Here is a 72,089-nt window from a genome sequence, read left to right as displayed (position 1 = left end):
GTTCCTTTTTCTCTTTGAACTCTTCTCTAATTATTCTTTTCTCTTCTCTAATCTATTAATCTTCTCTCTACATATCAAATGAATGAGCCTTCATTTCCTTTTGTCTTGTATCAAAAAAAATTCACTCTCTTTTTGGATTTCAAATGCACCTATTGAGTTTAAGTGTCTCAAGAAGGTAGGTTAGCACATGGCACTATAGATAACTAACCATTGCTTTTGACAAATAAAACAACATCCTCATGACATATATGCCTAGATTTAAGCAAACTAGAAAAAGTTCAATCTACCATATTTTTTCCTAAACAATCAAGTGCATTTCTTCCTATAGTGAAGTGACAAAAATTACACCAACAAAGACTCAAGAATGACACACTCAAAGCTTCATGCATGTAGATTCTCTAGAACACTAGGGTGTGAAAAGAAACTTGAAGCCTGGCCAACACCAAGACTACCTTAAGAGGATACTAGTATTTGCAATATCACCCACCTAAACTTGCTGAAAAGAAGAAGAATATTTGAGGGGGATAACATATTTTTTTCCTTAAAATACAAAAAGAGATCATAGTTGATGCTAGAAATTTTTTTTTATCATATCTTGAAGGCTCTGTTAGGATTCCTTCTAGAAATCATCTTGAGTAACTAGTCACTAGTAGCTACTAGAGAGGAAGACTAAAGGGGAAATGAAGAAGGAGCTACAAATAATGAAATTGGTGAAAGATGAGCCACTTTCTACAGAGTTGCTTCTAAAAATGATAGTCTAAAAGAAACCAAGACCTTATGTATAAGTTGTAGAAGTCCTTAGGAATGAAAACATTATTGGTGTTGTAGTTGTTATTGTGGTTCTTGCTATATGCTTTTACTCCCCTCAAGCGTTACTATATGAAATAGCTCCATTGGTATTTGGCTAAGCTCAACTTAATACATTGCCTTATTACCAATTGCATCTACTACTTGACACCCTTAATCCCTTACTAGATATGAAAGAAGCCTCCCCAAATGAGATCTCAAAAATGCATAATTAAAAGAGAAGGATCTTCCTTGTCCATACAAATGAACTACTTTTCTTTTTCAACAATCTCAAAAACCTTTCAGTAAGCCATTATATCCCCTTATTTTTGGAGTAATATCATAGCCTTCTGATCAAATGTAAGGTGAGCTAAAAAATCTACTAAGGAATTACCTTCATAATATACATGGAAATTTTTGAAGAGGTAAAATTTATCAAGTAAAGGTGGAATTTTCTGAAGGATGTAGTTAATTTTCCAATTTAAAGACTTCCTTTGTTTGATAACCTAAATTATTATTTGATGAAGGAGCATCCTTGGCTTTCTTGCAATATTTCATGTGTGAGCCAAGTGCCTATGGTTTCCATTTTTTGAAGCTCCTAGTGGATACTGAGTTATTGTAGCTCCTAGTGGATGTTGACTTATTATAGCTCTAAGTTATTGTAGCTTTTAGTAGATATCAAGCTACTATAGCTTTTAGTAGATGTTGAGTTACTATAGCCCTTAGTGGATGTTGAGTGAACTTATTGGTGCTGAGTGTTCCTTTTGCATTCGAGTGTTCCTATATGTGCTAAGTGTCACTATTTGTCTTGGTCCTTCTTTGACTGAGTTGTTTGTGCCTATTTTGAATTTGGGCTGACTTGCACAAATTTAATTTTGGTATTGGTATTTAATTTGTGTTGTGGCTGACTTGTGGCTCAACATATATTTAATGTGAAGGATTTAATTTAGTTTATAATGAACTAGGCCAACTTGTGGCTTAGTTGGGTATAAGTAAAGGATTTTGTGGAGTCTTTAGCATAGTTGGAAAATTTTTCATTTTCAAAGGAATGAAGCCGATTGTGTATATAAAAATTTTAAGAGCTAGGGTTGTGGCTTGAGAACTAGAGGATTTACTTGATGGACCCAAGGGTACAAGTATTGATTTTGTTGGTATTCTTATCTATTTGTGGATCTAGACTAGTTGGAATTGAGTTTGTAAGTGGATCTTGTTGGATCTTGTAGGATTGATTTTTTAATTGCTATTTGTATTTGACCCTAACTTGGAAGACCTTAAAGCCTGTCATATTGCATGTAATTAGTTATATCTATGAATAAAGAGTTGTGATTTGGTGTTAGATCTTGCATTATTGTTGTTTTGTTGTATTTCCACTATGTGGTTGTTTTCTAGGGTTTTGGACATCTACTTTTAGGATTCTCCTTACTTGAACTATGTTAGATGGTATTAGAGCCAAGATTTTCTTCAGTGTATGGACAAATCACTAAAGTTGAGGTAGTTTATGCTTGCACTTGCAAGGAAGGTTGATATTGTGACTGATTGATCTTTTAGATTAGTGGATGTGATGCTAAGGGTTAACTAAAATTTTGGAAGATGCCTCCAAGAATATTAGACCCTAGGGCAATTGATGATCATAGTGATTTTGTAAAAGAAATGATCTCAAGGAAGATAAGAGAAGAGTTTAGATCTAATATTGCATTGATGAAGAGTGACATGATTGCTAAAATTGTAAGTGCTTTAGGTGGGATACCTAGGCATGTGGGTATTGAAGGTGGTTATGAGGAAGTTGTTGGAAGACTTCAAATTTTCTAGATCTAGTGGTGATGACAAAACTAATCATTTGGAGAGACCTATTGGAACTAGGGCTGGTCAGTTTGCTAGACCTGGATCTCAGTTGAAGTTGAAACATAAGATGGAGGTTTCTAATTTCTTAGGTACTTTGACTCTTGAAGACCTAATTGATTGGATTGGTGAATTGGAAGACTACTTTGAGCTTGAGGATATTGACAATCCACTTAGAGTGAGGTTGGAATGAACTAAGTTGAAAGGACATGCTAATATTTTATGGAAAGAATTGCAAGGAGATATAGAAGAGGAAGGTGAAATGAAGATCTCTAGATGGAGATTGATGGTAACTAAGTTGAAGGCTAAGTTCATTCATGTTGATTATGAACTTAAGTTGTTTAAAAGGTTACAAAATCTAAGACATAAATATATGTTTGTGAAAGATTATATCGAGGAATTCTACAAGTTGACTATTCAGCCTGGTCATAGAGAATTGTCAAAGGAAAATGTAGCTCTATAAATTGATAGTTTGAGATTCAATATTCAAAATGAGGTTGGTATGCTAAATATTTCTTTAGTTGAGGACTATTATCAGTATGCCTTGAAGAAAGAGGTGAAGTTGAAGAGGAAAAGTCAAGGTAATGATAGAGGGAAGCAGAAGCATGATAGCTTGGCACAAGATAAACTAACTACAAAAGGTGAGACAAAACCTATTGATCAAAAAAGGAGGATAGGTGGGGCTAGATGTAGAGGTAATTGTGTCAAATGTGGTAAAAAGGGGCATAGATCATTTCAATGTCTAATTGGTAGGAAAACTACATTTTTGAATGAGGTTGTACTCTAGGATAGTCAGCCTAAGAAAGGGGAGAGTTTGCTAGCTCTATGAGTATTGGTTGGTTAGGGGACATTGGATTCTTGTCAGAAGACTAGTTTTTTAAGGACTTGTTGTAAGTTTGGTGGTAAAGTCTACAAGGCCATTGTGGATGGTGGTAGTATTGAGAACCTTGTTGCTAAAGAGATGGTTTAGAAACTTTGTTTGAAGAGAGTAAGACATCCTTATCCTTATAGGATTGGCTATTTGAAAGGTGAATATGCTTTGGAAGTGAGGGAGAAATACCTTGTTTATTTCTTGATTGGACAGTATAAGGATCAAGTGTTGTGTGTTATTTTGGACATGAACAATTATCATGTGTTTATTGGTAGACCTTGGCAATATGATTGCACAGTTATGTATGATTGTGTCAAGAATGTGTTTACCATTAAGAAAGGTGGAAGGAAGTTTTCCTAGATTCCTTTGCAGAATGAAGAGCTTGGTAGGAGCAACCTGAGTATTGGTAGTAGAGTTGAGTTGGTAGATTCTAAGAAGGTTGGAGATTAGTACAGAAAGTAGACCTATAGCACACCTAAGATAGATGTGAAGAAGTACAAGAAGAACAAGGTAAAGAGTGTAAAAGTTGAAGATTTGGAGGATATGTATGTGAAGTATCAGTTTGGGGTTTATGTGCTAAATCCTAGAAGATGTTCTTCCAGTTACTAGAACATATTTTTGAACTTGGGGTGTCTGATGCAAGAGCATCCTTAGATTTCCTACAATCTTTCATGTTAGAGCTGAGTGCTAGTGGTTTCCAATTTTTTCTATAGTTCCTAGTGAATGTCAAGTTACTATAGCTCCTAGTGGATGTTGAGTTACTATAGCTCTAGTGGATGTTGAGTTACTATAGCTTTTAGTGGATGCTGAATTATTGTAGATTTTAGTGGATGTTGAGTTACTATAGCTTTTAGTAGATGTTGAGTGAACCTGTTGGTGTCAAGTGTTCCTACATGTGTTGAGTGTGAGTACTTATCTTGGCCCTTCTTTGATTGTTTTTTCTATGTCTAGTTCTTATTTGGGCCAACTCACGAGCACTTAATTTTGGTATTGGTATTTCATTTGTGTTGTGGCCAACTTGTGGCTCAACATATATTTAGTGTGAAGGATTTAATTTATTTTTTGGTGAACTAGGCCAACTTGTGGCTTAATTGGGTATAAATAAATGGTTTTGTGGAGTCTTTAGCATAGCTAGAGAATTTTTCATTTTCAAAGGAATGAAGGGGATTGTGTAGATGTGAATTTGAAGAGCTAGGGTTGTGGCTTGAGAACCAAAGGATTTTATTGGTGGACATGAGGGTACTAGTGTGGATTTTCTAGGTGTGGATTTGGACTATTTGAAATCAAGTTTGTAAGTGGATCTTGGTGGATCTTGCATAACTAATTTTATAACTATTGATTGTATTTGGCCCTAAACTAGAAGGCCTTACAGTTAGACATATTGGATGTAATTAGTTATATCTATGAATAAAGAGCAGTGATTTGGTATCAAATCTTGCATTATTGTTGTTTTGTTGTGGTATTTCCACTCTATGGTTGTTTTCTAAGGTTTTGGAAACCTCCTTTGGGGATTTTCCTACCTCGCACTATGTCATTATCACTAAGTTTCCCTCAATGGGACTTGTAGTGATGTTAGCTATGATCACCAATAATAGACCATAAAATAGTGCCATGATCTCTACATGATGATTGGTTCCCTAAGGTAATGGTATGGATCTTGTAGCCATGGTATCTCCATAATCATTCCTAATACACACATCTTCTCTCAATACTCTTGGGTTACAATGTGATGCCCATAAAATTTCAATTTGAATAGAAAGGCAATTACTTTATGCTTTCACACTTCATTTCTATTAAATTTACTCTTGGATTGGTATTTCTTAATAAAGTTAAGTTCAATTTAGTCCTCATTATCCCAAGACATAACTAATGAAGTAACTTCTCCAAATTGATTACTAACAACATTGATCTATATAAACAACTCTACAACAAGATACTATTCTAAATTTCTTGAATAGTAAACTTTAGACTATAAAGAATGTGTTTATTCTACTCCCACCAAATAGCCCATATTACGATGGCCTGAATCATAACCCATAAATGTGGCTTCTAAATGCAAAATAGGGCAAGATTGGAGAAGAACCCAAAGAGATGATGGTAAAGGAAAGATATAATTTAACTTTAACATAATCAATTTCCAACATTCATAGGAAAATGTGCAAGATAAAAACAAATGATCAACATTCTCAAAATCCTCCTTAGATAAAACACAGCTAAAAGGTTTGGTGATTTCTAAAGATGTAAAATAAAATCTTATATGCTATACTACTAATCAAAGAAATGAAAAATAGAGAAAAAATAATTAATAACTAAAATCAGAACAAAAACTATATTTTTATTGAATGTATATTAAATTTTGAAGTACATTATATAAAAAATCTAGAAAACTTAGCCTTGAGTGTTGATCAAGAAGATAGTGAAATCTATAATAAAAAATCCTAAACAAAAAAATGCAAAGAGATTGCATTATAATAACAATTTTGCATACTATAAAAACTAATTAACAAATAATTAAAAATGATTCCTAGAAAGCTAATTACAACATGCAATTTTATTAAGCATGAAATAAATAGAACAAAAAATCTAAATTAAGAAGACATGCACTAGAATTGATCTCTATGGTAGAATTAACACATTGTGAATGCATTGAAATGCATGACTTGACTTGAGAAATGAGTGGTGGTTGAACACATGAATGGAACACATGCATTCTTGAGCAGTGAGAGGTGCATGTCTATTTAATAATGCATGCCTTCAATATCTCCTACATGAACAATGGGAATGAGATTGAGTTGATCCCTCAAAGTAGTAAAACTATTAGTTGTTAGAGCATTGATGAAGTTATCAACAATGTGCTCAGAAGTTGGGCAAAACTATAACTCCACTATACCATTCTAAACCACATCTTGAATGAAGTGGCGGTAGATGTCAATGTGTTTCAATCTAGCATGAAACATTGAATTCTTGGTAATTGCAATAACACTAATATTATCACAAAAAATAGCTGTATGATTTTATTGAACCAAATGTAAATCTTCCTGAAACCTTTGAATCCATATTGCTTGACAACTGGCTTCTATTGCTTCAATATACTCTACTTCTATTGAAGAGAAACCCATGGTTACCTTCTTCTTGCTACTCCATGAAGAAACTCTAGAATCAAGTAGAAAACACAACTAGAGGTTGAATTTTGATCATCAATTGAATGGGCCCAATCATAATCTGTGAAACCAACCAGCTCAAACTTATCATTGGGAGAATAATGAATACCAAACTTGTGTGTACTACTCACATATCTTAAGATTATTTTTGCAACTCCCTGATGAGACTCATGTATATTTTTCATGAATTACAAGATGAGGCTTGCAATATACATAATATCAGGTCTCATTGTAGTAAGGTAGATGTGTCTCTCAAAAAAACTTCTATATAATGTAGGATCAACATGGGGACTTGGATCATCCTTGGCTAACTTTTCATCAAGGGCTATAGGGGTAGACACTATTGTGCATGATATCATTCTAAACCACTTCAATAAATCAGCAACATATTTGGTTTGAAAAATGGGTATAACATTAGATTGTTGCTGCACCTCTACCCTAAGAAAATAATGCATAAGTCCTAGATCTAATATCTCAAATGCTTGTTTCATTTCTTCTTTGAATTTCTCCATGAGAGATTGGCTATTTCCTATAAAAATGAGATCATCAACATAAAAGCAAACAATCAAAATGTCATTACCAACATGTTGGATATAGAGGGTTGGCTCTAAAGGACTTCAAATGAAACCTTTCTTTAAGAAATAAGTATCAATTCATGCATACCAAGCATGTGGCACTTGCTTCAACCCATAGAGTATTTTTTAATCTTGTAAACCAAGTGTTCCTTTCCTAAAATTTCATACCAATAGGCTGGTCCACATAAATCTCTTCATCAATATAACTATTTAGGAAAGATGATTTTACATCCATCTGATTGACTAACCACTTGTTTTGAGTAGCAATTGATAATATAATTTTAAATGTATCAAATCTTGAAACTAGAGAAAAAGTCTCTGAATAATCTACTCAAGGTGTTTGTGCAAATCCTTTTGCAACTAGTCTATCTTTGTGTATTTTCACAGAACCATCAACATCATATTTCACAATGTAAATCCATTTGACACTAATCACTTTTTTGTCATTTGGAAGTGGAATCAATTTCCATGTATCATTTTTCTCAATAGCATGCATCTCTTCATTTATAGCATCAATCCACATTGGTTCTTTTACAACTTCTTCATACACAAAAGGTTCAACTTGAATGGAACTTAACAATGCAAATTTAGAAACTGGATCCCCAATAGAACTCCTTTGATATATTTCATTTAAACTCCATACCTTTTTTGAGGAAGTTGAACTGGATAGTGAGTTTGAAATTTCACCTAAAGAGGAACTTGGTGAACTTGGCAGACTTGGGCTTGAGCTTCCACTTGAAATTGTGGGGAGAGGAGGGACTTGAACATCTTCATTACTCATGATGAATAATGTAGATTTCTAAACTTGTTGCTCCCATTTCCATACTCCTCTTCATCAAAAGCCACATCTTGAATAATTATCCATTGCTTTGTGTTAGGTTCATAAAATTTATATCCTTTGATAGAATCAGAATATCCCACAAAGATACAAACTTGGGATTTGGTAACCAACTTTTTCCTCTTTGGAATAGGAACACGAACATATGCAGGACACCAAATACATGAAATTTAGCTACTGAGGGCTTGTGTCCACTCTAGGCTTCCTTTGGAGTGATATTCTTAAGCACTTCTATTGGGCTTTAATTCAAAATATAAACTATGGTTGCCATTGCAACTCCCCCCCCCAAAAAAAAAAATGATGGAAGGTTCTTAGAATTTAACATACTTCATTCCATCTCCATAGTGGTATGGTTCTTTCTTTCTACGATACCATTCTACTGGGGGTAAAGGCTTATGTAAGCTATCTTTGAATTCCATGCATGTAACAAAATTTAGAAAACTCTTTGGAGATGGATTCTCCTCCTCTATCTATTTTGATTATTTTAATGGAATACCCACTTTTCTTTTCTACCATAGCTGTAAAATGTTTGAAGCATCCAAGTGCTTTAGATTTTTTGTTAAGAAAATAAACCCATGTGTGGCATGAGAAATCATCAATAAATGTCAAAAAATAGACATTCTTATTGAAGGATTTCTCTCACATAGAACCTCAAATGTTAGAATACACAAGATCTAGAGGAGGATTTTCCCTCCATGACTTGTTCAATGGAAAAATTTCTCAATGTTTCTTACCAAGAGCACATCGTTAACTAAGTTTTCTTTTCTTGAATGGCATGAAGTCCTCTTACCATGTCCTTTTTATGAAGAAAACTTAAGCCCTAAAAATGAAAATGACCATACCTTTGATGCCATAACCATGAATCATATGTGGTTTCCTTAAGAGCATTCATATTAGTGAAAAACCAAAGTGAGAGGAAATAATCTATTCTCTGTCATACAAGTCTTTGCTAAATTGTGGTTAGTTGATTTATCAGAAACTTTGTAGAAATTATCCTAAAAAACAACCTTATATTTTTTTCCTACAAGCTACCCAATGCTCAAAATATTATGTGTAACTTGGGCACATGCAATGTGTCATGAATATAAATAATTTCTCATTTCTTAGTTTTCACTGAAAGGGCACCTTTTCCCATAACATCAACCTCTTTATCATCACCAAATTTTACTTGACTTCTCATAGATTCATCTAATTTGACAAAGAGATAGATTTACCTATCATATGATTTAAGCACCCGCTATCAAGAAACCATACATCTTTCTAAGGTTCTTTTCCAAATTACATGTAAAGAATGTGGAGTTGTTTGCATCTTCAAAAGATTCTTTAGTATAGTTGGACCTTGACTTATTTAAATCTAATTTTTTCTTTCTAAATTCAAATTCATGGTGTCCATACCTTTCACAATATCTACACTAGATGCTTCTTCAATCATCAAAACTTCTATTGATATGAGATTGTTTTGAAGTGAAGAACTTGTAATGGAACAATCATTATTTTCTCAATTACGTCAAACCTATTACTTTCTCATGAGAAAATTGCCTTTTGTTTTGAAAGCTATCATTTAGTTGATTGATGAAGAGGATTTGAAAAGTGGAGATAACAAGAGCACCTAGAGAAAGGTTGAGATATTTTGGTATGTAAAAGAAGTGCTAAGACCAAGTAAGAGATTGATACTATAGTACTTTTTTATCTAATTTAATTTTGAAATGAAAGATTACTCAAGTTGAGACTAGGAAAAAATCAAGTAAGAAAAGTGTTTGCCAGGTCTTACCGAGTAATTAGTGCAAGCGAAGTAGAAATCAGTAGAGGTTGAGTGAAAATAAAAATGTGTAAAAATAGTCCAAGCCAAGTGATTGTAAGTATATGATGAGCATAGTTTAGCTGGTGCTAACCATTTGTAAACTTTATTGGTTTTCAAGTGAACCAATGTTGGTTCAGTGACATCATATTGATATCAAGTGATAGTAATTATGTTAAACCAAAGATTTGACAAATCTAGGCCAAGTATATATTTTTATTGAATTATGTGAAGCATAAAGAAAATAACTATGATGATCTAGTGGAATAGAATTGAAGGTAAACCTTTTAGTAGGTGAATTCAAAAAAGATTGAAGAATAATTTTCTAGAGGAACCTGATGAAAAAGTGTGTAGATTCATTGAATCCTACCTAATCTAACCTAGCCCTAAAATGAATAGTTGTGGTTAAGAGACAAAAGACCTAAATTCTCTATTTATAGAGATAGCTGGTTAGAAGAAAATATATTCATGTACAAGAACCTAAAGAAGACAAGGAGTTTACAATATTTCTTCATTCAGTGGCCAAACTGAAGAGATTGTCGTTGGCATACAGAGCAAGAAGGATAAAGATTATGAATTCTTGAAGGCTAAACAAGTTGTTAGAGATGAATTTTATGAATAGCTAGAAAAATTTGGGACTAAAATTGAGATCAATAATCTACAAGTGAGTTGTAATTTTTTTATTAGATCAAGCCTTATAGTTACTTTCTAACCATTGTACTAGTCTAGGGTAAATCCTTTGGATTAAGGTTGACCTAAGATTCATTTGTAAATCCTTTAATCAGGTGACATTCTAATGGAATGGTCTAAAGTCCTCTAATGACGCTCACTCCTAATAGGTTGATTGAAATCTTTTAACTAGGTGATATTTAATAGTGTGTATTGTAACCTTTAAAAGGGGCATCGCTTCAAAAGAGTGAGAATTAGTAGCATGTGTATTGTAACCTTTAAAAGTGGCATCGCTTCAAAAGAGTGAGAATTAGTAGCATATTACTAGTGGTTTTTCCCAAATTGAGTTTCCGCATAAAATCATTGTGTCAAGTTGTGTGAATGTTATTATGGTGTTTCATGTTTACATTTTTGAAAATTGTTTTGATCTAGGACAGTAACCTACTAAGTCTAAGTATTGTAAGATCTTTAAATGGATGTATGCATGATAAATTTTTATGGATCTGTGGGTCTACTAAGCATTGAAATTTTTTATTTGTATATCTAGACCTCAAATAACTAATTTACCCCCCATCTTAGTTTGTCTAAAGAATTCCAACAATTGTTATCAGAGCGAAGAGCTTTGAGGATTAGTTTAAAGGTACTAAGAGAGAAAAGATCATGATGTTTAAAAGAAAGGTACCCAATTCTAACAAGGATAACTTCCCTGAATGGAAAATCTTGATGAAGCTACATCTAGGAGGGCTTGGAGATTATGCACAATCTACCATTTATGTTAATCATGTTGACCATGTTGGACCCCTTACTATTGATGATCTAAAAAAGAACAAAGAACACAATCAAGCAATGTTGGAGTTTGCATCTACCCTAAGCTACATTGAGTTTGATGGCATTAAAGAATGTGATATTTCTTAGAAGATGTGGGATGCTATAGAAAATATCTATGGAGAAAAAAAAAATGTGTTGAGAGCCAAATCTAAAAGTATAAGAGGTAAGTTTGATGATATGAGAATGTAAGAAGGTGAGAATATAGTTTAATATTTTATCAGACTAAAAGAATTTTTTAACACTATCAAAGGAGCAAGTATTGAGATTGAAGATGAGACTATGATTAGCAAAGTACTGAGAACCCTATTTCCCATCTATGCTGTTAGAGTCTCTACCATACAAGAACTAAGGTGCACACCTAATAATGACATGACCCTTGAAGGATTGATAGGTAGGCTTACTACCTTTGAACTCTCTAATTTTTATAATTTTAAATCTGAGAATGTTGAATCTATTTTCAAAGCTAAATTGATATTAAAAGAATCTAAAGAGAAGAAGAAAAAGATCAAATATGTTTCTAGTAATAGTGATATAGATGAGGAGGATGTTGAATCACTTGAAGCATTACTAGCAAGGAAATTTCATAGAGGCAAAGGAAAATTCTAAGGTAAGATAGCCATCATGTGCTTTAATTGTAATGAAGTTGGTCATATTGTTGCTAGATGTCTAGAGAAGAAGAAAAATAGAAGTGGAGATATGTAAAAAGGTAAAAGGGATGAGCAAAAAAAAGATTATAAAGATAAACATTCTTGCTACATTGCTAAAGAGGGAACCAAAGATGAATCTAATGACCATGATGATGAAGTGGTATATGTTGCAATGAAGGATGATTCTGATGAAGATTAGGCAATTGCACTAGTATCTTGTGTGAACAAGAATGAAAGATGGAGATAAAAGTAAGTTCATTAACCTAAATTATTATGATGGAAATAGTGTAAGGTGTACTAATGATGCACGTTATCTGATCAAAGGAAAAGGATCTATCAAACTCATAGAAAATATCATGTGTGACAATGCTTATTATGTTGAAGGACTAAATTATAACTTGTTGAGTGTGTCACAACTAAATAGTTCAGGTTGTAAAGTTGAGTTTGAGAACAAGATAGCAAAGATCAATGACACTAATGGGAAACTAATTGGGAAAGGTGATCAGACTAGAGTTAATCTATTTTATCTTGATATGAATGATGCTACTTGTCTTGTTATAGAATATAATGATGTGTGGCTATGGCACAAGAGGTTACATCATGTTGTTGGTTAACAATTTTTCCCTCTTGATAACTTGGCTTTACCTTGACTCTAGATGCCTAGAATGTGAAGAACCAAAAGGATATTACCAACTAATGGGTCAGTGTATGTGTTATATCACTACCCTCTAAATTATAAGGTATAACTCCCTTATATGCAAGATATGCAATGAATTATGGCTTTAATAGATCATTGGGATGGGGGGTATGCTCTTAACTTGAGAATAGAAGAGGATAAACCAAGATGCTCATAGCTACAAACACCCCAGGAAAAAATAGATTTAGGCAACCTATAAGACCCATTGGAATGGATATCACAAGCTACCTTGAAATGTTCTAATACTACTCCTACTCTAATCTAAATGAAGATTGGTCCGACTAAAATGTAATCTAGGGAAAGAGAAGAGATTAACATGAAAGATGAAATGGAATCTACCATGACTTAAAACCCTCCACTAAAATGGAATCTAGTATAATATCACCAATTTCAAATACATATGTCCTACAATCCCATAGAGACTATCCTAAGATGCAAGGTTAGCTTAGTTGAAGGAGACAATGAAAGGAACCTATGCATGCTAGTACTAAATAGAATTAGAATATCACATCACCTAAGTGCAAACATGATCTAGTGGATATTTTTAGCAAAAATTGAAGTTTCTTCAAATCTCTATATTTTTGTACCATCAAAAAGATCTCGACATCTTGATTCCAATGCAACTTGAACAGAGTGAAAAGGAGTTTGTTCGTGCAAGTTATGCTTGGTCAACATTTTGGTCAATAGGCAAACCAAAGGGCTAGATAAGAGGCAAAATAAGACCATCTCAAAAGTAGTCAATAATGGATTTAAAATCAAAGATCTTGTCAAGAGATTCCTAACAACATTCATTTCATCAAAAATGGACTTCATCTGTGAAAGTTATGCTTGTTAGAAGTTGGAGGCAATTTTTTTTTTAAATGGTGACATCATCATGATGTCAGCATAGTGATGTGGCATTTTAAAATTTGGGCGGAAAATTTTATTATTATGAGATTTGAACTCATAACCACCCTCTCACAACTTCCCTCCTTTACTGCTACACCATTCAGTCATATTTACCATAAATAGCTAGCAGTTTTTGATAAATAACTACCCACGCTAAATGGTTACGGAATGGCTAGTGGGGGTGAACCCTCAACCACTGGCCTTACAAAATATTGTTTGGTTGTTGTGTTATTAATAGTGCTTGAAATCTATTCAGCCGATATTTTATTTAACCCTTGACTAAATTTTTCCTACTTTAGCAAAGATGGGTTATTTGCTAATTTTTAACCCCACAAATTGATATAGTTGAATCTTGTAAAAAAGGCTAAGGGGGTATTTTTGAAAAGGAATTTGTTAAAGGCCCTAAAATTTTCATATTTTGTTTCATCCTAATTTTGGCTAATTTCATGTATAAAAAGAGGGGGTAGGAGATTTGAAAAGAGGGGTCTTGGTGAAGTTTTTCAAAGGAATAGGGAGATTTTTCTAGGAGATTATTGGAGCCATTTTTGTACTTTAGAGAATTGTTATGCCATCGAAGTGCTAGAAGAAATCGTCTTGGTGCATAATTGTAATTGATTTTTGGAGATTAAATGGATTGATCGTACTCTATTGGAGCCGACCTAGAGACATAGTCACATTTGTGGCAAACTCTAAAATCAAATTGTGTTTGCCTCTTTTCTCTCATTTCTTTTCTATCAGCTTGTTGTGTTGTTATTCTTTATGACATTTTAAATTATGTTAATTTGCTTCAATAATTAAGATTACATAATTGGTCTAAATTCCTCTATATCAATAATTAATTGTTCTTCTCTATAACTTCAATGGTTTAAGAAACATCAACATGCATTTTCAGCAAGGATCAAGAATCTAAATCTAATTGTTAGGATTAATTCATTAAACTAATAGATCCTAAATCAGATCAAGTTTGGCATCAGAGCTTCTTTTGCAGAGAAATTTTAGGTGGTGAATGTTAACTACATTGAAGTTAGAACAAGGAGAGGGTGAACTTGAAAAGTTCAATCCAGAAATTGGTAAAAGAAGGACTTTTTCTCAATCAGAGATGGCATTTGAACAAAATTTTCCTAAGTTTGATGTAGAAGCCTTCCAGAGAGCTTTTTTGTTGTTGAAGGCTTTGGTGGACATTCTTCTCCAAGAGAGACACAAACAAAAATTGAGAAAGGTAAATAAGGCTAAGAAGGAGGAGGAAGAAAAATCCTCATTAAAAGATGACAAAGCCAAAGGAGTAGGAAGTAGTAGTGACCCTCCTGAATCTCCATCTTTGTCTTCATCATCTTCTTCATCTTCTTCATCTTCTTTGTTTACTTATACTTCAAAGAAATTTGAGCAAGTTAATAAGCCTAAGATTAAATTGGATGTAAAATTTGACTTGCCTAAGTATTATGGTGAACTTAATGCTAAAAAATTGGATGATTAGATTCAGCAAGTAGAAGTCTACTATAGAGTCCAAAACCTATTAGATGATGTTGATAGGATCCAATTAGCTACTCTTTAGTTAGGAGGTACAAATTTAACTTGGTAGGAGAGTAAGACTAAGGCAAAAGTTTTACAACATGGTAGAGTCAGTTTAACTTGGGTAGAGTTTGTTAATGCTCTTAAGGAGTAGTTTTATCCCCTAGGACATATGCAATAGTTAATGATGGACTGGAAAATGTTTAGGCAAGGAAAAGGTCAAACCTTCCAAGAGTACACCCATGAATTTAGGAAAAGGGCTATTGCTTTGAATGTTCCTTTGTACACCCAGGATACTTTGTTGAAGTACATAGGAGTTCTTCATTCCTACCTTAGACATTCTATTTTGGTATTGAACCCTTGTAATTTGGATGAAGTTTTTGTTCAAGCTACACACTTAGAATCAAGAGGTAAAGGATCTTTTATTGATAAGTTTGATAATGATGTAAAGAAATCTTTTAAGAATGTAGAGACAGAGAAAGGAAAGAAAGAAACTATAATCAAGAAGGATGAGAAACTTTCTTGCACTTGTTATGATAGGAAGAGTTATGATGAAGAACATTTTTGGAAGTTGCATCTTGAATTGAAGCCTAAGTGGGCTTAGAAATGTGATCAGAAACAAAAAGGTAAGGAGAAAGCCACAAATCTTGTTATGGATCTTTGTTCAAATTTAGATGATGAGACTAAGATAACAGCTATAGGTTTGAAAGGTAAAGCTCCTATTTTTGGTGTTTCTATTGGTAGTTGTGCTTCTACATCTATAGTAAATGATTTCTCTAAAGATAAGAAAAGGAATGAGTTGTTTCATTTAAGGGTTGTTGTTAAGAAAACTAAAATTAATACACTCATAGATAGTGGTTCTCAAGTGAACTTGATTTCTAAAAATGTTTTGAGGAACTTGGGATTGAAAACTACACAACATAGGAAACCTTATCCACTAGGTTGGATTTGTGAAAATGATAAGTTGCTAGTAATAAAAAATGCACCTTAAGGTTCACAATCACTAGTAAGTTTGTGGGTGAAGTACAGTTTGATGCACTGGATATCTATGGGTTAGTGCTTGGTAGTCCTTATCTTTATGATAGAAAAGAAATTTTCTACATGAAAAATAATCATTATCACTTGTTTAAAGATGGCATTCAGTATATTGTACATTCTCATAGGATTAAGACTTTCATTCTTTTACAAACATAGGGTAGTTAAAGAGGGTAATTAATGCAAGTAAAGAGTTAACTCTTATGTCTGTCAGTACAGGTGGTTCTATACTTGAACTTGGAGTAGCTAACTAGGATCAAATGCTATAGGATACAACCATAGTACAACATGAGGGAATCATGATTGAAAGCATTGATGGCTCCTTGGGTAAAAATGTTTCTATTGTGAAGAACCAATATATTGTTGATTTATTCTCTTTCATTTTTGCATTATTTTTCAACTTGATACTAGTCAATGTTTTTTGGTTAGTGGCTATGATAGTTGATGTAGATGCTTATGGAAGTGATAGAATAATGTTTATGATCAACAATGTTGTTGTAGTCTTCATTGTTCTTGTGAGCCAGGTATTTAGATATACAGATGATACATAACAAGTGGGGAGGCCAAGTCCTCACTTTATGTCAGAGTAAATGTTACTTTTGGAGGTCCAAAAGGTCTTTAGTGGGGAGGCCTGATCTAGTAGATATTTTTAGTAAAAATTGAAGTGTATTCAAATATCCATATTTTTGCACCATAAGAAAGATCTTAGCGTCTTCATTCCAATGCAACTTGAATGGAGTAAACAGGAGTTCATTCGTGCAAGTTACACTTGGTCAAAATTTTGGTCAATAGGAAGACTAGAGGGCTAGATTAGAGGAAAAATCAGACCATCTCAAAAGTGGTCAATAATAGATTTCAAATCAAAGAGCTCATTGAGAGCTTCCCAATGGTGTTCATTTTGTCAAAAATGGACTTTATATGTGAAAGTTATGCTTGTTTGAAGTTGGAGGCAAAAAAAATTTAAAATGGTGACATCATCATGATGTCAACATAGTGACATGGTATTTCGAAATTTGGATGAATTTTTTTTTTTATTAAGAGATTCAAACTCATAACCACCCTCTCACAACTTCCCTCCTTTACCACTACACCATTTAGTCATATTTACCATAAATAGCTAGTAGTTTTTGATAAAAAACTGCCTGCGCTAAATGGTTAAGGAATGGTCGGCAGGGGCTGAACCCTTGACAATCGGCCTCCCAAAATATTGGTTTGCCATTGTGCTATTAATAATGAAATTTATTCAGCCCATATTTTATTTAAACCTTAACTAAATTCCCCTTACTTTAGCAAATAGGGGTTATTTGCTAATTTTTAACCCCACAAATTGATATAGCCAAATCTTGTAAAAAAGGCTCAGGGGGTATTTTTGAAAAGCAATTTGTTAAAGGCCCTAAAATTGTCATATTTTGTTTTATCCTAATTTTGGCTAATTTCACGTATAAAAAGAGGGGGTAGGATATTTGAAAAGGAGGGTCTTGGTGAAGTTTTTCAAAGGAATAGGGAGACTTTTCTAAGAGATTATTGGAGCCATTTTCATACTTTGGAGAATTGTTATGCCATTGAAGTGCTAGAATAAATGGTCTTGGTGCATAATTGTAATTGATTTATGGAGATTAATCAGATCGGTTATACTCTATTGGAGTCGACCTGGAGACGTAGTCACATTTGTGGTGAACTCTAAAATCAAATTGTGTTTGCCTCTTTTCTTTCATTTCTTTTCTATCAACTTGTTATGTGTTGTTTTTATTTATGACATTTTCAATTACATTAATTTACTTCAGTAAAAGCATTAATTAAGTTTATGTAATTGGTCTAAATTCCTCTATATCAATCCTTAATTCTTCTTCTCTATAACTTCAATGGTTTAAGAAACATTGTCACACATTTTCAGCAAGGATTGGTAATCTAAATCTAATTGTTAGGATTAATTCATTAAACTAACAAATCCTAAATTAGATCAAAACATCATACAAATCCTTCATTTCATATAACCTCTCATTCTCAGTTAGTATCGAGAAATACAAGGGGAAAAGTTGCATAAAATTGTTGATCCTTTCTATTAACTTAGAAATTTACATATATAGGCCCCTTCTTAGGGTTCTTGACTAGTTATAGATTCATCAGTCACATTAATGCAGCACTTGAATCACTCAAAAATTCAACAACCATTGATTACAATTCAATTCTTCAGAAAGAAAGCATAAATAACTAGAAACCTTCAAAATGGTTCATATTGTTCTCTAATCTATAATATTTACCTTGGTGCCAAAACTTGTATTTCATATCTCAATGGTCACTATAGGTTTGAATATCCACTGTCGATCTCCTATCAATGATCACAATTTAAGACATAATAATATTCTTTATTTTTTCCCTTGCTACTTCTTTGCAACAATCATTCATATGATTCTTTCACTCGATGTGATGTTTTTTTAAAACTAACTATTACTGTCTTTCACAAGTTCACAACTCAAAGCTTTGACTTATCCTTTAACCCTATGAAGCTGCAAAAAGGAGTTTTTCCACTTTGTGACCTTGACCTAGGGTTAACTTTAATCTCTCATGAACACGTGAATACACACTGTCACTATTTCATAGCCTTAATTCATTGATAACATTAACCAATTGTGATAGTGTGATAGATGTTTTAATCTAACCACAATGTTCTTTCACATATTCATAGATTTATTTGAGGGTTAAGATTAAAAATGGGGGATGATGAAATCTTCAAGTGTTCACTACTTTGCAACTTGAACTAAATGCTATTATATTTTCCCTTGATGAGACAACTCTTTCAAAAACTAAAAATTAATTGTTGTGATCATGCACCTAGCATTCATCTATGGCATTCAATGGATTCATAGCTTACATCTTTAAACTATTGGCCAAGATTGTGATCAAGTGATTCCTTGCTTTTCTCTATCATGACCTTAATGTACAGTTAATTTTCATTACCTACAATTATATGATAACTATATTATTTAATTGCCATTGCCTCTCACACCATCACTGTGGTCTAAGAACTAATATTTTTTTCATTTGTGATGTTGCAACAACTTCATCATATAGATCACCCTTTTCATCTTTGTGACATTAAGATTAAGTTTCTGTTCAATTGTGCAATGTTGCAATGACTATTTTGATTGATATTTTCTTGATTTTGTGACTTCACAACTAAGGTCTTCAACTTTTATTGAAACCCTACAATCTTAAGAAACTATTTCAAGCTTTGAATATTTCCTTTCATTGTAGTTTCACAGCTTAAACCCTTAACTCATTTTGTAACCCTGTGAAGTTGTGCATACTTGATTTCACTCATTCACAATTCTAACCTTATGTTATGACCTATTACTTGCAAGATTGTGAAAACACTCAATCTGCTCTTCGTCTAATGGCCAAGGATCCATTTTCTAAGAGCAACTAACTTTTCAACTCATGATGTGGAGATTTAGATGCATTTTGCACCATTGATTTGAGAGAAATTTTGGTCTTGTCCACCTTGGACTATGTTCTTTGCCATTTCTGCATCTTTCAATGTTCACTCTACATCAAATTCAACTAATATTTCTTCTATCTTGTTCTCACAATCTGCATATTATCTTTAACGTCAATCCTTATATTTTTTTCATTTCCACTTTCTTTGAACATGTCTATGATCTTCTTCTTGAATAAATCTTGTCTTTTCCATGAATACTTGATCAAAGTATTAGGGTTTCCAAACAACTTCCCTCTCCTTTGTGAAATGTATAGACTTACCTTCCCTTCCCTAATCACCTAATATGAACAAATGCATTTGATTTCTTTTGAATGCTCACCTAAGTGTACACAAAGGGATAGATGAGAAGAGAAACTCCCTAAGGTAAATCTAGACATAGATATGACATCACACTAACTCAACCCTCATCCTAGAAGTTTTTAAAAAAATATAGGGGACTTAAATCATGGAAACACATATTAAATTTGATAACTAAGTGACTATCAGTAACAAGAAAAGAGTTAGAGGTTTGCCAAAATTGAAGAAACCTAACAATATGATTTACAAATAATGTCATTTAGACAAGATGACATGGTCTAGTTTTAAAAGTAAGGCTCACACCTCCAAAGAAGTTATGGAATTAGTTCATACTAAGTTGTGTGGACCAATTGATGCACAAAGGTATAAAGATGACAAGTACATTATCTTATTTGTTGATGATTATTCTAGGATGATGACAATTATGTTTCTAAAACAAAAATATGATGCTTTCCAAATTTTTAAGTGGTACTTATTTAGAGTTGAGAAGGAGACTAGAAAAATCTTGAAATGTTTGAGATCTGACAAAGGTGGAGAACTTAAATATCAAATGAGTTTGAGATATTCTGTAATGATAGAGGAATCAAGAGACAAATTTATACACCTAGGACCCCTCCACAAAATGGAATTTCTGAAAGGAGGAACATATCTATAATGGACTATGCTAGAACACTCATGAGGAGAAGAATGTTGCTTTCAAGTACTAGAGATAAGCTATAAGTACAGTTGTCTATACCCTCACCTAAGTACATGTCAATAAAGGTGCTCATTCCATACCTTTTGACCTATGGTATGGACACTCACCTAGTGTAAAATATTTTAAAATATTTTGAAGCAAATGCTATATTCTTAAAGAAAATAGGAATGGTAAATTTGATGCAAAAAGTGAAGAAGGTATATTCCTAGGCTATTCAACAAGAAGTAAACCTATTAAGTGTTTAAATACTAACACTAACAAAGTTGCAGAAAGTGCAAATGTGAAGATTGATGAATCTATAGAGGTACATGAAGTTGAACCCATGAAGGAACATAAAGAATACAAGTCTTTTGTATACTTTTATGATGGCATGCTTGCTAATGAAGTTTATGTAAATAAAGTTGCAAATCAACAACAAGTATCAATTACTATTAAGTCACAAACAATGAATTTCAAGCTGCATTCAAGAACTAAGTTATAGTCAAGAGCTAAGTTGTAGAATGAAGCTGAGGCACATTTTGATTCTAAGATAAGTGTACATGAAAGAGATGTTGTGTTACCTAATAGATATGCACACAATTAATCTAAAGTTGAAAGACCAAATTAGGAACATAGAGAAAAATTGAGATTGTTAAAGTATGTAAGAATATATTACCTTGCTACACAAATCATTGGAGATAAAGAAGATAGACCATTGAGAAGAAGAAAATTAAGAAGTGATGCATGTTTTCTTAGTATGAATGAGCTTATATTAGTAAAATATGCACTAGAGAATGGTGATTGGAGTAAATCCATGAAAGAAGAGATAGATTAGATTGAGAAGAATAAACATGGACTCTAGTTCCTAGACTAGAGGACAAGAATGTGATTGTTACCAAGTGGATGTATAGAAACAAGTTAAATGAAAATGGTGAAGTCACAAGGAACAAAAATAGTTTAGTTTGCAAAGGGTATGCAAAAGAAGAAGAAATTGAGTATGGAGAAACATTTTTCCTTGTTTCAAGATTGGGAGGAGTGAGAACTCTTCTTGCTTACTCTATATACAAAGGTTTCAAAGTTTACTAGATGGATGTGAAGTCAGCATTTTTGAATGACATATTAGAAGAAGAGGTTTATATGGAATGGCTTGAAGGATTTATTGATCCAAAAAACATGAACGTGGTATGTAGACTACATAAAAGCTTTATATGGTTTAAAGTAAGCCCTAAGAGCATGGTATGAGAGGCTTCACAATTATCATGTGAAGATTGGCTTTGAGAGGACTAGTGATAACAACAATCTATACTTGAAGACTAAAAAATGTAAAGGCATTTTACTAGATGAAATTTTTGTTGATGATATCATATTTTGAGGCCAAGATGCACTATGTATGACATTTTCTAATGAAATGAAGAAACAATTTGAGATGTCTATGTTTGGAGAGATCAAATTCTTTTTTTCCTTGCAAGTATATTAAATGAAATGTGGTATATACATCACTCAGTCTAAGTATGTGAAGGAAATACTAAAAAAATTTGGATTGGAAGATTCAAAACTAATTAGCGCACCTATGGTGACAAGACATAAAACTTTAAAGAATGATAATTATGCTAAAGTGAATCAAACATTGTATAGGTCTATAATTGGCAACTCACAATATGTAGTACATAGAAGACCTAACATTGCTTTAGTTATGGGGATTGTTGCAACATTTTCTAAAAATTCTAAGGAGAATCACTTGATGGTTTTGAAGAGAATTATGAGGTGTTTGAAAGGAACAGAAGAATATGGTCTATACTACAAGAAAAATGATAAATTTGAGTTGAGAGCCTACACAAATGCTGATTGGGTTGAGAATATTGTTGACAAAAAAAGTATAAGCGATGGAACATTTTTATTAGGAAAGAGATTGATCACTTAGACTAGTAAGAAACAAAATTACATATCTCAATCTACTACTGAAGTTGAATATGTGGTTGCTATAGTAAATTGTACAAATGTGGTATGGATCAAACAACTTCTCAAAGTTATGATAGACGAAATCACTGAATCTAGTGTGCTTTATTGTGATAATATAAATGCCATAATCATATCAATGAATCCTATTATGTACACAAAGACTAAGCACATTTTATTCAAGTATCATTACTTAAGAGAGTTGGTTCAAGACATAAAAGTGGGGATTAAAAATGTGAATACAAAAGAGAAGATAGCAGATATATTAAAAAAAAAAACTTTACGTAAGGATGCACACAAATATCTTAGAGGTAAACTAGGGGTGATACCCCTATCCAAAGCTACTTAAGGGGCATGAGTAGTGTCCTACATCAACTGAGATGAATGTTATATCTTTCATGTAACTTGGTGTAGTGGATCTTACTTTACGAGCTGCCTAAAGTAATGAAGGAGCTAAATTTAAAATTTTATAGTCAAATGCAAGGTGACAAAGAGAAAACCTAAATTGATCATATTTGCATAAAGAGATGACAAGTCTTTAGCATTTTTGTCAAAGAGGAAGATCAATAAGTGTTGTTGGATAATGTTGTCCTTGATGTCACACAAATGTCATATCAATCATTAGTCTCAAGTTCACTGAGCTCAGACAGTTTGCAATGCAATTTACAGTACCAACCAACCTCACTTGGTTATTAAAGGAAATGTGGAAGACAGTGTTAACTGAGCTAACTTGGACAACAAAGAAAATGTGAAAAGACAATGTCAACCAAGATTCACTCAGTCTCCAAAGGTTAGTTTCCACCGAGCTCACTCGGTCATCAAATGAATCATGGAAAAGTCAGTGTTAACCGAGCTTCACTCAGTCTCCAAAGGTTAGTTTCCACCGAGCTCACTCGGTCATCAAATGAATTATGGAAAAGTCAGTGTTAACCTAGCTTCACTTGGTCTCCAAAGGTTAGTTTCCATCAAGCTCACTCGATTATCTCAGGAAACTCAGTAATTATCAAGTTCTCTCGGTGATTGATGGTTTGTCATGAAGTTCGCTGTATCAACCGAGCTCAGTTGGTTCACATAGGAATTATTTTCTGAACAAAGTTCACCATGCAGGGTCAGCCAGTATAGGGATTTTCTAATTAATTACTTTTAGCTGACTATTGTAATTGTTTGTTTTAGTCAGTGATTTGAGCTGACTAAGATAATTTGAAAAGTATATATGGTCATTCAAGTTATGAATTAAAGTGTGTGATTATGAAAAAGTTATGAATGCGAATTATAGTATGAAGAGGTGAATGTTTAGAAAAGTCTGATGGAGGATCAGATGTGTTAAAGGAGCTGCAAATTTGTATTTGATCAGTAAGGATCCAGTCAAGCATAATAGAGATTTGCAATCAGCAAAGATAAGTTGCACATTATATTAGGTCATTTCATTGTTTCTTTCTAACCATTGTAACAGTGTATTCAAAATCTCTTAACAAAGTTGGTCTAACAGTCATTCAATAAATCCTGTAACAAGGTGACAGTTCAGTTGAATTGTTATAAAGACCTCTAGCAAGGCCACTCCTAATAGGGTGATTAAATCCTTAAATAGGGTCACACCTAACAGTGTGTTTTTGTAACCTTTAAAAGGGTTGGCTCCTAACAGGGCTCACTTCAGAAGAGTGAAAAAGTTACATTGGTGGTTTTTCCCATATTGGGCTTCCATGTTAAATCTAGTGTCTCTTGTGTTCTTAATTGCTAAATTACTTTGTGCATGATATCATATCAGTTCTTAATATTTATCATTTGCTACATTATCAAGTTTCAACATTTTATTAATCAGATCAAAGGTATATTCAAACATCTTAGGGACTGTGGAAAGTTTTTGTAGTAATTGATTCACCCCCTCCCCCTCTTAGTTACTCTATTCTCATTTCCAACAATTGGTATTAGAGCTTTTGGTGCTTGCAAGAAAAGATTTCAAGGATCTAAGCCTAAGATCAAGATGTCTTACAAAAGAGAAATTCCAAAACTCAACAGAGATAATTTCTCCGCATGGCAAGGATTGATGAGACTTCCTCTAGCTACTGTTGGTGATACTAGACTAAAATACCTTGAAGAAAAATATGAAGAACCTCTTGGCACATTGTCTATCAATGACATTGCTGAAAAGAAGACTCACAACAATATGATGATAGACATAGCATCCGCTCTTAGTTATGAAGAATTTGATGAAATTAAGGACTGCACAACTGCCTTTGAGATGTGGAACAAGCTAAAAGAGATCTATGGAGGAGATGATAATGTAAAAAGAGAAAAGCAGAAAGTCTAAGAGGACAATTTGATCAAATGAGGATGAAAGAGGATGAAAACATTGCAAAATATGTTGAAAGAGTTAAAGCATGTGTGAGTGCAATCAGAGCATCTAGAGGTGATATCAAAGGAGAAATAGTTATAAGCAAAGTTCTCAAAACCTTGCTTCCTGTTTATGCAATCAGAGTTTTTGCAATTCAGGAAAGAAGGTGTGAAGAAAATCATCAGATAAATCTTGAGGCCATAGTTGGAAGACTAACTGCATTTGAACTAGATAACTATGTTCTAGCCTCCAAAAACATTGAATCAGCATTTCAAGCCAAGCTCTCACTCAAAGGGAAAAACAAAAAGGAGAAGGAATCTTAGTCAGAAAGTGAAGATGAATCAAGCCAAAGTTCAGACAGTGATCTTGAAGTGATTGAAGCTCTACTAGCAAGAAAATACTCTAGAAGCAGAAGAAAATACAAAGGTAAAGTTCCTCTAATCTGTTTTTCTTGTGAAAAAATTGGTCATATTGCAGCAAGGTTTCCAAACAAGCAAAACAATGATGAAAAGAAAGATTGCAAATGGAATGGCAAGAAAGACTTCAAAACATCCGAGAACAAAGGTAAGAAATCATGCTTCATGGCTGAAAATTCTAAAGATTCTGATAATAGTGAGGATGAAATTGTTTATATTGCCATTAAAGATGATTCTGACAGTGATGAGGAAGATAAAATGGCACTTGTCTCTCATGTAAGTAAGAATGATACATGGATTATAGAAAGTGGTTGCTCACATCATATGACTGGTGATAAAACTAAGTTTGATCAGTTTGAAGACTATGATGGTGGCAGTGTAAGGTTTGGTAATAATGAACCTTGTTTCATAAAAGGAAGAGGAAGAATCTATCTAACCAAAGAACTTGTATGTAATAATGACTATTGGGTTGAAGGTCTTAAACATAAATTTCTAAGTGTGGCGCAGTTACTCAATACTAGATTCAAGGTGGAATTCATGCATGGAAAAGAAAGACTGTTGAATGAGCAAGGAAAGCTGATAGGATCTGGCACCCAAACTAAAGGTAACTTGTTCTATCTAGAACTTGGTGAATGCTCATGTTTTATTGCTCAAATTGAAGAAAGTTGGTTATGGCATAAAAGGTTGTGTCATGTCAATTTTGATAACCTAGTAAAAATAAGAAAATTCAAAAAGGTAAGAGGCATTCCTAACATTAAGAAACCTGAGGTTGGACTATGCAAGAATTTTTAGATTGGTAAAATGGGAAAAACTAGTTTTAAAAGTAAGAACTATCAGTCTGAAGATATATTGGAAATTGTGCATACTGATTTATGTCGACCCATTGGAATAGAAAGCTATATTGGAGAAAAGTTTTTCATTCTTTTTGTTGATGACTACTCAAGAATGATGACTGTCATGTATCTAAGGAACAAATTAGAAGCATTTGAGAAATTAAAATGGTATTTAGCAAGAGTAGAAAAAGAAATAGGAAAAAGACTAAAATGCTTAAGGTTAGATAGAGGTGGTGAATTCATCTCACATGAATTCAACAACTTCTACATTGAAAAAGGTATTAAAAGACAGGTCTCAGCACCAGGAACTCCTGAACAACATGGAATAGCTGAAAGAAAAAATAGATCCATTATGGATTGTGCAAGAACCTTGATGATAGAAAAGAAGGTTGCTATCAAATACTTGAAGGAAGCCATCAGCACTGCAGTTCATACCTTAAACCAAGTACAGTTGAAGAAGGATTCATTCAAAACTCCCTATGAATTATGGTATGGCTACAAACCCAATGTAAGTTATCTAAAAGTATTTGGAAGCAAATGTTATATTTTGAAAGAATCAAGAGAAGGAAAATTTGATGTGAATATTTTTAGGATATTCTTGCAAAAGCAAAGCATATAGATGTTTAAATCTATCCACTCACAAAGTTATAGAAAGCGCACATGTGAAAGTTGATGAGTTTGTAGACAAATCTGAAAAACAAAACAAAAGGGTACCTAAAGATTACAAAATATTTGTTTACATTGAACCAGATACTATACCAAGCATATCGTTCACTCAAGAATCCTCAACTCCTGAGTCATCAGTAACCGAGCTGCAAAAAGTTCAAACCGAGCCACAACAACATTCAGACACTACCGAGCAAGTATCTACCGAGTCTGAAGCACTTGAGCCAATTCTTACCGAACCAGAACAGCCTGAACATGAAATTGAAGCACAAGGAGATAGCAATGAAATTCATTTAAGAAGAAAAGAACCTATATTAGCTAAATATGTCAGAAGGCATCATGCAATAGATCAAATCATTGGAGACAAGTCTGAAGGAACTTTGACAAGAAGCAAATTGAAAAATACTTGTTTACTTGCTGATTTTGAACCTAGAAGCATTAAAGATGCATTAACAAATGATAGTTGGATTGAGGCAATGAACGAGGAAATAGAATAGATAGAGAAGAACAAGACATGGACTCTAGTACCCAGGCCTAAAAATAAGAATGTAATTGGAACCAAGTGGGTATTCAGAAACAAGTTGACTGAAGATGGTAAAGTATCCAGAAACAAAGCTAGATTGGTATGCAAAGGATACTCTCAAGAAGAAGGCATAGATTATGGAGAAACCTTTGCTCCTATTGCAAGATTGGAAGGAGTCAAAACCTTACTTGCATATGTTGCTCACAAAGGATTTAGAGTTTATTAGATGGATGTCAAGTCAGCATTCCTTAATGGAATATTGGATGAAGAGGTTTACATTGAACAACCTGAAGGCTTTGTTGATCCAAATAAAAGGGACATGTTCTACAAATTATACAAGGAACTGTATGGTCTGAAACAAGCCCCTAGAGCATGGTATGAAAGATTGCATAACTATCTTATTCAGATTGGTTTTCAAAGAACTAATGATAATAGTAGCTTGTATATAAAGGAAGGACCAGATAATAATATTGTCTTGGCAGAAATATTTGTAGATGATACTATTTTTACAGGGCATGATGATCTTTGCAAAGAATTTTTAGAAAAAATGAACAAGGAATTTGAAATTTCTATGTTTGGTGAAATAAAATTCTTTGTTGGTCTTCAAATTCAACAAAATAAGAATGGCATCTACATCACTCAATCAAAATACATCAAGGAGATATTGAAAAAGTTTGGTATGGAGGACTGTAATCCTGTTGGAACTCCAATTTGTATTGGATTGAAACTTACCAAAGATGATGAAGCCAAAGAGGTAGATCAAACATTGTATAGATCTATGATTTGAAAATTGCAATACGTAGTTCATACTAGGCCAGATATTGCCCTTGCAGTTGGTATTGTTGCAAGATTTCAGCAAAGCCAAGAGAAACTCACTTGATGGAAATCAAAAGAATAATGAGATATTTGAAAGGAACTGAAGATTATGGCTTATGGTACAAATTTGGAGGTAATTTGGATTTGAAAGTGTTTACTGATGCTGATTGGGTAGGAAACCTTGATGACAGAAAAAGCACAAGTGGAGGAGCATTCTTTCTTGGAAAAAGATTGGTTTTCTAGACAAGCAAAAAGTAGAATTGTACATCCCAATCTATAGCAGAGGCAGAGTATGTTGCTGCAGTAGTAAACTGTTCAAATATTGTTTGGTTTAAGTAGTTATTGCAAGGAATGAAGATGGCAATCAAACAACCAATTGTCATGTTCTATGACAATACTAGTGCAATCAACATATCTAAGAATCTAGTGATGCATTCCAAGACCAAGCATATTGCAATAAGATATCATTTTGTCAGAGAGTTAGTACAAGAAAAGGAGATCAGATTGGAATATGTCCATACAAAAGAACAAATTTTTGACATATTCACAAAGCTTTTACCTAAGGATGCATTTTTGTATCACAGAGGTAAGTTAGGGGTCATTCCCTTATCTGAAATCCACTAGAAATAAGTTATAGTAGTGCATCAATGCATACAGGATTGAAGATCTATCTGATTGATGTAGTTTCATCAGCAATCATTACATATGAATCAATACTAAAGGTACATTATAAATCACTTAACTTCTATTGTCTTTGGCATGTGTTGTCAAAGAGGGAGAGATTTTACTGTCATATCCTTCTGAAATTTGTGAAGTTTTGAAAAGTTTTCCATGAAGTCCCTTAACAGAGGGAGACTATTGAAAGAGGGAGAAAGTCTGTTATCTTGTTGAACAAAGAGGGAGAAGTCTGTTATCTTGTTGAACTTGTTTTCAAATTTTCATTTCTGTTATGACATGTTGTGTTGCCATCAATGCCAAAGAGGGAGATTGTTGGATAATGTTGTCCTTGATGTTACACAAATGTCATATCAGTCATTAGTCTCAAGTTCATCAAGCTTAGACAGTTTGTAATGCAATTTACAGTACCAACCGAGCTCACTCAGTCATCAAAGAAAATGTGGAAGATAGTGTTAACTGAGCTAACTCGGACAACGAAGGAAATGTGAAAAGACAGTGTTAACCAAGATTCACTCGATCTCCAAAGGTTAGTTTCCACCGAGCTCACTCGGTCATCAAATGAATTATGGAAAAGTTAGTGTTAACCGAGCTTCACTCGGTCTTCAAAGGTTAGTTTCCACTGAGCTCACTCGGTCATCGAATGAATTATGGAAAAGTCAGTGTTAACCGAGCTTCACTCAGTCTCCAAAGGTTAGTTTCCACCGAGTTCACTCGGTTATCTCAGGAAACTCAGTAATTACCGAGTTCTCCCGACGATTGATGGTTTGTCACGAATTTTGTTGTATCAACCGAGCTCAGTCAGTTAACACAGGAATTATTTTCTGAACAAAGTTCATCATGCAGGGTCGGCCAGTATAGGGATTTTCTAATTAATTACTTTTAACCAACTATTATAATTGTTTGTTTTAGTCAATCATTTGAGCTGACTAAGATAATCTGAAAGGTATATATGGTTGTTCAAGTTATGAATTAAAGTGTGTGATTATGAAAAAGTTATGAATGTGAATTATAGTATGAAGAGGTGAATGTTGAGAAAAGTCTAATGGAGGATCAGATGTGTTAAATGAGCTACAAAGTTGTATTTGATCGGTAAGGATCCAGTTAAGCATAACAAAGATCTGCAATCAACAAAGATAAGTTGCACATTATATCAGGTCATTTCATTGTTTCTTTCTAACCATTGTAACAGTGTTTTCAAAATCTCTTAATAGAGTTGGTTTAACAACCATTCAATAAATCCTCTAACAAGGTGACAGTTTAGTTGAATTGTTATAAAGACCTCTAGCAAGGCCACTCCTAACAGGGTGATTAAATCCTTTAACAGGGTCACACCTAATAGTGTGTTTTTGTAACCTTTAACAAGGTTGGCTCCTAACAGGGCTCACTTCAGAAAAGTGAAAAAGTTACATTGGTGGTTTTTCCCATATTGGGTTTCCACGTTAAATCTGGTGTCTCTTGTGTTCTTAATTGCTAAATTACTTTGTGCATGATATCATATCAGTTCTTAACATTTATCATTTGCTGCATTATCAAGTTTCAACATTTTATTAATCAGATCAAAGGTATATTCAAACATATTAGGGACTATGGAAAGTTTTTGTAGTAACTGATTCACCCCCTCCCCCTCTTAGTTACTCTATTCTCATTTCCAACAAGTGTAATGCCTACCCCTACTTGACTTTTTTTATTATACTATCAGATTCTCTTAGGCTTGTTTTACATTTATGTTTATTATCATTGGTACTTAATTAATGGATTAGATTAAATGTATTTCATAGTCAATTTATATATGTAATGATCTACTAAGTTATTTTAGTTATTTCAAGATGTTAGTTAGAGGATTGATTTATATGTAGTTCTATAGTTACTTATCCAATACTTGCATGTGTATGGTGTATGTGTATATTTTACTAATACGATTGACATTTCTAATGTGGTTGAAGGAGGGAGTTATAGTCACCTACTAGTCAAGATCTACATGATGTAACACTTCTCGCTATTGCCTATTTAGTTTATAATATATGTGTATGTAAATGTGTAGATTTTATGCAGATTGTAGGTATCGGGTATTAACTTTCTTGAATTGTCAGGTTGAGCGTACCCTATCACAAAATTTCAATGATATAAGTGGAGAGATAACTCTTGAGTCCAAATCCTAACCCTAAGTCAATTGTCATAGAAAGTAGGACAAGTATCTGGGTTGTTTACTTGTCTAAATTTGTGACTTTGACCCTCGAGTTTAATTATGTTATTTGTCTTTAGTTGAGTTGTCATATTTGGTTTTGTCTGTCTGTCGTGATTTTCTATTATAATTAAATCAAATTAAAATATAATGTAATGATTTAATTTAGTGGAAATTTTATAAAGATAATTCAATATTTAATTATATTAAATTAATTAATAAAAAATTAAATTTTAAAGATTTTATTAAAGTTCTAATTTTGATATTTTATATATATTTAATTTAATAATAATTTATTTTGGAGTTTTATTTTAATAAATAAACTCTAAATAATATTATTAGTTAAATTAATAAATATATTTTTAAAACAACTCATAACTAACTAGAGAAAGAGAGGAAACATAAATTTAATAATGTTTATTTTAGTTAAATTGCATAAAGCTTATGCATGACATTAAAATATAATAAATTAATTAAAGAGAAAAAGAAAATTATTTAATAAAGATATTTTAATTAATGGCAAAAAGGTTGTGAATGAAAATTAAAATATAATAACTGTTGGTGTAAATAAGTATTTACTTATTACACTTATTTAAGTTTTACTTAGGTTAATGCATTATTTAGTTATTTTGCATTATTTTATTATTATTTTAGGTGAGACACTTAGGAGTTTGTGAACTCTCATTGAGTTACGCAACTCTAATTATGCACATGGTGTCTACAACACAGGAGTATGCATCATTCACTGAGTTGTCATGATGACAACACAATTATCCGCACTCCTTATTTAGCACATGTTGTCTACACCACTGATTTGCATGCTACACCATTGTAGGCTTATCCTCACATCATTGCACTTAATCTTGTGCTTAATGGAGGATAACCCATATCTAGTGGACATGTGCCTAGTTGTATGACATATCATGATGCTAACTTCTATGCATTCTAGAAGCTCTCCTAAGGCCTTTATATTTAGGCACTCCTAGCGTACTCTCAATCCAGTTATTGAATGAATATCATCATTCTGATCATACTCTATCTATTTTGGTCTACTGTGTGCTTGTGTTGAGTTCTTTAGTTCTTGGGTGAATTTTAGCCTAAGCCAAATTCTTACATGGTATCAGAGCTGAGGAGGATTCTCATCATGTACCCATTCAAGACTGGTCATGCTTTAGCACCTCGACATAAATTTGAAGGATCTAAAAAATTTGGGAGCATCTAGAGCTAGATCTGACCTTACTGTTGTGTCCAGAGCATTGATTCAGTGAAGATCGACTATAAATTTGCCTATATTTGGTGAAAGTTGATCATCAGGCAAAACTTTTTTGCAATTCAAAACTCGGAGGCCTCGATTTGCATTTCGGGTATGATCATTTTCGGATCTAATTGAATTATTTTTTAGATTTGAATTTATTCTCTGCAATTTTTGAATTTAGTATTTTTTCTATTTTTAGAATTAATTCCTTGGTAGAGGCAGAGAAAATTATTTTGCTGATTCGGGCAGTTACACCCCAGCTCGGCCTTCTCTATTTGGTTGAATTTTTGTATTAATTATTCACAGGGTTTTAGTTTCAAATTTGGGCCAAATATACCCTGGCCGTACTACATATGCAAGCAGTGTGGATTGTACCTCTGCAAGGTCTAGTTGAAATTCCACACTACGCATTTCAGTAGATCCTGTCACTGGATAGTGTACCCACTAAACTAGTGACAATAACCAATCCTCCGATGCCCTTTATTCAAAGCTGGTAGGATCTCAATCTTAAAAAGTACATCCTGTGCTCACCACACAAATGTGGGATTAATATCATGAAGTCTTGGCACCAAAAATCAAAGTCCAACCACATTCTTGACAAACATTCTCTGATCTACAAAATGCTAGTGATTAGGTGTAGGACACAAATCACTAAGTAATTTGTAGCATGACCCCGTACAGTCAGCACCACACTGGAAATATAGTCAGTGTACAAAATCCTCCATGCGAAAGCCACCTTAATTGGATGTAGCAGTGACTGTGCATACAGTCAATAATCTTTATTCGCATAGCTATCATCTCACACAGTGGCCCAGTCAACATCCGTACGGTGAATCAGCCAGACACGTCTGCAATTTCTATACAGCTCCATATGGTACGACCCACCACATCAGCACTGACATCATCTTTGGCTAAGGGTCTGCTGACATCATCCTATCTATAGGATTAAAATTGACACTTTTTTGAATGTCATTTTAAGGAAAAATAGAACTACTATGACAGTCGTATGATCGTCAAATTTAACCCCATGATTCGCTGATGCAACCCCTCTCCAAATTCATTTTGGTTTTTACAGTCTGACTTTAGGAGGCCATAACTCGTACATCCAGACTCCAAATTAGGTGCAATTTTTTTGAAATTGGGTAAAATTTCCCTAATAGCTATTTTTTGGTTTTGCTACTTGGATTGTTCAAAAATTGCATTTTTTGGCGACTATACTTGGATAATCTTGCATTTTGCAACTTCAAATGCTCCGTACGAGCACATTTGGAGTCGAAAACAAGTTTCATTTTTTTTGAAAGTGTGTATTTTTTCATCTACCTTTTAGGTTTAGCATCAAATTGTAATGTTTTGTGGACAAAATTATCACGTTCAGCAAAAGGGCCTTTCTTTGCTTTGTAATGCTTTAGAATTGTAGCACTTTGTAAAGTTTTAGATTTGTACTCCATATAGAAGTTGTAACAAGAAAAATCAGAAGTCCAAAAAGGCCAAAATTGGCTAGTGGCCCATTATAATCACACTACTGATAAAGTTCCCAAAGCATCTATTTTTGGGGGGTTTCTTGATTTAGTGTAAAGGGGGGGTGTTCTTGGTGTTGTGTTCCCTCTTTTCTGCAATTTTCTTTCATTTTCTACATTATGGGCAACTTTAAGTTTACTAAATTAACTCCTCATAACTATGCTTCGTGGTCAATTAAAATGTTGTATTACTTAATGCATAATGGAGTTTCACAATTTGTAGATGGTACTCTTCCTAAACCAGTAGGAGATAATGTATCAATAAGTGAAATTTCTAATTGGGTAGCCATGGATAGGAAAGCCCTAGGTGATATATGTTTGGGGGTAGATGATAAAATCATGTACCAAATCAAGAAATGTACTACATCCAAGGAAGCTTGGGATACCCTCGAAAGCCTTTATGGTAAAGTGTCTAAAGAGGATGTGTTCAAAATTGAAGATGAGCTTATTTCCTTAGATCCTAAGTCATATGACTCAATACAAGACTTCATCATCAAGGTGAATGAATTAAGGACAAAGCTTACTAATTGTGGGAGTTCTATCAAAGATGATAGACTGATCTATCTCATACATAACAAGCTACCATCGTAGTATTCCACATTTGTATCTTCTTTTAACACCTCAAAGACTACCTTAGGGTCTACCTACAAGAAAGTCACTTTTGATGAATATGCTAAACTGCTAGATGATGAAGAAAAGAAGTTGAAATCAATGGGGATTCTCAAATCACCTCAGTCCAAAGCATTGGTGGCCAATGAGGGTTCTCAAAATTCCGTTACATAATCTTCACATAAAGGAAAGGGTAAGAAGAAGTGGAAGAAAGATAAATCTGAGGATGCAAAAAAGACAACACTACAATCCAATCAACAAAGCAAGTCCTCAAATTCTAACAAGAAAGGGGACAATAATAAGGAGAAGAAGTGTACTTATTGCAAGAAATCGGGTCGTGATGAGCATGATTGTTATCCTAAAAATATTGATGAATTGGCCAACATCATGAAGAAACATAATGTTCTATTGCCTAATGCTTATAAGGATAAAGGATTGTCTTCAAATTCAAAGGGCAAAGGGCAAGCACTCATGGCAAATTCAAACTCTTCAAAGGAATGGATATTTGACTGAGGTGCCTCATATCACATGAGTTCTTCAAAAGAGGTTTTTTCTTCATTGAATCACTCAAAGGTACCACACATCTTCATGGGGAATGATAGAAAAATGGAAGTTGAAGGAAAAGGAAATGTGGAAATGGAAAATGGAGAGTTTCAAGAGGTTCTCTATGTTCCAAACCTAAGTTCAAATCTTCTTTCAATCTACCAAGTAACTCACTTTGGAGATGGACATAGGGTTGAGTTCCTTCCAAACTCAGTTCAAGTGCATAGTCTCAGAGATGATTCCTTGGTTGCAGTGGGGAAAGTGAATGATCACAAGAGGTTGTACTCTTTCTCTCATTTTGTACCCAAGTCTCCTTCAAAGGCCTTGTTAACACAATCAAATTCAAACATGCAATTATGGCATGAGTGGTATGGTCATCTTGACTTCCGTTATCATTAGCAAGTTTGCACATACCACATGGTGAAAGGTCTACCTCAAATCAACTTTTCTAAGGGTGAGTGTTCAATAGATTTAGTGGATATGCATCCAGAGGGGAAGTTACAAAGAGGGAAGTCTTCTAGAGCAATAGGTATTCTACAGATGGTTCACATGGTATTAGCAGGTCCTTTTGCATTTAGCTAGGGTAGCTATATACTCACTTTTGTTGACTTTTCAAGGTTCACTTGGGTCTACTTTCTACATAACAAGAATGAAGTGTTCAACAAGTTTCTAGGCTTCAAGACTCATGTAGAATGAAAATTTAAGAAAGCCATCAAAGTAATCTGAATGGACAATGAAAACATGGATGTGAATAGAAGACTTAAGGACTTTTGTAGACATGAGGGCATTGATCTTCAGACTCCTTCAGCATTCAGTCTACACAAGATAGATGTTGCAACATTAAGGATTCAAATTCTTAAGTCTATGGCAAGTTGCATGATTCATGCCAAGTCTCTCAATCCATCATTAGAAGTCAAAGAAATCTCTTGTGCCACTCACATTCTTAATCATTCTCCTCATCTAGCCTTAGATGGAAAAACTCCTTTTGAGGCATGGTGTGGCAGAAAACCCATTGTGACACATTTCAGAGTCTTCGGTTGTCCTGCATGGGCAAAGAGATCTTCCAGGGGATGCAAGGCATAGTTACCTTGGCCTTGTACTTTCATTGGTTATGAAGACGATGTGAAGGCATATAGACTTCTAGATCTGGAGACACATCAAATATTTGTGGAGAAGGATGTACATTTTGAGGAAAGTTCACCTAGCTTATCCTCTACTCCTCTTCACACATCATACAGTGTGGATATTGATAGTGACATCAGCGATAGTTCTTCAAAAACTTTAGACATGTGGGGTTCTATCAACAATTACAGTGAGAGGTCACTTCATTAGTTCAGTCCACATGCATACATTGTCATAGTGATAGGTCTAGAGCAGCAGGGTACTTCCAGTCTTCTAGATACAGGTTCAGTAATAGATTTGGGGGACAGTATTCATGATCTGCCTCTTCTTCTTGATGCAAAATTACCTTCTTCAATTGTCATGAGGGTTCTAGACTCTCTTGTTCATTCTCTACATGATCGATCCTCACAGGTTGGAGTGATTGTGGATACTTATGATCAACAGTTGCAGCAGGGTTCTTCATTAGTTGCAGAGACATATAGTTCTTTGGAATAGGTTCTTTAGCTAGTTGAGTAGGTTTCAGAGACATCACTCATCCATGGGATTCTTTCCACACATAGTGGAAGCATCTCATTTGTACCTTTGGCATTATTTCTTCCTAAGGGGAGGAACAGCATTCTGCAATCTTGGATCAGCTTCTTCATCAGAGCAATCACTATTTGGCATTCTTTTTTTTTTTTTTTTTTTTGGGGGGGGGGGGAAGCCTATCCTATCTCTCTACCTCTTCTCATCATTCTCTTATGTATATACTAGATGTATGTCATAATGGGGGGGTCTTGATTACTCCATCCATCCATGCATTCTTCTTTATCTCTTTTTTTGGGGGAGGGTTTTTCCCATGAGGTTTTCCCTCTTTCCCTGCTTTATGGGAGATTGCATATCATTATGCACATGGGTACCTAACATGGCCTAGTAGCTGGAACCCATATTGCATTTCATCCTCGATTTCATAAGCTTAAGGGTATTCCCCTAAGTTGCACTTAAGGGGGGTGTTGGTGTAAATAAGTATTTACTTATTAAACTTACTTAAGTTTTACTTAGGTTAATGCATTATTTAATTATTTTGCATTATTTTATTATTATTTTAGGTGAGACACTGAGGAGTTTGTGAACTCTCATTGAGTTACGCAACTCTAATTATGCACATGGTGTCTACAACACAAGAGTATGCATCATTCACCGAGTTGTCATGATGACAAAATAGTTATCCGCACTCCTCATTTAGCACATGTTGTCTACACCACTGATTTGCATGCTACACCATTGTAGGCTTATCCTCACATCATTGCACTTAATCTCGTGCTTAATAGAGGATAACCCATATCTGGTGGACATGTGCTTGGTTGTATGACATATCATGATGCTAACATCTATGCATTCTAGAAGCTCTCCTAAGGCCTTTATATTCAGGCACTCCTAGTGTACTCTCAATCTAGTTATTGAATGAATATCGTCATTGTGATCATACTCTATTCATTTTGGTCTACTGTGTGCTTGTGTTGAGTTCTTTAGTACTTGGGTGAATTTCGGCCTAAGCCAAATTTTTACAATAACAATTAAAGATCAATGAGTCTTCTTGCATGATTGTACAATCAAAGCCACAAATTTAGGGGAGAACCCTTTATCAGAGATCTAGAGCTCATTTTGCAATTACTGGGGCTTTGGAGGAGCAATTTTTGAGAAGAAGGTTTTTAGAGGAAGGGAGATTGTTTTGCATGCTTTTTGTGTTGTTGTATTAGCATTAGATTTAGGTAGAATCTTATGGTGTATTTGCACTGTAGTTTTTTGTTTTTCAAAGTCCTATCTTCTTTGTGTCTCAAAAAATTTATATTCTGAGTTTTTAAAATAGGGTGAAGACTCTTGTTTATGGATCTACTATTCTTTGTTTTTGAAACATTTTTGAATGAATGCCATTCTTTTGAAATCATTGTTTATTAATTTAGAATTGAAACCCTTGTTTGATGAATTGGGGATTCGTAATTGGATTATTAGGATTGAGATGAGGGTTGGGAAAGAGAATCGAGAATGTTTTATACAAATGTTTTTGATTGTTTGTATTTTCTTTTCTATAAGATCTAATAGATAGATGTTTAAAAAAAAATACATATATATGTATAAAATTACCACAGTAAAATTAAGTTACTATGATAATTTTATACATTAAAACATGTATTTTGATATACTAAGTACAAATTTGGCATATTTAATAGGGAGTGTGGTTTTGGTTTTATGTTTTAAATTTAAAAAAATTAAAAATAGAAATTTTGGGAATGGAGACAACCAACTCACCCATCCCCCTTCCCTCCAAGGCTCACTCTCTAGCTGTGAAGGCAACGAAGGCTACCTAAGTAGCAACACTACTGTGAATAGTAGGTTGACGAGCCTAAAACACTTTGATGCTTTTTAAAAAATAAATTAATATATTCAAATTTTAATTTCATAATATTTTTTAATATAGTTTTTTAAAATTATTTTAATTTATTAAATTTTAATAATTTAATAAATGTTTTAAATATATTAAATTTTGTTAATTATTATATATTAAATATAATTTTATTATTATTATTAAGAGGTATTATTTTATTATTGGATTAATAATTATTTTATTAATAATTAAATATAAGTTATTTTATTAATAATTAAATAATTATTATCTTTAATAATTTAATGGTTATTGATTTAATTTTAATAATATTTAATTAATTTATTATTAATATGTAATTGTACAAGTGTGTTACAAATTATGATTTGGGAAAAATAGTTTAACTTAGGTTTTGGTTAACAATTTTATGTCATATTTAATTGATTACTAATAAGATTTATGAATCTATTAATTTTATGATTCAGAAACGTTAGTAATTATGATACTCTGAGATAAAGAAAACACTAAACCCTAATCAAAATTAAAAACTCTATAAATAGTAATACTTTGAGAAAGAAACTAAAAACCTAATCGTATATAGACTCTTGTATTTTCTTTAGAAATTAGATTGAACTATGAAAACTATGCTTAAACACCTTGTTATGTTTTGTTGAGTGTTGAGACTCGTGTGGACTTGAGAACTATAGAGAATCTATAATACCTGAAAACAAAATTAAACTTATATGATTTTCAAAACCTAATTAATTATGAGAATAAATTTTTTATGTACTTTGTATGATGTGTGATTTACTAGTGTTGGGTTTTGAGTGTTGACTTAGCTTTGACCAAATCAAGATGTTTACCAAAGGCTTGCGAGTTTTGTTCTATGATGTAATGATGATGTTTTCATTATGATCTTTTATAACCAACCATGGTGATGTGTCATGTACGTGTGTTATGATGAGTTTTTTGAGATGTTTGTTAGTACTTTCCAGTTCTTGTGTAGAACTAAGGTGGATGATGTGTCCTATCTAATATAACCTTTGAGTATTCGATTAGTTATTGTTGATTTCTTCCTAGTTACTTGTATAGAATTGAGGTGATCAAATGATTTGTTTTTGGTGATGCCATGTTATGACATGGTTTTTTTATGTTTACTTGATTTTGGATCAGTCCTTCTAGGATGATCATATTGGTGAAATCAATGATTTAGATCAATGATGATTTCTATATCTTTCTAGTTTCTTGTTTAAGAATTGATGTGTCATTTATAGTCATTTGAGATCTTTTTCTTTTCCTAAGCTTAGGGTAGGTTATCTATATGTCATGTTGGGAACTGGCTTGCAATGGAGGCCAAGGCCTTAAAGAGGCTAGTGGGTAACCCATTGTAGATTATTTTAATAAGTGATATAACATGTCATTAAATGGGTTAAAATAAATTAATAAGATATTGGTACCAAAAAAAGTCACTAGGGGGTCTAAAGTACTAAAAGACTACCAGGGTATCCTTAGAGATGACTTGTTAGTATGTCTTGTCTATATGAAAAGATACTGATGTTCAACAGAGACACTAGGGGGTTTAGAGTCCATAGTGGCTACTAAGGTAACCTTAGAGCTAGCTAATGTGATGACACTAACCCTCTTGCATAGTAGATTTCCTATGTTTCTATGTTGCCTCTGGGTTTAGTTAATACTTGTGCCTTGGTACCCTTTGAGATAGTTTTCTTTCAGGTGATTTCTTGAACCTAGATGTTTTTTTTTAAATTTTGAGTTTGTTATCCTATTTGGGACTTGACTTTATGTCCTCAACATGGTGGGAGTGGGCCATTTGGGTTCCATGAGGTCGGGTGGTAGTGCATCTTCTTACACCATTGAGATCTGATAGTTTGATGTCATCATTGGAGTTCCTTGTGTTGTATTTCCTTTCAATTTTTTCTTGTGTACTATGGTGGATGGTTATACATATTGTATTGTATTTTATTTCATAGATCTTATGAGATGATGTAAGCTATTTCATGATGTATTTTATTTTAGCCTTTCATACCCTATGACTTGTACAGTGGATGATTGTGCATTATGAGTATTACCAAGTGACATTTGGGATAATTGTATATTATTTAAATGGATTCATACTTGTAGTTATTCTTTAATGTGGATGTGTTCTATATTGGTTATAGCATTAATTAAAATTAAATATGATTCAACATCATAGAACCCTTAAGAATTGTCATCTATTTATGATAGTTCTTAAATATGTGAGTTAATTCTTCTGCTATTATTTTATCTCTTGTTGTTATTGCTTCTACTATGTTATAACACTTTTTTATTATTATTTGAAAACAAATTTTTTTGACAAACTTAGTGAAACTTTTGGTTAATTTTTTTAGGTTCCCTAGTAGGGCATTACAGACGTGGATACCTAAATATCAGTATGAGAATGAGATGTACTCTGAAGAGAGAGGTATAAGAAAGAGGGAGCAATAAATAGAGAAAGTCAGAGGGAGAAGATACATTGAAGGAACTTGACAAAGTTCACATTACGCTATACAAAAGAAGGACATATACTACACTAATAGAGGTAGAAATTTCAAAGATTTATTTTCTTTTTTGTATTGTTGATTGGTATTGGTTTGTCATCAATACCAAAGAGGGAGATTGTTGATATGAGATTGTTTTGAAGTAAAGAACAAGTAATGGAGTAATCATTATTTTATCAATAATGTCAAACTTTCTACTTACTAGTGAGACAATTATTTTTTGTTTTGAAATCTATCATTTAGTTGATTGATGAGGATGATTTGGAAAGAGGAGATAACAAGAGCACCAAGAGAAAGGTTGAGTTATTTAGTATGTATAAGAAGCACTAAGACCAAGTAAGGCATTGATACTATAGTGTTTTTATAACCTACTTAAAGTATGAAATGAAATATTACTCAAGTTGAGACATGGAGAATATTAGGTAAGAAAAAGTGTCTACCAGGTTTTGTCAAGAAATCAATGCAAGCTAAGTGAAGATCAAATGGTGCCAAGAAAAGATTAAAAAAGTACAAGCTAAGTGACTGTTAGTATATGCCAAGAAAATTTTAGTTGATGCTGAGTATTAGTAAAATTTAATGGTTGCTAAGTGAACTAGTGTTGGTGAAGTGATAGAATAGTCTAGATGTTTAGTGACAACATATTGATGTCAAGTGATATCAATTGTGTTAAATCAAAGATTTGACAAATCTGGGCTAACTATTCCAATGTCTTGAATTATGTGAAGCATAAAGAAAATAACTATGATGAGCTGGCTGCATAGAATTCAAGGTAAACCATTTTGATGTGAATTCAAAGAAGATTGAAGAAGAAGTTTCTAGAGGAACCTAATAAAAAAGTGGTTAGATTCATTGAATCCTACCTAATCTGACATAACCCTAAATTGAACAATCATGGTTAAGAGGCAAAAGATCTAAATTCTCTATTTATAGAGATAGCTACTCATAAAAAAAGGTTGTCATGTGTGAGAACCTAAATAAGAATAGGAGTCTAGGGTATTTGTTCATTTAGTGGCCAAACTAAAGAGACTATTCTTAGCATACAAAGCAAGAAGGCTAAAGAGTATGAATGCTTGAACAGTGAAAAAGATATTAGAACTAAAGTGTATGAATATCTAGCAAAATGAAGGACTAAAAAAGGATCTGTAATCTGCAAGGAAGTTTTAATTTTTTATCAAATCAAGCCTTGCTATTACTTTCTAATCATTGTATCAGTCTAGGGTAAATCCTTTGGATTAAGGTTGACCTAAAAGTCATTTGTAAATCCTTTAACTAGGTGACATTCTAATGGAATGGTCTAAATTTCTCTAACAAGGCTCACTTCTAACATGGTAATTGAAATCCTTTAGCCAAGACACATTTAATAGTGTGTATTGTAACCTTTGATAGGATTGGCATTTCATAGGGCATCACTTTAGAAGAGTGAGAATTAGTAGCATGTTACTAGTGGTTTTTCCCAAATTGGGTTGCCACATAAAATTCTTGTGTCAACTTGTGTGAATGTTCTTATGGTGTTTCATGTTTATATTTCTACAAACTTGTTTTTACCTAGGACAATAACCTACAAAGTTTAAGTATTGTATGATCTAATGCATGCATGCATGATAAAGGTTTATAGATATGGATCTAGTAAGCATTGAAAAGTTTTATTTGTAATTCTAGACCTCAAATAACTAATTCAACCCCCTCTTAGTTAGTCTATAGAATTCCAAAAAAAATTTCCTCTTTGTCATCCTCTACCATGTTCTCTTGATGTTGAAGACTCCATTTGACTTTTGTTTGATTGAAAAGGAGTTGTAGGATTTGTTTCAATTTTTACTGAAGACTAGAAGGCTTGCACTAGATTCATTGTTGAATGATGTACGTTCTCTTCATGTGATTGAAAAGAACCTATCACCTCTTCAATTTTAAAGGTAGATGTATCTTTACTCTGTTACATGACTATGACCACTGGATCAAACTTTGGAGAAAGAGATCTCATAATCTTCTCTACAATTTTTTTTTCTCTATGATAGTTTCCCATTGTTTTTAAAGATAATTTATAATAGTTTGATTCCTCATAATAAACTCGTGAGTGCACTTGGCTTCTCTCATCCTTAAATTTTTGAAATCTCTTTGAAGGGTTTGAAGTCTCACCAATCTTATCTTATAAAATCTTTTGTACTTTTTTGAAGGGCTTCCCATGCATTTTTTAGCTTTTTCATACTAGCTATATAGGGGAAGATAGACATAGCCAATGTAGCCTGAATGAGGAAAAGAACTTGATTATCCTTCTTCTTTTTTTCATTCAACTCATTTCATTGAGCTTGTATTAAGTAATTTAAAGCATTCAATTCTGTAGGCTTTGTGTATCCTCCTTTGACTAATTCCCATAGATCTTGAGATAATAGTAGGGTCTTCATATTGATACTCCAATATTCATATTTGTCTCCAAAAAATAACAGAAGCTATAATGCAAAGTTGCCACCATTTGCCATTCTAAAAGATCTTGGAGATAACCACTACTCTGCATGCAAGAGAACAATATTCTACAACTGGCTCTGACGCTAATTTAAGATCTAAAGTAAAATCTCTTATGATATATTGATAATCAAAGAAATAAAAAATAGAGCATAAATAAAGAATAACAAAAATCAGAATAAAAACTCTATTTTTATTGAATGTATATTAAATTCTAAAATTAAGTAGTACATTGCATAAAAAACTAAAAAAACTTAACCTTGAATGCTAATGAATAATGATAATAAAAGCTATAATAAAAAATCCTAAAGAAACACATGCAAAGAGATTGCATGATAGTAATAGTTTTGCATACTATGCAAACTAATTAACAAATAATTAAAAAATGATGCCTATAAAGCTCACTACAGTTATATGTAGTTTAATTAAACATGAAGTAAATAAATAAATAAATAATATAAATTAAGATAGAATGCAATAGAATTAAACTCTATGGTGGAATTAACACATTATAAATGCATTGAAATACATGACTTGACTCGAGCTGTGAGTGGTGGTTGAATGCATGAATGCAACATATGCATTCTTGAGCGATGAGCAGTACATGCCTATTCAATAATGCATGCATTCAATTTCAAGCTGATCTAGTCTATCACTAGCCAAAATGCATTGTCTTAGAAGAAGGTAGGTGAAGCTTCCCACTGCTATGAGAATACAATCATTCTAGAATAAATAATAATACCTCTACAATATCTTATGAACATCCTTCAATTGCAGTGCCTTATATACTAAACTCACACTAGACTTACTAGATGGAGAAGGTAATAATATAATTCTATCCTCTTGATTAGAAATGAACACAATTCTACTATCCATAATTATTGTAAGAGTAGCTTGAAATCCCTTTTCTCTTCATAAATGAGTAAAATATTTCCAAGTTACCTAATCAAACAAGTTGTCAACTAAGATAAAAAAAAATTTAATCAAGTTTTTCCTCCAAGAGGATGATGTAATATAACACAATTCTTTAAACTTGGTGCATTTAATTAATGGCTCGTATCCATTCCAATAGTCTAGCTAGAAGAATACATCTCTTCCACTATGAACTTCCCACAATACATATTGTAATGAGAGAACTCGAATACATTAAGAACTCTCACATTTTAGAACCCTTGGGTGGATTAGAAACTATGAAAGTTCTTACTCAGATTCTTGAAAAGGTCTATGTACATCACCCTCATCATCTTATGTTGAGGTAAATTTGGTTTTCTATAAAGTTGCGATACTAATTTCTTCTCGAATGCAACATTCCTTAACATCAAATCATCTAAACCTGCACCTTGCCTCTAATAAACCTTGTAAGGAAATTAAAGATATCTTTTTCTTTCAAACCATGTCATTTTCCCGAAGAAAACCTTCGACAATTTTCTCAATATGCCTAATCATTGACTTGGAAGCCTTGAGCATATAAAGGAAATAATTGGGGATTGTAACAAGTAAAAATTTTACAAGATTAAGTCTACTTGCAAAGGAGAGGCATCTTGATCTTCATTTCATCCTTCTTTCCCTTAACTGCTAAATAATCCCAAACTAGTATTACTTCTCATTAGTCCCTTGAAACAAAGGAATACCTAGGTAGGATATCAGAAGTTGTGCCTTTAAAATATCCAATGTTTTAAAAATATTCTACCTATTTTGGGCACAAGTATGAAAGATAAAAAATGAAGATTTGTATTGATTGAGTTTTTAATTTGACACTATTTCATATAGTCTAAGGACATACTATGCAATTAATACCTCTTCTATAGTGGTTGTCCAAAATTGAAGTCTATCATCTATAAAGAGAAAATGAGCAGAAACCAATCTTGGTAGAGGGGACCAAATACCCTTCCATTAACCTACCCAATAAGAAGCAATAATGCACCAAGAGCTTTAGCCATGATTATAAAGAGGTAAGGAGACTGTTGATGAGACTAAAATTTGTTGTGGTGTTTAAGATACTTTGTTGATACTTTATTTTTATTTGTTAAAATACTTATGGACCTATGTTTACTGACCCTTTGATTAACCTATGGGGTAGAAACTATGTCATCTTTTGCTCATATTATATCTAGTATGCAATATTTCATAAGTTATCAAAATGTGTGTTCTTATGTTTGAATTTAATTTGATAAATTTTTATTTGCAAACATGATTTGTGTCATAACTAACCTACTAATGAAGACTGAAAGATGATTGGAGGGATTCAAAAGTTAGGTGTCAACAACATTCAAGGAGAAGCGAGTGCTATGAAGCAACCACGATGGAGAAAGTTGTAATAGTTCTAGAAAACATGAGAAAAAGTAAGGAGGAGCTATGAAGATTGATTAGCTTCTCTGCATTTAATCTATGGCGAGTGGATGTTAAGACTTTATTATTCCTACCTTAAGCCATTATTTCTTCTTCCTACCTTTAGTTTTTGTTCCTATTTTCTCTCCTATAGATTTGACTTTTCTATTATAGAATAAAGTGTTGATCTCATATATATGTAAGAATTGATCCTAGTGTGTTAAGGTTTTTTTAGCAAGTAAGAAGAAAAGTTTTGAGAGCAGACTATTAACTTTTATAGTTGTGTTTTACACTTTTGTGTTATGTAATGAATATCTAAATGGAATGAAATATCTTTCTTTGGCTTCTATCTTGTGTTAATAGTTTAGAGAAGCCAACCAAGGGGGATCACTTGGGAGGTGGATTAGATTAGGATAGAATATATTTATTTTCAAGCATTAGTGGTATCTTAAGTAGAAGTAGTAAGTCCCTTCCTATAGTATCACACTCTATGAATGTTCCTGTAGTATATGTGAGAACAATTTTAGTGGATGAGCTAAGTTGGAATATCTATTATCTTTTCCATTGTATTTCTAGTATTCATAGGGTTAAGTGTTTTACCTTACTACAATAGTAGTGTAAGTTCTTTTCCTTGCATTTTTACTTTCCTACAACATAAGCTTAGTGACTCATTAAAAGACCTAGTGCACATACTGTACTGACCATTTAAAGTATATGTCCCTGGGTTGATAAGATTAAATGCACTTCATGGTGTGAAAGTTTGAATATATTATTCCTAAGCAAGGCCTAGTGCATGACTATGATACACCTATTGTGAGGCGGTTCATTTTTGGTGCCATTGTCAGAGATGGTGTCAAGCTAGGAGCATTTTTGAGTCATAGTTTTTAGTTTGAGTTCTTTTTACCAGTGTGAAAAGCTTAATTGCATGCATTGAAGAGGATGATGACGAGATGAACATGGATTTTTTTTTTGCATGGATCTATTAATTTGAATGAAGAAGTTGAAGAAGAAGAAGTTGAGTTACCTTTTGAAGATGCAAGTCATATTTTTCCCATAGCATCATCATCAAGAGCTAAACCCATAGATATATTTGGTCTCCAACCTTTCACTGAAGTACTGAGCAGTTTTCTTGATAACACTACCTTTAATCCACCAGTTGTTAATCATCCAGTGGCCAACATTCCTTTTTAGCAACAACCTCAAAATACATTACCAGCAATCATGGCACAACCTACTTTTCCATTTCCACTTCCAAGTCTTGTAACCAATGCCAATCTCAAGAACATACCTCCCACTACTCTTCCAAAGTTCTATGACCTTGCAACCAAAGACCCTGATACTTTCTTGTTTGAGTTTGACGTACTTTGTTGTAGTTTTGACTACAAAAATGATGCCCATAAGCTTAAATTATTTCTAGCAACATTCAAAGAATCAGCTCTATGATGGTTCATGGGTTTAGGAGCCAATGCAACCACAACTTGGGATGAAATGCAAGCTTTTTTCCTAGAGAAGTATAAAGAACATTACAAAAGCATCTAGTAGAAGAGGGGATGATATCTTTAGGATATCACAGAAGGAGGAGGATACATTGGAAGACTATGTTTCACAATTTCTATATACATTACAAAAGAATCCTTAGCACACATTTTTTAAAGACTCACAAAAGCTAGTCTTTTTGAGAGGTGTGAATGATGACTGTTTGGAAGCATTGGACCTGATGGCTAGCAGTGATGTATATCAAGCTTCTTGGGATGTCCTCAAAAAGATCTGTCAAAACTAGTCAAGGTCAACTATGAAGAAAGGTTGAGGACCACATTCTACAATTACCAAAGGGATCAATCAAGGCATTTCAAAGCTTGAGATATCTAATCTATTGTCAAATTTCAAACAAAACATTATTGATGTTGCTACATAGCTGGACATGATGACTACAAAGAAGAAGCAAGCATAAGCCAAATTACAACTAGCTAAGTACTATCCTCATTGTTGGAAGCAAAAGAAGGATTACCAATGTAAATTGGTTGCAAGCATGGAGAACCAACATCTTCCAACTAAATACATCAATATAGATGGAGATGATGATCAAGTATTCTTTGTTGTTTAATGCTTACCATGGGCCAAACATCAAGGTATGCCTCAAGCCCCCTTGCAAAGTCTAAATTCATATGGTAGTCAATGGAAAAACTGTAATACCCAAGGTCCTCCACAAAATTAATCCAATTGGAACAATGCTGGGCAAAATAACCCACAACAATCCCAATGCCCTTAGAATTCCCTACAACCCTGGCCTAATCAACAAAATAACTAATGGCCATAGAACCAACAAAACCAATAGAACTATTGGGAAAACTAGCAAAACCAATGGCAACCACTCCAAGGGAATTGGTAATCTACAAAACAATGGAAGGGATGTCAACAATGGCCTAACCAAAATACTGGTGCTCCACAATTACCCCCTCTCGTTCAATAGCCTGCTTTAATGGCACCACCTGCAAATCCTGGATGTCAAAAAAAAACATAGTTACCTGCACAACCTTAGCCAAATCTGAATAGCCAACAACCATAGTAGCCCATGTATAGTGTTGATATCTAGTAGTATCTTGCTTATGCTTTAGGTGTTGTAGATATACATCTGAGATTTGGAACAACTTTACCAACACCTAAACCACCACTTATAATTGAAATACCAAACTCTCTTGTAGCATCATAACCTTCAGTTGTTGAAGTTATTGACTAAACTAATGTTACCTTGACAATGCTAGTTCAGCTAGCATTAGAACCTCCTTTTCCATAACAATTGATAGAAAAGAAACCTGAACAAACCAAGGAACAACCTTTTGACATTGTTGATTAGTTGAAAAATATACATGTCCAAATGCCACTATTTCAAGCTATTAAGGACATTCTAGTCTATGGAAAAGCTATCAAGGAAGCCTTTTTGAATAAACTTAGAAGGAAGAAAAAGAACCCCACCATAGTCCATTTTGTAGGACGATTGGTTGATATCATGCTAGGGAAAGTGGTTACACCAAAATATTTTGATCTAGGAATTCTAGTAGTGAATGTCAGTATAAATATTTTGTTTTTTAGAAATTCTTTAATAGATCTTGGAGCTACTATAAATGTGATGACCAAGGATACTATGAAGAAGTTGTGAATAGAAGGATTAAGGCCTACACCAACCATTCTATAGCTTGAAGATAGTTCCACTATCACTCTTGATGGGATGATAGAGAATATTGTTGTGACCTTATATTCTCTAGAGTATCCTACAAACTTTATGATTTTGTCCCCTAAAGTCAATCTATCTAGTTATCCTATCATCTTAGGTAGACCATGGTTAGCCACAACTAATGCAAATATAAGTTGTAGATTAGGGAACATGACCATATCAAATGGCCAAGCAACAAAGTAATTTTATTTATATCCTCCAACCCAACCATTACTAGATTTGAGTACATCTATTTGGCCAAATTTAGGAGATAAAGAAGAAGAGTTAAATTCTATAGTACAACTCATGATGTTGCATACATAGTCTTTTCTAAAATTGCAAGAAGAAGATTCAGTACTCTAGATTATTCGCACTAACAATTGTGTGGTAGAGAAAGATGTATTTGAAAGCTTTGTGATAGAATTAATCACATATGAGGAATGTCATAAGAATTGTACTTTGCTCAAAGAACCTAAAATTCTTTGTTCACTCCTCCCTTGTGAATTAGAAGCAAGTCCAATCTCTGAAGTTTCTAGGATAGAATCCACTACTACTATTGAATTGAGTAAAGGCCATAAACTGTATGTTAATCCCAAATTAACATACACATAGATGAAATAGTTAAAAGGATTGCTTTAGAGGCATGAGAAGGCTTTTGCATGGGACTATGGTGATATGAAAGGATTGAGCCCTACATTGTGTACTCATAGAATATACATTAATGGAGGTTGTGTACGACTCCATCAACCCTAGAGAAGGATAAATCCAAGCCTTAGAGAAATAGTCAAAACTGAGTTGTAGAAATTGCTTGATGCTGGTTTCATTTATCCTATATCTAATAGTAAATGGGTATCACCTCTGGTTATAGTGCGTAAGAAAGGAGGGAAATGGAGAATTTTTGTAGATTATAAAGAATTGAATAAGGCTACTAAAAATGATAATTTTCCTTTAACCTTCATAGACCAAGTTTTGGATACACTAGCTAGAAAGAAGTATTTCTCCTTTCTAGATGGGTATAGTGGTTATAATCAAATCAATATTGTTGCTAAATATCAAGATAAAACCACATTTACATGTCCATGGGGTACTTTTGCATATTTTGTTTCACCATTTGGTCTATGTAATGCTCCTACAACATTTCAATGAGAAGTTATTAGTATCTTTGTTGATATATCGTATGATTGTATGGAAATCTACATGGATGACTTCACAACATTTGGAGTTACTTTTGAAGAAGTAATGATGTATCTTGAAAAGGTTTTGGTGAGATGTCAAGAACATAATTTGGCATTGAATAGTGAAAAGTGTTTCATGCTCATACAAGAGGGCATGGTACTTGGTCATTTCATATCCGCTGTAGGAATACAAGTGGACCCAGCTAAGATAGAGATAATTCAAAAATTTCCCATACCTACAAAATCAAAAGCTGTAAGATACTTTCTAGGACATGTTGGATATTACAAGAATTCTATAAAATATTTTAGTAAAATAGCCAGTCCTTTGTATAATTTACTTACAAAAGAAGCATAATTTAGTTGGAAAATGAATGTGATGAAGCCTTCTTGCAGCTTAAGAAACTTTTGACCACAACCCCAGTTTTACAAGGCCTTAATTGGAATTTACCTTTTCACATATATATGGATGCCTCTAATTATGCCATAGGTTTAGTCCTAGCATAGAAATCCCAAAATCTTGAAAATGCCATCTATTATATCAGTAAGAGTCTTCATGACCTAGAGCTGAACTACACCATGACTAAAAAAGAATTGCTAGTAGTAGTTTATGCACTAAAAAAATTTTGGCATTACATAATTGGTTATTCCATCTATGTTCATATTGATCATGCAATAATCAAATATCTCATGAACAAACCTGCTATAATAGGTAGGTTAGCAAGATGGTTACTATTGTTACAATAATTTGATATAACCATAGTTGATAAGCCTGGGAAAGCCAATTTTGTAACTAATTATTTATCAAGAATCCATCATGATGATACTAACACTACTTTGGTAGATGATGCATTTTTGTATGAGCATTTGTTTCATATTGCTGTTCAAATTCCATGGTATGTAGATATTGCTAACTATATTGCAGCCAATAAGATACCAACTCTTTTTTCTTATAAGGAAGCTACTTGTAGAGAAAAGTTTCCATTTCTCTTGGATAGATAATCTTTTGTTCTATACTGGACTTGATCAAGTTATGAGAAGATGTGTGAGAGAAGATGAGACATATGACATTCTACATGCATGTCATAATGAACCATGCAGAGGACATTTTGTAGTCAAAATGATAGCTTTCAAAATCTTGAGAATTGGTTATTATTGGCCTACACTTCATAAGGATGCAGTCAACTATACAAGGAAGTGTGAGCAATGTCAAAGGATAGGTCAACCAACAAGATGAAATGCCTCTTAATCCTCAAATGGCATTCACACCATTTGACAAATTGGGAATGGACTTCATTGGTCCAATTGATCCTCCATCCGATGGGAAGTCTTAGTTTTTTATGTGCACTAACTACCTAACAAAATGGGTTGAAGTTAAGGCTATGAAGCATGCCCATGATGAAAAAGTTGCTAAATTCTTGTATGAAGAGATTTTTACTTGCTATGGTGTTCCCAAACAGTTGGTTACTAACCAAGGTGCACAATTTACTTCAAACCTGATCTCAGAATTGATGAAATGGTATAACATCAGGCACCAAAAATCTAGTCCTTATCATCCTAAAGCTAATGGACAAGTAGAGGTTACAAACCATGAGCTAGAAAATATTCTAACAAAATTAGTTTATTTGCATCATTGGGATTGGATCAGTAGATTACAAGAAGCTATTTGGGCTTATAGAACAACCTAGAAGACCACTATAGGATTACACCATTTGAGCTCCTATATGGAAAGGTGGCAATGATTCCAATTGATTTGAATATAAAACTCTAAGGACAGCCTTGGCATTGGATATTGAGCTTCATGTAGCACAAAGAGAACACCTTTTGCATCTTAACTCTTTGGATGAGATGCATAAAGTTGCTTTCGAGCATACTGAATGCATACTGAACTAGTACAAAAACAAAGGAAACAATGGCATGATTCTCATATTATTAGTAAACAATTTCAAGTTGGTGATTGGGTATTATTATATGACTCTTGCTTCAAGGATATGCCAGGGAAGCTACAGACATGATGGTTAGGACCATATGAAATTAGTCATGTCTTTGAGAATGGAGCTGTGTAACTAACCACAATTGATCAAGTGCCTTCCAAGTTGTTAATCAATTGTCACCAACTAAAGTTATACAAAAGACCACAAACAAAATTTGATTTCTCGTAGCAGTTCCAACAAATGCATTCAAATATGACTCAATCAACTATTCCTATAGCTGAAGGTGTCAACCTTTTGACTGTTGCTCTTCAACATTAGTTTTTAGTTTGCATGCTCATAATAATAATTTTATGTTCACATAAAGTTCACTTTCTATTCATTTTTTCTTTCCATATCATATCTTTATCTTCCACCCATCCACCTCATCTCATTTCTTAATCTTCCATCCACCCACTTTCCACAGCATCAAATTTTCCATGTTTTCAATAAAATTTGCAAATGCTGAAAGATGTTGCCACTGACATTATTTCTGCCACCTTTTTGGTACATGTGACAATCAACTTGACAGGTATAACATAATCAAATTATCTTTCATTTATAAGTCCAAAAATTTCATTAGTTATATTTAATGTTGCATGAAATATATAATGGTGGTGTATGCTAGTTTCTCACTCATATTGATTTGACAAGTGAGGACACTTGTCTAAAATTAGCAGGGAATAGGGGAAGGTCATACTATCCAATGCTATGTCTAATTATTCGTGATGATTTTCTAATCTTCACATTACCCCTTATTAATGAAAATTTTTTGCCACAAGTACGCAAAGTAAGGTGTTGTACTCCCAATTTTTGAATTATTTTTTGTGTCAAGCTATGATGTGACCTATTTTTATTATTTTCTTCATTTGAACCCTATTTCTGGATGATTTCCACACAAACTTATGCTTTACCTTCATTCAAAGCTTAATTATTGTACCTAACAATTTATTATGGAAATTAATTGCTTCCTAAAGTAAAGTAGTGTGATGAGTCTAAGAAATAACACAAAGTTTGAAGCTTGAATTTAGAAAAAGGGGAGAAAATAGAGTAGCAAGAAAAGTGTTGAGAAATGGGTGGGAATTTTCAAAGGAGAGAGCTAGTAGAGCACACTATGTTGCTCTCTAATGTAGAAGTTGTGAGAAGATTCAATGCTTGTGGATGGCTAGGTTATTGTTTAAGTTTAATGGCATATGATGAAGAGGTCACTGTAGAATTTACCAGGACATTCAACGAGGGTGAAGCTTCTATTTGGGGCTTGACAGTAGTTACAACAGAGGAGTGCATCACATAAGTAATAGGGTTACTTGTGGTTGGAGAGCTCTACTTGAGCATGCATGATGCTAGGTCAGTGAGGGCCCAATTTACTAGACCACATGACCCTCAATTGGATGTCACGAAACAAGGATGTAAAAGGTTATCATTGCCACCACCATACCTTGAATTAGTGATGCACATTATTAGGTATATTACTTGTGAAGGAAGATTTTCTCACTTGCATGCACATCATTTCAAGTTACTTAGCTATGTAAGGCATAATATTGCTATGAATATTCCAAATTTCCTGTATAATATGCTTTGCATTAGTGTGGAGGAGACTCAAAAAGGGAAAGATAATTTTGTAACTCACCATGCTTTAATTAAGTTGTTAATAGAGAGGTCTCTTAGGGATGTATCCCCTTTAACATGGGATGATTTTGTGCAACTTAAAATCCTACAACCCCAAGTTGGCCCTAGAAAATAGCATAGTGAGGAAAATATAGCTCCCAGTAGTGAGCCTACAAAACAAAACATTCAAGTAGTTAAAACTGAAAAGACTCAACGAAATGAACAAGAAACTGCCCCTACTCAAGAAATTAAAGAAATCCCTAAACCTACTACCATCAAAGCTAAGAGAAAACAAAAATTACTAGAAGACACTTCTATTCAACAAGAACCAAGTGCTACAATTGTAAAACAAAAGAGAACAAAGAAGGGTCTTGTAGCAATTGATATTGTATTAGTGACACAAAAGTAGAAAAGTAGGAAAAGGGTTGTAACATAGGAAGAGAACCCTATACAGAGAAGCCTTAGAATGAGAGGGTAGGTTTCTAAGGATCCTATGTTGTCTAAAACATCCACTAGGGAATCTCCATGCAATTTTTTTTTTATCATTCTCCCCTTCATCCTGAAATAAAATATACTCCTGATAATCTTATTGTAGAGTTTGGAAAAGAAATTAAAGAAAGTATAGATGATACCTCAATAGATTTACTAGACACTTCCAGCTATAGCAATGAAATAGTTCCTGAGTATGTTGATCCGAATACTACCTTAGTTAGACATAGATCAACATGGATCAATACTTTGGTAGAACATCTATGGAAAGAAAATAGAAAGAGGAAAAGGGATCATGAAGGAGAAGACAACAATGTTGTCACCCTATAGAAGCTCCTTTTTCAACTTTATGGATAGTATTTGTTTGCTAAGGCATTGTGGAAAGAAGAAAAGATGAATAAGATTATAGTATCACAAAATGAGGAAATTGTAGAATTGAAAGAACAAATAGAAAGCCAAAAATATCACATGGACCATGCCCTTAAGCTAGCTGACCAAGCCCTTGCTTGTATGCCACCACCTAGAGTCTATGCTCTCTACTTGAAAGAGCAATTTCTTTTATTTCAGTTAATGTTAACTCTCAAGAATGTGAATGTAGAATTTAAGTCAGCATAGGAATTTTATGGGCTATATCAAACTGTACCATCATGGAAACATAACTTATTGTGTGAATTATATGTTCATAACTTTGTTATTCCTACAGAGACTAAGTGGAATCCTTTGCTTTACATATGAGATGTACATTTAAAAGCTCTCATGTCATGGATGTCCAATGAAACAAATTATGATAGGCAGTTGAATGCCTATAGATATGAGGAGAGAGAAAAACCTTACCTTTGAAGTAGAAATTAGTAAGCCAGAGGAGATGCTCTAGGATTGGTTTACATTGACCTATGGAAACAAGAATCCAATAGTAAGGGAGAAGATATTTGTTTCTAGAACTAAGGTTTATGTTGAATATGGAATTTTTTGCTACTTTGCATTTTAGAGAGGCATGAACGGTGTAAGGAGCAGTTGGGCAAGAGTACCTGAATCTCTTAAGAAATTAGAACCACGTAGCCCTATTAACTTGGAAGCTACACTACATAGAGTTCCAAAATATTTAGAACTAGGAAAGTAGCCAAGACCAGAGTTGTGGTTTTCTTTAACAATGCAACCTCCAATGTTCCTATCGCCCTTATATGATATCAATGTTGATAGACTTGATAAGTTACAGGAAGATCACTGGAGAGAAGTGTGGGAGAGAACAAGAGGATATTACTACACTTTTAAGAGCAACAGAAAGGGGAGGACAAAAATTTGAGAGTTTAGGTCTCTAACAAGGAAGTGCAATGCTTGAGGACAAGCATTAGTTTGATACGGGGCAGATGATGAGACTAAAATTTTCCTTTATTTTGTGGTGTTTAAGATACTTTGTTGATACTCTATTTGTCTTTGTTAAAACACTTATGGATTTATGTTTATCGAACCTTTGATGAACCTATGGGATAGAAACTATGTCATCTTTTGCTCATATTATATCTAGTATGCAGTATTTCATATAGTTATCAAAATGTGTGTTCTTATGTTTGAATTTAATTTGATAAATGTTGATTTTAAAACATGATTTGTGTCATAACTAACCTATTAATGAAGATTGAAAGATGATTGGAGGGATTCAAAAGTTAGGCATCAACAAAATTCAAGGAGAATTGAGCACTAAGGAGAAACCTAGATGGAGAAAGTTGTAATGGTTCCAAAAAACATAGCAGTCAGTAAGGAGGAGTTATGAAGATTTATTGGCTTCTCTACATTTACTCTATGGTGAGTGGATGTTAAGACTTTATTATTCCCACCTTAAGCCATTATTTGTTCTTCCTGCCTTCAGTTGTTCTTCCTATTTTCTCTCCTACAAATTTAAAGCTAGGACATTTACTTTTTTGTTATAGAATAAAGTTAATATTTTTGTTTTACAAAAGAATTGATGAATCAAAATAGAAAAAAAACTTAGGAATTAGAAATGCATCTAGATAATATTGTAAGAAAATTGATAAATGATATTTCAAAAAAAAATCAAAAGTTTTATAAATTTTTGAAAATACTACTAATGGTAAGAATATTTTTGAAGAAAATAACATGTTGATTTATCAAAAAAAAAAGGGAAAATGGAGCAAAAATCAAAATCTAAAATGGTCTTAGATGAAGAAGATAAATTTGAGAACATAGACTTTGATTTAGAAGATGAGGATAGTAAAGAAGCTATAAGGGAGAAAAATTTGTTAATTGAAAAAATCATAGAACTAGATAAGAAGGAGGTGGAAGAGGAGTTTTTAGAATGTGTTTTTAAAAAAATCATATTTTGAAAACTAATACTTCTTTATAGATAAAAACATAAGTTCATTTTTGTTAGAAAAGGTAGAAGAAGAAAAGATTATGTCTTATGTCTTCAAAAACAACAAAAGATCCTTATAATGAAAAATAGGAGGACATGTAAAATATTTTATACTATTGAGAATTAGTAGGGGAAAGAGTTGAATCACATAGATGTATTCCTATTGAGGTATAAACTTTCTTAACAGAGCCTAAATTAATAAATGAAGAAGAAATACTAGATAAATAGAATTTAAAAAGCTCAAGAACTTATAAAATAAGGAATATTCATTATTTAGAAGAATTCGAGGTCCATGCAATAGAAAATTTACAGCAAGAAATGGTTGATAGAGATAGAGAAAGCAATCAATTCAAGAAAAAATTAGACAAAGAAATTGATGTAAATGACAAAAATATTAATAATAGTATGAAAGGATTTGAAAAAGAATATTTGGATAAAGAGGAAGAAGAATAAATTAGTACTATTGTGCATAATGCAAAAAAAAGCATAGATAATCTTAGCATTGAAGAAAATCTAAAAGGTTTAGACTTTCTAATTTATGGAAAAACTAGAAAAATTAGAGGAAGAAAATCCTTTAAAGTTTAACTTAGAGTAGGTATAGGTCTCACGAGAAACCAAAAACAGATTAATGATCTTCTCAATACAAGGAAAAGGAGACTCCTTCTTTCAAAATGATGAAGATAAATGCATGGATTATTAGGGTACTAATTGCCCCTAGCCAAAAATGATTACTAAAGTGTAATTTAAAATAAATTGAATATGATATAGTTTTAATTTTTAAAACAACTCAACAAAGAAGAAGGAGAGAAGCTAAAAAGAAAACTAGATTTTTGGAGAATGGATCTAGTATACTTAGTTCAAGCTTCTAGAGGGATTGACATTTTGAGGGATCTAGAGAGAATTGACTTTTCACTACTTATATCTAATAGCAACTCAATTGGCGATAAAGTTAAAAGTTTCAAAAGAGAAACAATTTCTATTATTATTAATATCTATGGTACAACACAAAAAACAAATAAGAACAAATTATGTAATGAGATAAATAATTTTCTAGAATCAAATCACTTTGAAAAAAATTGCTAGGGGTGATTTTAACACTATTACCCATGTAAAAGCCTCATGTATTTTTTCTCAATGATTTTCAATGACTTTCCTTTTAACCTAAGTTTTGAACATTGAACCTTGAACTCGATTGAGTTTGAAGTTCAAGTTCACTAGTTCCTTTTCCTATCAAGTCTGTAAGTGCAAATATTCTATTTCTTTTCTTTGAACCTAAACTCTAAAATAATTGAGTAAAAAGTTTAAAGTTCATCTCGGTTGGTGTTAACAATGAATTCTGTCAAATATTGGGCATTTTTGGAATCGAACATTTTTGAAACTTCATGATTCATGATTCATATCTTTCTTGGAAAATTTAATGATAGTTTCATATGGCTAGATGCATATAATTATTAGCTTTGAACTTGAAATATCAAACTTCTAAATAGTTTAAGATTTTAGTTCACGAGCCTAGAAAATTCATGGAGATTGGCAAATGCTAGTACAAAGATGCATCAAAATGTTTCTAAAAAGGTTCAAGTGATACCTTGTGATAAATGATTGGTGTAAAAGGTCATAAAAAGATTTTTTACATGCAAAAGAAAATAATCTAATCAAATAATTTAATGCTCCTATTAAATTGGTGCTTCCCATATCAAGTTATGATGCGAGTATCATTTTAAAGGCTTTTCTAGACTTCTTTCCTTTTTCATTATGATACCAACAATAAGGTAAATACTCATCCTTGTATGGAGTTGTAGGTGATCTAAAACATAATTATTCATGGAAGTACATTGTTTTTTCTACAACATGTGGAGTTCTTTTTACTTTCTCAATGGCAACAACAACTTCTTTCACTTTAATCAAGTAATCCTATTAAACCTCCTCTATTATCATTTTTTCTTAACTAGTTTTTAAAAAAGATTATTTAGTTTTGTTTCCATGGTTTCATCTTGCCCAAAGTTACAAAAGAAAATCCTATTGTCTCCCCTACCAATTTCTTTCCTGCACTAAAGGATACCTTCCTTGCTAATGAGAACATTAACAAGATATTTTCTATATTATCCAATCCAAAATCTGGTTCCATTACCAAAAAAACAACCAATAGTGGATTGTTGCAAGCTGTTGGATTTCTAGAATTCATACATTTCCCAAAACTACTTTTAGAATGTAGGAATAGATATGATGTTACCCAAAGATGCAATAGGACATATCTCAAAGAAGTCCTCGTCTATGTAAATAGGGTTATAATCATGGGTGCTTTTAGAATTCGGTCACATGAAGAATATGAATCCTAGATGATTGTTCTCTTAGACTTTAAACTTTTGGCAGACCCAAACATATTTGACAATGTCATTGCTAAAAACTAGTTACTCAAACCAGAGAAAGGAGGGTCTTATCTTCCTCACTTATTAACAAGGGAACACATGATTCCTTATATAAAAGATGCAATTACCCTCCTAAATGGGGTCAATGGATATGAATATTATTTTCACTCATAGAACTAGATGCATTTCTTTTTCCAAGCCATCCTCAGTGATAAGAACAAACACATTGACTGGGCATAAATCAAAGTAGATAGATTACATAGAGAGCTTTCCTAAGCATCTGGAGTGCCTACTTTCTATATGAGCTCATAGTTGTTCTATGTATTGGCATGTTATAAAGAATAGGTTGGACTTCCTCATACTAATTGGGTAAATGATATGCCTATAAATGAATATTTTCCCTCCTTATAAAGAGAAAAGAATCAAGATGAATTAAAAATAGTGCAAGACACTTTCCTTGCTAAGTTTTTCTTTGAGGTACAAGAGAAGGATTAGAAAAGATTGACCGAGGAGGCACCACAATTCATAACAATCTATGGTAGTTTCTTCACCAAGTTCTCTAAGTTCACTTACATTCAAGTTGGAAGGTATGAAGGAAAAAAACTTAAATTGCAAGGTTTGAAGAATTTATGGTTCTACATTTCCCATAGAGCTTAGCCACTACATGTGCAAAACTATACAAGAAGTCTTTGATCTCAAACTTGAATTGAATTTGATGAACCTAGAGACCTATACTATTCACCTCAACTTTGATGAAAAATATTTTGCTCAGCCCCATTTTGAGTTATGACTAGAGTTCTCACATCTCCTTCACTTAGAAAACTTTTGGGTTGTTATAAAGTTAGGAAAAGGTGGTGGTCTAGACTCACATTGAAGCAAATCAAGGAATTTAATCTTCACATGGATATAAAAGGTGTAAGAGAAGAAAAACATGAACAACTGGTTGATCCTTTTTATGTAGCCCAAATCAAAGCCTTCTCTTTGCCAAAGATAGATTGGGATTCTCCCAAGGAAGACAAATTATAGGCTAGGACCTACCTAGTCATTGTGAGAACTAAAACATAATTAAAATAGAATGGTAATGAAAAACAAAAAGATGTAGAGCGAGACTCACAAGAAGCCTTCCTCATCTCTAACTTACTTCTCTCTATTCATGATTCTAAAAAGGGTGTCACCTTTTCCTCTATAGGTATTCTAAACCTTGAAGTTGAAGTTACACCTGAGGTTCAAAGTTTAGTTCAACATGTAATATCAAAAAGATAGACTTGCTCTCACACAAAGAATAAGAAATCTCAAAAGGCTATTATGAAAAATACTAGCATAGACCCAATTGAGGTTGAAGTTGTGATGGAACCTTTTAAAAAAAGAATACAAGAATTCATGGATGAGACTGAAAAACTAATGATAGGTGATGTCAATAACCCAGGTTCAATGATTACCAATTATTCTTCCCCTACCTTACAGATGTGTCCATCCAAAGGCACTGATTTGGTTTGATGTGTCAGTGAACAAGAAAGGGAGTTTGGTGCCCATAAGCATTTTTGTTGAGGAAATGGTTGGGAAATCTTTAGGAAAGACACCCAAAATTAAAAGGCCGAAGATAGAAACTACAATCAAGGTTGATGAATAGACAAGAGATTAGGTTGTTGATGTGTTCAAGTCATCCAAAGACAAAAATATAGATGACATCACACCTCAACACTACAATATAGAGAAAAAAATTCTTAGGCCACCCTCTTGAGCTATGGATATGAAAATCTTGGATGGAGGACACACTAGAGTCACCACTCATATTTGGAAGGAATAGAAAGAGAAGAAATAGCTTAAATAGTTTATCCATATGCTAGTAAAGTAAAGCCATAATCTATGTAAAATGTAGAATCTAAATTCCAACCCCAAGCTATTTCCATGATTGAAGTGACTTCCTTGGCTAATCAAAAATTCATCAACTGAGTGAAAAGAGATAGGTTAGTCTCTAAAGCCTTTGATGAATGGCTTGGGCTTGTAGTTTCGTGCTAGGTTAGCTACATAGGTCACTTAGCCGAGATGAAGTTGAAGGCTGAAGATGATGGCTAATTTAGAAACAAAGTTAAAGTGTATGGGCTAAAGAAAAAGAGAAATGGGAAGATGTCATGGCTTACATTATAGAGGAACATGGTCATCAAACGATGCCTAGAAGAGTGTTCAAAGCTAGTCAAAGAACATAATTGCCTCAAAGAAATCTTACACAATGATGTGAGTGTATCAATGTTGAGATCTTAGGGAAGAAAGACCAGTCTAGTAAGAAGTTGAAAGAGATAGAAACAATTTGACAAGAAAAGCTGCAAACTCTCAAGAATACTTAAGAATTATCTTTTATGAGCTTTGTTTTCATTTCCCAAATAGATTCAATCATCATAATTAAAGATAACCATCTAATGATGTAGATTAAAAAGATGGAGCATGCTCACATGGTTGTCACCATCAAGCAACTAAGAATAGAATAGTTGGGGATTACATAACAGAAGGAGATCATGGATTTTGAAGTTCCCTACAAGGATTGTAAAGATGTTGGTGGCAATGCGACTTTTGGGCAAGGAAAATTAGGTAATCTAGTCAACATTATAGCTACTTAGATTATGACTATGGCTTCAACCATTTCATCTTTTTAGTTTCTTAAGTTAGTCACTTTATGGTTTTAGGCTAAGTTTTATGAACTCTAACTGGAGCTAGTTTCATAACTATTGTATAAGCCTTGCTTGGCTATATATTGTAAGACTCTAATTGGTATCAATACTCTATTGATTCCTCTTTAAAAACTTTAGTTATTAAGGCTAGTTTAGACTGAACCATTTTTTAATACCATTTACATAGATGAAGAAATAGAATTACAAATATTTTTGGATTATCACTACACATCGTTGGTTATTTGAGATCATTTAATTTTGGTAATCTTGACTCATTTCTTAAGGAATGTTTTCTTGGTTGTGATTAATGATGGTGTGTTTTGTTCTATAAATGGTTTTCTATTTATCTTGTTTAGTTGGATTGATCACCCCTATTTGGTTTACTTAATATATCAAATTAAGTTTGTTGACTTGGCTTGAATCAACAATAATTATGCAATACTTTTGCATAGTGATGGAAAAGTTCTTTATAACCTTAGTTCTTTTTGGTAAGAAGATCTCATCTATTCAATTCTTTTGAAATAAAATAGATTACTATTCATCATTTAAGGAGGGAGTCATGCTTCAAAACATAGAGAGTTCATTCAAAGGAATTGAATTGTGGTGTAAGTTTTCCTTATCTTTCTCTTTTGTATTTTATTGATAAGAAGGAAAAATAGTTTACTAACTTTTTTTGGTCACTCTGCTAGGGAATCCTTTAGGGTTCAATATTGTCACAAATAATGGTCTTACCTCAGGTAGAAATTTTATGTGGTCAGCCAAGATTAGGATTTGATAATACTCAAGAAGATATTATTCCATACCTAAACACACAAGCTTGGGAACTCAAAACTAGTATTGAGTAGTTCTTGCAAGTCAATCAAGTGCTTGAAAGGGAAGAAGAACAAATAGATTAGAGGATACCCATTACTCAAGAAAAGTTGTGGTGGGAAGATTAGCCCAGTAACCACTTTGAATACTAGTAACCTAGAATCCTTTCAAATTTTACCAAACAAGCTACCGGTAAATATACCCCGAGTGAATTCAAGAAAGGGATTTTGGATCAATCTTATGAGTTTTTAAAAAGGTAGAACTTTTCCCCTGATCCAACTTATACATGGAAAAGATCTGTTAAAAGTAAAAGTACACTAGCCTCTCCTAAAAAATCACGACCTATTATTGTGAGTCTACAAGCCTTAATTTTACTAGGGACATTAATACCCACTTACTTGAATGCCTAACCTCTTTACCTCAAATGGCCACTATCACTTGAGGTGCCCAAGTTGGTGCTCCTACTTTAAGACCTAACCTAGATCCTCTCCCAAAGGTAGTCAAGGATTTCTTCCCTTACTTCAATCAAGTTGGGAAGAAGTATACTAATGAACATCTAAATACCTTTAACACTATTTGTAGAGTTCTTGTAGTTGTCACAAAAAATGTAAATGGAAGACTATTTGTACAAACCCTAATTGTTGTTTCCATAGACTAGTTCCACCATCTCCCAAATGGAGCAATCATTGACTAGGCTTCTATACAAAACACATTTGAAGCTAGGTTGAAATCAATATATGATGAACACGCTCTTTTTCTATAGTTGCGACAACTAAACAAGGAAGTACAAGAATCAATGCATTATTTTGTGGCAAAGTTCAAAAAAATTCTTCATACAATTCCTACTACTAATAGACCTAATGTTGAAAATTGCAAAGGATTTTTCATGAATGCAATGACTCCAAACATTAGTTTTCACCTAAGAAGAGATAGGGTAGCTGATATTGATGTTTCTCAAAGATTAGTTGTTGAGTTGGGGATGATCTTCTAGTTGTCAATAAATGGAATAGAGAGATGCAAGCTTTAATTTCACAACCATCCTCTTCAAGCCAACCCGATCCTTTGCTGTAGAGATTGTTGAATAATGTAATGACAATGAAGAGACAAATTCCAAAGATCAATATTTTGTATCAAGAAATCCACAAAAAATTCACAAATACATGGGTAGGAGGAAGATAGCCTAATATGTTGTATGCTGCCATCAAATCAAAAAGTATTTATCAAGGGTACTTCGACTAATAAAACAAACATGTGAATCTTTCACTCTATAGATGATCATGATGGCACTTCATGTCTTGAAGTGATCCATTCAAATTAATTAAATTCTAATAAGAATACAATAGAAGAGATTCATGTTGAAGAAGACTTAAGAGGCCCTGGCAACTCTATAAATTATTTCCTCAAATATTAGTTGGATTCTAAGTGAGGAGGCGATGTCTTTGTCACCCTTGAAGATCTTTCATACATGGTGCTCACAAGAGGCTAGAGAGGAAGAAAAAATCCTGATGTTCCTTCTACCTCTAATCTAATAGGGAAATGGAAGGCCTTACACAATCAATCACAAAGGTCCTTGATGCTCCAAAGGCCCCTACATGAGAGGTAAATATTTTAAAAAGAAATGATTTTGAATCTATCTTTGACATAGTTGATTTTAGTAAGTCTTGCAAAATTCAAATTTCTCTAATTATCTATGCTCAAATTCTGGTGAGTTTGATAAGGTGATATAGTTTGTCAAAGGTTTGAACATGAATCAATTAACCCCATTGACCAATGTTGTATCTAGTTATAAACTACCTATGGAGAATAAAGATAAAATATTAGCTGAAGACACCCTTATCATTCCTAAACTAGGCCCTTTTTATCTATCCTTATTTATCCATGGTTACAAGTTTAATAATTATATCACAGATTCAAGAGCTTCAGACAATATCATGCCATCCTCCATAAAAAAGGCTCTAGATCTACCCATAAATAAGACCTTGAGAACATGCTACATAATGGATTCCAAACAAGTCCCTCTTGTATGCTAGATCAAGGATTCTCAAGTTTCTCTAGTTGAGTTTCCTAAGAATAGGATCATATTAACCATCTTGCTCACTAACATTCTAGCTAGTTATGGAATACTATTGAGTCAAACCTTCATTAAAAACCTAGAAGGTGATATAAAGTTATACTAGTCACAACATATACCAATTGGTAGTAAAAGGGTAGTCTTGAGCCCTAAACCCAAAGTAAAATATATAGTCTTTCCCTCAAAAGATCCCAAGTCCCACATCTTATATAAAGAAAATGAATTTTCTAATTATGTCATCGTACATAAAGAAGATGAAATTCAACCTAAGAGCTTAACTCAAGAAGGTGTGTGGACTTTAGAATTTGATGGTAGTTGTACTTTGGTTAGCTTGTGAGTAGGGGTAGTTCTCATTTCCCCTTCAGGTGAGATCATCCCTCACACATTCAAGCTCAAGTTTGATAATACAAATAACACAACAGAGTATGAGGCCCTACTTTTGGAGATAGAAGAAGCTAAGAAGAAAGGCCTAAAAAAATTTAAAGCCAAAGAAGATTCCAAATTGGTAATCATGAAAGTAGAAAACATTTTTGCAATTAAAATATCCTAGACTAAAGCACTATAGGAATAGATTATGGGATGAGTTGGAAGAATTTAAATCTTTTTGCATAGAGGCTATGCCATGAGAACTTAATGCAATAGATGATGCTCTTGCTAGATCAACATCTCTATTGATTTTCCACTTGGATTTCAAAGAAGACCTATACACTATATAACTAATACATTAGCTTAGTCTTCCTAAAAAATCTAGATCATGGTAAATTTTCAACAATGATGCTCACATTTATGCTTTCTTGCTTGGGAAAAAGGATTTTTGCAATATCTTCTTTGAAGGTTCCTTATCAAAAGGTCATGAATTTTTCCCTAATCAAATAAGGATTTAGAAATAGTCCAACTTAAAGGCAATGAAATTCCTAAGGGGTTTATAGCCCCAGAAAATCTATTTGATAGAAAGGATTGTCCTTGTAGAAGTCTCATAGGTGAAACATAGAAGGAAGAGAGGTCTAGAGATTGTGACAAAATCAATATTGGCATAGATGAGAAACCAAGGATGATTAATTTGGGTAAATGTTGTACCAAATTTGAAATAACAAAGTTTACCAAACTACTACAAGAATTCAATGAAATTTTTACATGGTCTTATGAAGATCTGAAATATATTAGAAGGGGAAAGTTCAAACATTAGATTGCACTCAAGCTTGGAGCTACTACTTTTAAATAGAAGTTGAGAAACTAAAATCATAGAGTGGCTGATGCAATCTTCATGGAGCTTGATAAAATGTTAAAAGACCCAATAATTTACCCTATCAACCACTCCACTTGGGTAGCTAAATAGTTTCAGTTTGTAAGAAGAATGGCAAGATCAGGATATGTGTAGACTTTAGGAATCTAAAACAAGCAAGTTTGAAGGAAAATTTCATCTTTCCTAATATGGATCATATTCTTCAGATGGTAGAAGGCTTTGAAATTGATGTCCATGCTAGAAAAAATTTTAGGCTACAATCATATTAGTCTTTCCCTTGAAGATCAATATGAACCATTTTTCACCACCCCTTGGGGTAACTTTGCATACAATTAGATGCCTTTTGGACTAATAAACACTGGTGCAACTTTTTAAAGATCTATGAACTCTTCTTTGAACCATATTCTATACAAAATCATGATCATCTACCTAGATGATATGACTATCTTTTCTAGGAGGAGAAAGAAACATCTTAGAGATTTAAGGTTGGTCCTTTACAGATGTAGAGAACATGGTGTCTATATAAATCCCAAGAAGTTCCTTTTTTGAGTTATAGAAGGGAAATTCCTTAGTCATCTAGTTTCAAAAAATGGGATAAGGACCGAGCCTTATAGGGTTTAGAGAAATTTAGTAGTTGTGGCTCCCTTCTAATCAAAATGGAGTAAGATCTTTCTTTAGACAAATTAATTTCTTGAGTAAGTTTGTACCAGAATTCTCAGAAACTACCAAACCTATTGCTAATATTCTTAGCAAGAAGGCAACTTTCAAATGTAATGAAGAAGCCATTAAGGCCTTTGTTAAAGTGAAAATGGCCATCAGTCAAGCACCCATCCTAACTTACGTGGACTACAAAAAGGATTTTATAATGCATTTTTATGGAAGTGAGCACCCCATGTCTATTGTTTTACTAGCAACAAATGAAGAAGGTGGAGGAGTTGTTGGAAGATTGGGAAGATTCTTGGAAGATTGGTTGGAAGCATGAATGCTAATGATATTTCTATGGGAGAATACTACTATGATGATATGTTACATTTGTGACTGATTTTGTCACTAATGTCAACATAGCATTGTCCTGTGGTATCTGACAGAAGAACATTGGAAAGATCAAGTTGGTACAGATGACTAGTTGAACATTCTAACCACTTGAGGTTATGGGAGATACTTCTAAGTATCTGGTATATGTAGGTAACATGGAAAGAAGAAAGGATAAGTCTAGAAGAAGTTATGTAAGTTTTGGTGATGTCTATTTTGAGATAGAGTTTACATGGCATGTTTTGGTAAAAATAGAGTTTACATGGCATGTTTTGGTAAAAATAGAGTTTACATGGCATGTTTTGGTAAACTTGTTATATCACTTACTAGATATATCTATTTCAAGATAGAGTTTACATGGCATGTTTTCGTAAAATTTTTATCTTGAGGATTGAGGTTGAGGATGATGTGGCTAAGCTCGCTTGTCATAATATTGCATGTACAGAAAGTTGTTCAAGTTGCAAGGCAGAAGATTAATATTATATCTGATCCTGTAATAATTAATTGAGAAGGTCTAACAAATGACTCAGGGAATTGTTCTACGGACTCAATATAAAGGAAAGACATTTTATTTTATTATGACATGAGATGATATGAATTTATGATTGATGATAAGCAATAGAGAGTGTGGAATGTGAAGTTGAGTAGAGCAGTGTGGAAGTGAAGGAAACTTCATTGCCGAGGTTTTGCTAAGTGATCCAACATTCAAGGTATTTGGATCCAAGGTTTGTGACCTAGTCTACAAGGTCTGAAAGTGATTGGTTCAGTTGAAAAGATAGAGAAAAGAATGAAGAAAAGAAGAAGATAATAGTAAATTACTTGTTTGAGCAGTGAGCTCTTCTTGTAGTTGAAATTGTATGTTTAGGTAATGGGCTCTTCTTGCATATATTATACCACAACTCCTAATAGAGTTGGAATCTCCTAACAAGGATTCAAAGTCTAGTAATAGGAACTCATTGTACTAAATGTTGTAATTGATTGCTAACAAGGTCCATCCTTTAACAAGGAATATTTATATTATTACATCATCTTGTGGGCATCATTCACACCAAAGTTTTCTCTCTGATCAAGGGTTTCCCTAGTCAACATATATGGTATAATTGTCTATGTGGGTATGTGCAAGATCATGGTGTGCCAAAAAGTGGCAATTTGAAAAATCTATAGTTCTGAAATATCTCAAACCATTTCAAAATCTATTGCAACTTTTTTCCCACCCACCTTGATACTAAATGAAAACAATTAATATCTTTATAAGGTCTACTATATTTTTTGATACCAAACCTATGTAGTCAACTTTAAAAACATCCTAAAAATGTGCTTTTGGCCGATTTTTATGTGATTTTTACTTCAAATGTATAGCTGGCGACTTTTTCTTCACCAAAATTTGATGAAATGAAAAAGGTTTCTTAAGAATGTTCTTATCTTTCCATAAATGTAAGGTTTGTCAAATAATGATTTTAGTAAGTAATTATTACTTATTTTCTAATGGAGTTATGTATAAAGTGCTAACTGACACACTGCTTGAAAAATAACTATAACTTTCAAATGGTACAACATTTTTTAAATCCAAAAGATGCATCACATTCTATGTTTCTTCTACTATAAGGAAAAAAAAATGAATAATTGAATTTTATAGAGTTTTGAATTAGCTAAGGTAGTCAGACATGAGATTTTTTTATTTCAAAAATACTACAGTCAAAAATTAATTATTATTTATTTATTTAGAATAAAAATACCCAAAAATATGTGTCACATCTAGGCATGAGTCTACTACTTATATCTAGAATATTATTTTAAAATATTATCATTTGATTTTGATTAAGGTGGTCAGACATATGTCTACTTCTTATTTTTGTTTAGAAATTTTTGTAATATTGCATTAAAATTCAAAATTTTAACCAATCAATTCTTATTTTTTTGAGATAAGTCCTAGTAGTTTAGAAATTAGATTCAATTTGGTAGAGATTCTTTTCTCTCAACTTTTTGATATAAAGTTAAGAAAAAGTAGAAAATTTCACATCAAGTTGACATAACCCTGATTTTTTGATTTTTTATTGCCACTAAAGGGCATAGTTTGGTTGACCATGATCTTGCACATACCCATGTGCATTTTATTATGGTTGTTGTTTACTTTGGTTGATTGGTCAATTTTTTTAAAGAAGATAAATTTTTTTTATTGTTGGATAACTAATTCACCCTCCCCCCGTCTTAATTATCTTGGTGGACAATAGTTTCTAACAATTGGTATTCAAGCATCAGGACCTTGAAGATAAAGTTTAACAACTTTGGGAGATCCATGGGAAATAGGTTTAGGAAAGATAGTTTGAAGTTTGATGGAACAAATTATGATATCTGGAAGGAAAAGATAAAGACACATTTGTTGTGTATGGGTCTAGGATATTGGATCTTGACAAAATTAGCAAAAATAATCATTGAAGAAAAGGATTTGAAAATTTGCATCAAGGCAGAAAGAGATCTTTTCATGTGTGACATGAGATCTAGAGAAGAACTATTGACTGCACTTCCTAAAATTGAGTATAATTAGGTAAAATCACTTGCTACTTCACATTTTATTTGGAAAGCTTTGGAAAATAGTTTTGAAGGTGATGCACATTCTAAGAAATTAAGGCTATAAAGTTGGACTTGTGTGTCTCAAGATGCTAAAATAATGGAAGATAATGTGTAAGAAAATTTATAGTTAGGATATCAAATATTATTATTGGTATTAAAGCTCAAGGAGGAACCAAAGAAGATTATGAGGTTATATGGAAGATATTAAAGACTCTAACACCACCATTCAAGTTAGTAGTTCAGATGATATAGTTGTTGATATCATGTACCAAAGATTTCACAAAGGAGACATTGCTTGGAAGACTTGAAGCAATTGAGAATGAACTTAGACAGTCCAAATAATTGACAAGAATAGAGGTGGATTTTAGTGCCTTGAATATTCAACCTAACTTATCAAGGAGCATAAGCACTAGAGGATATTTTACTAGCAGCAGTAGATTTGAAGAGGATAGAACTATTAAAGGAGTAGCCCTTTTAATAAGAAGAGAAAAAGGAGGTAAAAAAATCTTTAAATGTTGGACTTGTGATGAATATGGTCATTATGCATCTAAGTGTCCTAAAAGGGAGAAAAAGTACAAAGGAAATCATAAGTCTAGAAAAAATAGAGAATGTTTTTATGCAAATGAAGATAATGATTTTGGTGAACAAGCATTAAGTGCTAGTGATGATAAAATTGGATTTGTGGCAATTAAAGAAGAAAGTCTAGAGAAGGTAGCTTTGGTATCATAGGTTGAGAAGAAATATAACTACACAATTGATAGTGGTTGTTCACATCATATGACTGGTGACATGAACAATTTTTTTGATTTCAAAAGTTAGGATGGAGGAATTGTCAGAATTGGAAACAATGTAGCATGCCAAGTAAAAGGTATTGGATCTATAACTCTTGATAGTTTTACTAACAATGTATACTTTTCTGATGGTTTAAAGCACAATATTTTTAGTGTTGGACAACCAGTAGACAAAAATTATTAGTTGCAGTTCACATAAAAGACATGCATGATCAACAATAAAGATGGAAAGGTAATTGGAATATGAATTAGATCTAGAGGTAATGTATTTCAATTAAATCCTACTAAAATGACATGTTTGGTTGCAAAGGTAGATGACAATTGATTATGGCATAAGAGATTTTGCCATATAAACTTTGATAGTATTGTGAGGACTAGTAGAATGTTTTTAGTTAGAGATTTGCAAAAGATTGTAAATCCTACTAACACAATTTGCAAGGAGTGTGCTTTGGAAAAGCATAACATAATTTCTTTTCCCAAAAAGAAGTTGGAGATTGTACATGTAGATATCAGTAGCCCTACAAAAACTAAAGGATTCTATGGTGAAAGGTATTTTATGGTTCTAGTTGATGACTTTTGTAGAATGATATGGGTTGCATTTCTTGAAGAGAAATTTGAGGTATTTGACAAGTTCAAGCTATTGAAGAATAGAGTTGAGAATGAATATGGTATGAAGATTAAATTTTTAAGATCAAATATAGGAGGAGAATTTACTTCAACTAAGTTTAATGTTTTTTGTGAAGAAAATGGAATTAAAAGATAGCTATTAGCTCTAAGAACCCCTGAACATAATGACATTGCAGAGAGAAGGAACAAGTCTCTTATAGAAGCTACAATAGCTATGTCAGCAAAAACTAATGTATCCAAGACATTTTGGAGAGAAGTTTTCAATACAATAGTCTACACCATGAACAAATTACAAGTCAGGAAGGACACAAACAAGACATTTGATGAATTGTGGTTTAGTCACTCACCTACAGTTAAGTATTTTAGAATATTTGGATGTAAGTGTTACATAAAGAGAGATGATGACATTGGTAAGTTTGATGGTAGAAGTGATGAAGGTATGTTTCTTGGTTATTCATTGAAAAGTAAGGCTTATAGATGGTATAATAAAAAAACTAAGATGTAGTGCCTACTCTAGTTTGCATTTTGCTATGATGGATTTTTGTATTTTACTTTGTGTGTCCTTGGTGTATTTTCTATTAATTAGGTCTAATTAAAAGATTTAATTAATGACTTAATTAAATGGAAAATTAATATGATATTTATTATTTAATTTTATTTAATTAATTGGAAAATTAATTAAATAAAAGAATTAAATTTGGAGATGAAAATTATAAGTTCAAAGTTGGAATGAGAAATGTTTATTTAACTTAATAATAATATGTTTAGTGTTCATTTTTAAATAAATGTAAAATAATATTATTATTTAAGTTAATAAATATTTTATTAATTAAGTTTCAAAAATAAATTTTAAAGTGGAAAATTAATTAATTTCTTAAAAATGTCATGATTGCATGATAAGTGGATGAGATTTAAAAATTAATAAATAAATTAAAAAGGGTCAGGTGAATATTAAATAAAGTAATGTGAATTATTTTAATAATTATTCACCTAAGAGTATGTGCACCTCTTTTATGCATGTTTTGTCTACAACATAGGAGTTAGCGTACTAATTAAGCACATGGTGTCTACAACCTTATCATTCTTATCTCGTTATCTACAAGGTTGGATAAGGCTTGTGTTGAGTTGTCAATGCTTATCTTATCTCCTAGTTGCTTCTAGAGGATTCCAAGTGCTTCTTGAGGAATCCTTATCTTCGGGGCACTCGTAATCTCTTCTTCTTTTTTGGGGGGGGGGGGGGGGGGGTGGACGGAGTTCAATGCTTGGAGGACTGCAAATGTTGGAGGTTCTGAGAAGTGGTGAATTAGCATCAGTGCCCAAGTAGACACTCGTGATTTTTTCATATA

This window comes from Cupressus sempervirens, chromosome 7 (genome assembly GCF_028749045.1).
Source record: "Cupressus sempervirens isolate cs-2001-9-10 chromosome 7, ASM2874904v1, whole genome shotgun sequence".
Classification (NCBI taxonomy): Eukaryota; Viridiplantae; Streptophyta; class Pinopsida; order Cupressales; family Cupressaceae; genus Cupressus; species Cupressus sempervirens.
The sequence above is the reverse complement of the archived record's forward strand: the minus strand, read 5'-3'. Positions refer to the sequence as shown.